This window comes from Solea solea, chromosome 2 (genome assembly GCF_958295425.1).
Source record: "Solea solea chromosome 2, fSolSol10.1, whole genome shotgun sequence".
In the NCBI taxonomy this organism is placed as follows: domain Eukaryota; kingdom Metazoa; phylum Chordata; class Actinopteri; order Pleuronectiformes; family Soleidae; genus Solea; species Solea solea.
In genome coordinates, this window is record NC_081135.1 from 22,291,374 (window position 1) to 22,344,839 (window position 53,466).

General features: G+C 40.3%; 4 protein-coding genes and 1 long non-coding RNA gene across 11 annotated transcripts; 3 read left to right on the plus strand and 2 right to left on the minus strand.

Moving 5' to 3' along the window:
* The first annotated feature begins 350 nt into the window (after positions 1–350).
* Positions 351–3,505, plus strand: si:ch211-214p13.7 (uncharacterized). Its single transcript, XM_058622554.1, has 4 exons — positions 351–442; positions 930–955; positions 1,058–1,098; positions 1,398–3,505. Exons 1-4 carry the CDS (start codon positions 423–425, stop codon positions 1,572–1,574), a joined length of 264 nt encoding a protein of 87 aa, XP_058478537.1. The 5' UTR covers positions 351–422; the 3' UTR covers positions 1,575–3,505.
* A 409-nt stretch (positions 3,506–3,914) lies between these two features.
* Positions 3,915–11,832, minus strand: si:ch211-214p13.9 (cell surface glycoprotein CD200 receptor 1-A). The gene is made up of 6 exons (XM_058654807.1): positions 11,705–11,832; positions 7,735–8,040; positions 6,287–6,556; positions 4,778–4,874; positions 4,640–4,682; positions 3,915–4,523 (listed from the first exon to the last, which is right to left on the minus strand). The coding sequence occupies exons 1-6, from the start codon at positions 11,772–11,774 to the stop codon at positions 4,455–4,457; spliced, it is 855 nt and encodes a 284-aa protein (XP_058510790.1). The 5' UTR covers positions 11,775–11,832; the 3' UTR covers positions 3,915–4,454.
* LOC131477085 (uncharacterized) lies at positions 9,111–11,930 on the plus strand. Its single transcript, XR_009243444.1, has 3 exons — positions 9,111–9,183; positions 9,507–11,369; positions 11,791–11,930. It is a non-coding gene; the product is annotated as an uncharacterized LOC131477085 (long non-coding RNA).
* A 3,975-nt stretch (positions 11,931–15,905) lies between these two features.
* nr1i2 (nuclear receptor subfamily 1, group I, member 2) lies at positions 15,906–22,769 on the plus strand. 4 transcript variants are annotated; one of them, XM_058613540.1, is made up of 9 exons: positions 15,906–16,492; positions 17,886–18,064; positions 18,667–18,797; positions 19,460–19,629; positions 19,721–20,016; positions 20,105–20,250; positions 21,372–21,488; positions 21,682–21,787; positions 21,871–22,769. In XM_058613540.1, the coding sequence occupies exons 2-9, from the start codon at positions 17,892–17,894 to the stop codon at positions 22,025–22,027; spliced, it is 1,296 nt and encodes a 431-aa protein (XP_058469523.1). In that variant the 5' UTR covers positions 15,906–16,492; positions 17,886–17,891; the 3' UTR covers positions 22,028–22,769. The 4 variants fall into 4 exon arrangements, with proteins under 4 accessions (XP_058469523.1, XP_058469514.1, XP_058469532.1 ...); XM_058613531.1 differs by having other exon boundaries at positions 15,907–16,488; XM_058613549.1 differs by having other exon boundaries at positions 15,907–16,488; positions 21,887–22,030.
* Positions 22,770–22,871: 102 nt separating this feature from the next.
* On the minus strand, positions 22,872–53,197 carry gsk3ba (glycogen synthase kinase 3 beta, genome duplicate a). 4 transcript variants are annotated; one of them, XM_058613572.1, is made up of 11 exons: positions 52,213–53,193; positions 44,801–44,994; positions 38,138–38,221; positions 31,753–31,863; positions 30,416–30,546; positions 29,791–29,897; positions 29,479–29,576; positions 28,930–29,037; positions 27,842–28,028; positions 27,240–27,338; positions 22,872–26,133 (listed from the first exon to the last, which is right to left on the minus strand). In XM_058613572.1, the coding sequence occupies exons 1-11, from the start codon at positions 52,298–52,300 to the stop codon at positions 26,063–26,065; spliced, it is 1,278 nt and encodes a 425-aa protein (XP_058469555.1). In that variant the 5' UTR covers positions 52,301–53,193; the 3' UTR covers positions 22,872–26,062. The 4 variants fall into 4 exon arrangements, with proteins under 4 accessions (XP_058469555.1, XP_058469564.1, XP_058469574.1 ...); XM_058613581.1 differs by having other exon boundaries at positions 28,942–29,037; positions 52,213–53,191; XM_058613591.1 differs by lacking the exon at positions 27,240–27,338 and having other exon boundaries at positions 52,213–53,197.
* Between the last annotated feature and the right edge of the window lie 269 nt (positions 53,198–53,466).

Here is a 53,466-nt window from a genome sequence, read left to right on the forward strand (position 1 = left end):
TGAACATTTTGTAGCTAAGCTGCATATTGCAGCTGAACATCCTTCATCTCACCCTTCCTTCCAAGTCTGTTGTGTGGTCTTCAGTTTGCATCAAAACTAAATAGGCTATTAGTTGTCCAAAATAGCAGCCTCAATAGAGATGACCCTTCTTCTAATCTTAATATAAAAGGTTCATTCTTTTGAAAACTGTTCAAAAGATTGTACACTTGTGAAACATTAGGCATTCATCTTCAAGTTCTGCCAAATAATGTTTAGGCTGTGTGTGGGTGTGTGAGTGTGTGGGTGTATACAGGAAATAAAAAAAAAGTCTCTCTCTCTCTCTTGCTCTCCATGGTGACCTGTGTGCCTTCAGTAATATCTGTGTCTAGTACCAGTCTAGTAGTTGCTCACCTGCTGATAAGTACAGCCTCTGTGGACACATTATGGGAAACTGCACTTCAAAGTAAGTAATTGTCTTTCATAAAGTAGTGCCGTGGCATGACAAAATATGTGTGTACATGTATATATATATGTATATATATATATATATATGTGTGTGTATATATATATATATATGTGTGTGTGTATATATATATATATATATATATAAAATATTAAATCAATATTACATTTAAAGATAATGGTGTGACATTCTTTACATGAAACAGTGGTGTACATGCAGCGTCTGTGTTCACCTTAGTAAGGAAATAGTGTTTGCTGGACAAAAATAGCCTTAGTGTATTTGTCACTATCACAACAAAGATGTGAGACCTTGATCTAGAAGCATGCTAGGTTCCATGTCATAGTCACTGATAGATGCAGTTTGTTTCAGTCTGATGTGGCTGATAATAATAAATGCAGTGTTTCCTGTTACAACACACACTGTTACCTCTCAACGAAACACTGCTGTGCTAACTACACAACTGAAACGTAGTTGTAATGTGTTTCAGTGCCAGAAGAAAGAAGAAAAGAAAAGGTAAAACCACATTTACAACAAAAGTTTTGGACTACATTATGCACTTTGTTTGTATTTATACATGATTTATATATGATTTATATATCACATGATTTCTTTCAGGTGACTCTGCATCAAGTGATAAAACCAGCAAAGATAATGAGGTACACCAGTGCTGAGTTTATTTTTGTTGAGCATTAATCGTCATCGTTATCAGTTACAGCTTTTCTTAGGACTGAGAGTGTTTCTGTGTGTGTATATTTGTCCAGACAGAGATGCTACACATCATCAGATTTGCATACTGGGTGATCATTAGCATTGCCCTTGGTTGTGAAAGAAAGAAGGAAATGAAGCTTTTTCAGTTATTCAAAGGAAGTCCACAAAAGTGATGCTTGCAGTAGCACTCTATAATATACAATCAACTATTTGTAGTTGATTTAAAAATTTTCTCTGCTTTTTACAGCCTGCTGAGGATGTCATGTACGCCTCCATTGACCACAGAACTGTCCAAGATTCAAAAACAACCAAAACTGTGTCTTATGATGATTCTGACTATGCCACAGTTAATGTTCCAGCAAAACTTCAACCTGAGCCTGAGTCTGAGTGCTCATCTAAAGATGAGTATGTACTTATGGGGTAAATACAGAGGTCATTTGGGCAAGATGTGGGGTTTCCAGTTTCCAGTTGATCTGCTCAAGTTTGATTCTCAAAAACAAAACTGACACAAAAAAAAAAAGAAAAAAAGCATTTAAAGCTGGCTGAGAAAGAAATGTTTTTCTCCACTTCTAAGGGACTTGAACATACACACGAGTGATGTTTCTCTCCCAGCCTACATCACGTTTCGGCCTCTTTACAGTCAACGCTCAGCCTCAGGAAACTGGGAATATCTGGGGTAAACCTGAAGATTGTCAACGAGTCAACAGTGGCATCTCCACATCTGATCTCCAGATCTGGACGTTGGTGTCCCACTATACTGGAAGTTACACTAACAGTATACAAATCTATCTATCTATCATGATTTTGCGGATACAGGCTTGATCTTTACCCTCTTTTTTTCTCCTCTTTGGTGCTTTACAACTGATGCCTGTTTCTAGATTTAATCATTTGTCTGAATCTGTGTCTGTTCCGCCCTCTAAGCTTCAGCTATGATATATTTTTGTTGAAATAGAATCAAGGCTTTGACCAGTATCAGTTTGGCCCAATTTAAGTTACATCACAAAATTATAGCTCTGACTGTTCAATCAAATTGTGTGTGCAGTGCAGTGGCCCCATTATCAAATCCATCATGAATAAAGGCAGCACATATTTACTCCTCATTTTGCAACATAACAATAATAATAATTAAGGCTTGAGGATTTATTGTTTATTTAGTTTTTTGGATGTGTGTTTAATTGGAGTAATGTTGCTCTATTTTACCAGGTGTACCATAGACTGCTTTTGAAGCTTCTTATCAATGCAATGACCCTTTGACTTGAGAGAGAACATGTTTGTGATCATCACATCTACACATGTAGTAAATTACAGTTGCTGCAGCATTTGCTTTAAAAGCATATTGTGCATTACACCTTTAATTACAAAAAACAAAATCCAATATCTATTATGCTACCATATGTCAAATGGTGTGACAGCAATCATCTGCTCCTAAACACCGCCAAGACCAGGGAGATGGTTGTGGATATCCGGAGATCCAGGTTGCCAGTTCTCATCAGGAACCAGTTCTCATTAAAGGGGACTGTGTGGAGGTGGTGCACACCTACAAATACCTGGGAGTACAGCTGGATGACAGGCTGGACTGGACCACCACACACATGCTCTGTGCAGGAAAGGACAGAGTCGTCTGTACTTCCTTAGAAGGCTGGCATCCTTCAATGTCTGCAGGAAGCTGCTACAGACCTTCTACAGGTCTGTGGTAGCCCTCATGTACTCAGTGGTGTGCTGGGGGTGGCAGCCTCACACACAGAAGGACACTTCACGCCTGGACAAACTAATAAGGAAGGCAGGCTCTGTTAAAGGCACAGAACTGGACAGCCTGACATCCATAGCTGAGCGACGCACACTCAACAGGCTCCTGTCCATCATAGACATTCCACACCATCCACTACACAGCACCAAACACAGACAGAGGAGCAGCTTCTGTCAATGTCCTGCTCCACAGACAGACTGAGGAGATCATCCCTCCCCCCATGCCATTAGACTCCTCAACCTGCATCATACATGACACACACACACACACACACATGTGCATGCACACACTCACCTTTGCACCGTAATGACGGAACTTTCTGATTTATAATTCATTTATTTTTCAACGTCTTTTTATATTTTTTATATTTCATATTATATTAAGACTGTGCTTTGCATGCCTCTTATGCTTCTATTTTGTAACATATTGCCATATATGAGATGAATAAAGTATCTATCTATCGACAGTGTACTCTCGGTGGACTGTGCTCTGTTTGTCACCAGCAGGTGGCAGAAGAGTTCCTGGATTCTTTTTTTAGAATCCAGGAACTCCCCCCAACTCCCCCCAACACACACTCTATTTTTAGAGACAGTTCACTGCTGACATGAGCTGACCTGAATATTTACTCTCTTTGAATGTGGAGTGGAAAAACAATGTATTAAAAAAAAAAAAAACTGTGACTTAGCCTATTAATATTCAGTAAAGGATAATAAAAGTAAAACAATCACACCTTGTACTTTACCTTGTTCTTATGTTGTGTTTCCACTTACATTGGGAGTGATGTCACCTCTAAATTCCAGAGAGAAGTCAGGAAAAAAATGGACTCAAACTTGTCACGGGCTAACCATTGTTAGCTATTGTCAGTAATACCAGTCAATAACAACGCTACACACACAGTAGTAACAAGTCCACAGACTGTGAAACAAATTGAGTGACAATTAACAAATGGAAATCTCACGTCTGACTTGGTATTCTCCTTAATCCTGTACAGAATAACTGAAATGAGATCAATGTGTTTAGACATAGTTTTAATATATGTAATTACATAATAATACATGACATCTTAACATAAAGTTGTCCACATTATCCTGAGGCAGTTGTATCACTGAATTACTACGACTACTAATATCTACTATATTATATATTCTACTTTATCCATGTCATACCTAAATATGGGCCATGAATTTCACCAGCAACAATAACAGTCCATAGTTCTGTAGTTGAGACATGTTGCATCTGGCATCTGACATACTCTTTCCAACTAAGTCGTTGTGTTTGTAGTTTATTTATGACTGATAATGTTTTCCATGAGACCCACACACAAAGTAGAGGGCCGCAAAGATTGCTAATGGGAGCAAGTATATGTGACACAGGGTTCCATCAGTCAAGTGCGACGCTTCTGTGTCTTTCATCTCAATCCTCTGTCACAAACCGTAACTTGGCCTTCACTTTCTCAAAAAGCGCCTTGTGCGTATGTGGGTGTAAGAGAGAGAGAGAGAGAGAGAGAGAGAAAAAAAGTTTGGAGGGGCTGAGAGAAAGATGCAAAAAAACTGCAACTCAGTTATAGATAGAGTTCTCTCGTTGAACGTAGCTGGCATAGGGCTCCACTTCCTCCACATCCTCTGTCTGTGAAAAACAAACAGAGCGGTGTTGAATGAACAAATGAACAAAACTTAATGATGCACAAAACAACACAAAAGAGATAAAAAAATGCCAGAGTAAACCACACAAAAACAACCCACCGGTGGAGATTTGGAGAATGATATTTCAGACTGCTCGCAACGCCTGGCAAAATGTGGATACACAAACCAGATCAACAACTCAACAACAAAAAAGCTTGACTCATTGAAATTTGGTTTTCATCAACTTAGACTTCTTACCTCAATATCATTATTTTCTTGTGTGCAAGAAATACTAATCCCACCAAAACGACAACAACTACAACACCAATAAGGATGAGCAGCCAGAGAAAATAACCTGCGGTGAGAGAAATAAGAAAAATGTTTATTAAATGTTAGATTTTTTTGTAATGTAACAAACATTAAAATGTTTAAACTGCAGTGTGTAACTTTTGAATATATAAAGAAGTCTGTTACATTTTAAATAATTGTCAACTATGCAAAATAAACAATTCTGGCCCTGCACAAAGGAAATTATATATAGATGGAAGCAAATGGAACATTGAACATTGTGACTGAAAACACAAAGAAGTGCCCATGAAGTCTCACAAGACAATTCTCCTGCTAAAAAAAATTATTTGATCTATTTTTATTGTGGTTTGTATCCACTTTCTTATGTCTTATCCACGTTTTGTATGTCTTTTCATTTATTTTAGTTGTTTTTAGTGTTGTAGTCAAGACCACCTAAACCGAGACCAAGTCGAGACCAAGACTGTTAGCGTCGCTTTGCAGAATTTACACGTTGCGCTGTGTTTTCTTTTGGAGGTATTTATGCACAAAAAGTCTTGGTGGTTCAGGTAACCAAATTTTATTATAGGTGAGTTGGCTGACATCTTCTCACGGCCTCCTCTTCTGTCGCTCACATGCACTTTTGTGGGGGGCGTGTGAAAGGGGGCGGGAGGGGTGACAGTCGTGAACGGTGACAAAAATCTCAAATGATAAATGAGTCAAGTTATTGATTGTACCCCAAGCAATACGATTTACGCACAATCATAGTAATGATATTAACAAGTTAATCCAAAAATGCACAGGCAATTTATTGATATTCCCACAGCTGTGGTCTTGACCGGTCTTGAAATAAAATCCTGAGTCCGCTTTGTCCGAGACCGAGACAAGACGGAGACCTTCAAAAGACTCGAGTACTACAACACTAGTTGTTTTAGATGCATCTTATCACCTTGTGTGAGCTTTAATGCCTTTTTATTTATTGTGCCTTTTATTTATTATTCTGTACAGCACTTTTGTCGATTGTGGTTGTTTTAAAGTGCTTTACAGATAAAGTTGGATGGGATTGGATAGTGGTGTGTACACACAAACTGAGTCAGGTCTGATAGTATTGCTTGACACACCACATTTTCAGATGAAGGACGCAGCATACAATTAAACGTTTCCAGTCACAAAGACCTATAAGCCTATAAGAGTGTCTAGTTTGGGGACCAATCAAGCAACAAAAAAGGTCAACTTAAAAGTCTGTTTTCATATGGAACGATTTATAGTTCACAATCTAAGCATATTTATGATGCAAAATGTTATATAAAAAAACATACAAAAACAACTCATTATAATTTGATATTAAGTAGCAGGCCACATGAAATTGATTGGGGGGCTGCATGTGGCCCGCGGGCTTACAAAAACTAAAGTTATTTACAAAACTAAAGTAAAGTTATGACATCTTAAGAATCATCACTTGTAAATCTGCCAAAGCCTGACCTTCTTTGAGCTCTGGCTCCAGAATCCTCTCTTGTTTCCAGTATGGGTGCCTGATCACACAGGTCAGGTTCTCTGCATCCACACCCTCTGTGAGCTCCAGATGACTCTCCACTGAAATAAATCCATCTGAATCATGGTGGGTTGTTACAAACGGTGCATTTCCCTGAAGACTCCAGCTGATATTGGCTGCCGGTCTTCCCCTTTCGGCTTTGCAGACAGCCACCATCTTGTTGACCCTATGCTCCAACCAGGCTGACGTCTCAGGGGGAACTAAAGACAGAAAAGGGACAATATGATTTACCAAACAAAAAGAGAAATGTATTGGCTGTCACACGTGATTATTGCTTAAAATGAATATAAAATACTTTGACATTAAAGTGTCAACATTCATGAATTATGTGACATTAACACTTAAGGCTTTACACTAAAGTCACAAAAAGAAGAGTTTAGTAACAACCCTATATTGTGTGTACGACAGAGTATTAGGGCCAAACAACAAAGGGATAACAAATCGAATCTTTCAAGAATAAAGTCGTACTATTACGAGAATAAAGTTGTAATATTTACGAGAATAAAGTCATAATCTTACTATATTATTATTCTTCGAAACAAATTCAGCTTCATGGAAAACAAACAAAGTCCTGAAGCTAATAATAATGTGCTGCTGATGTACCAAATGTGTTTCCTTATATGTGAAGGCCAAATCAAAATGTAACTTCACAAAATGCTCTGCGTTTCTCATCTTGTTGCAGGTTGCAGCTAATCGTCTTTGCTTGATTAATAATGACTTAATTATTAATTAAGTCATTAATTAATAATAATAAATTATTATTATTATTATTATATTACGACTTTATTTTGATAATATTACAACTTTATTCTTGGAATATTATGATTTATTCTCTGAAGATTTTTTTTTTGTTTTCTTTTCAGTTTGGCCTTAGTACTCAGTCAGTGATATTTTGTCTTAAGTGTCTTGCTCAAGGACACATACTATATCGACTAGCAGGGCCAAGAACTCGCCCTACCACTGAGCAACCATGGCTCAATCAACTCTTCACTTTTTTAATACTTTTACTTCTAAAACTTAAGTACATTTTATATCAGAAAATTACTTTGATACTTAAGTCCAGTAAATGTCATATACTTTAATACTTTTACTTCAGTAATATTATAAAAAGTAACTTCAACTTCTACTGAAGTCATTTTCTGGCCAGATAGAATGATCCCTTTTAGGTACTTTATACAAGACTGGATACATGTGATGGATAAAAAAAATATAATTGTTGCATGATTTCAGTGACCAGATCTTGTTATTAGAGGAAACAACGTCAAACGTTACAGAGCTAAACATCTCATTTTCTGATAAATACATAAATAGCACAGATGATAAATAATGCAGAGGAAACAGTATATTTTCATGTGAGGGGGAAAAAATAACCACGTACCTGTGATTGTCACGTTGAATGCATCATTTTTGTTTCCCCCGGAAAAAACTGACTCACATTTGTAAATCCCCACGTCTTCAGTTGAAAAGTTTGGGATGCTCAGATAAAACTGAGCCTTGGAGTTTTTTCCAAGGGACTTTCCATCACTGCAGTTGTTCATGTCTGGAACACCATACTTCCAGGCTATTTTACAGGTTCTGTGTTTCAGCTGGATGGTCCAAATAACATATATGGTCTCATTCCAGGATTTATCACTGCATGTCAGATTGGCATCACTCCCCAGGTTGAAAGTTACATTTTGGATACCTGAAAAAAATGGAAGGAATAATTCATAGCCACACCCTAAAAAATGCTGGGTTATTTTAACAACCCAACTGCTGGGTTACGAAACCCAACATACATCGGTTAACTCAGCACCTGGGTTGTTTTTGCTTCGAACGTCATCACGTGGACAGAAGGTTCACACTGTGTGAATCACACACCAAGCACCAAGCGCTCACGCGAATCAGAACCTGACTCAGCATCGTCGTCGTCGTGAAGCAGATAATAAAAGGTTTATACACACTACATGTCAAACACACATGTATATATATATATATATATATATATATATATATACATATATATATATATATATATATATATATATGTGTGTGTGTGTGTACTATAAGTAAGTTCGGTAGCTCTCGCCCGCTCTCCCTCAAAGTGCTGCAAGCATCGATGAGGATAAGTTGTGCTGTAGCAATGCTGCTTCACATTTGCACTGTTTTAGGTTGTCATTGTACAGTTTACGGTTAAAGTCTTAATATATGCTGTTCTCTGACATGTATACTAGCTAACCATACTATTTGTGTGTCATTTATACCTCTAATTTAAGTTGTATTGGCAGTTTTAATGTGGCGGTTTTGGCGCGAGTTAGCTTAATTGCCCCACTCGGTGCTACGTGACGAGATGTATTGTAGCTACCTGTACTTCTGCAGGTATGCATTTCTCTGTCATTGTACAGTTTACGGTCAAACCCTTAATGTGTGCTGTTCTCTGACATGTATACTAGCTAACCATGCTATTCATGCGTCATTTATACCGCTAATTTAAGTTTTTAGGCAGTATTAATGTGGCGTTTTTTGCGCTATATGTGTATGTGTGTGTATATATGTATGTGTGTATATATTTATGTATGTATGTGTGTATATATATATATATATATATATATATATACACACATACATAGGGAGAGAGGGAGGATTGGTTCACTGTTGCACCCACAAACAACCTTGTTGTCTTAGCATTGGATTACATTCTGCTGCTTGTCTGCATTGTTTTTGGCATGGTGATATCTGAATAGTTAATTGTGATTTTATTTTTGCATTTTTTTCAGATAAATGGACAGCTTTGTCATCAATACTTTGACATAGTGGCAACTGCCAGACCTTATAGAAAGATTTCAAGGTAAGACATTTTTTTCCCATCCACAGCATATCAGTGTCTGCATTGCTATTCATAGGGATAATTTGGATAGTCATTGAAATGACTGCATTCCTTTTTGTATAAATTCTTATGAAATATAATTTCCTCTTTTTTCAACAGCTTCCATGTAATGTGTCAGTGACTCAACTAAATGAATAGGGCACATGCCTTTTGTAGGCTTTCAGGGCTTCATTCTATTTTTTTTTAATAATAAATGATGGAATATGCATATAGCTTCCATGTAACATTTTTGTTTTCTGCTCCTCGACACAAAGATGTCGTTTTTTTCTATGTTTCTCTTTCAGAGGAGGGGATTGATGAGGAAAGTTTTCTTCTTTTAGATGAGGCCACCATCAAAGAGCTGATTACAAGCTGGCCCTAGGCTCAAGTTTCTCAAGATGTTTCTCAAGAAGTTTCTCAAGAAGGATCAATTCTTCAGTTTTCCGGGAGTCCAGACTGGTCAAGTTCCTCCAAGTACTTGCATGCAAGTAGCATGTTTAGGTGTTTACTGATACTGATTTTAACTGTTCCATGCAGTGACCTGAATTAGAAAACATTTATATTGTGGACAATAATACTTTTTTTCCAAGATTCCAATATTGTTTAAGTGTTTATTGCATAATATATGCTTTGCATGACCAAATCTAGTATGTATTTTGTTATAGGTTTGTAGTTTAACAATTTTATAGATATCGGTATTGCAGTTTATTTTCTTATAGACTGTACTGTAATGTGTTAGAATTAATCTGGTATATTTGATCCAGCATTTGGATATAATATATAACGAATATATGTAGTTGAAACTCATCTGGTGGGTTAAAATGGACCAACCCATCTTGCTGGGTCAAAATAACTGCTGATGGGCTGGTGCAATAGTGACCCGGCCCTTGGGTTAAAAAACAACCCAAATTGGGTTATTTTTAACCCATCATTTTATCATTTATGCATAAACGATGAAATGACAGTATGTATGTTCTTACAAAAACACATCACTAATTTTATCATCTTTATCTTTATCTTTGTGAGTCGCGGGGGAAGAAGGAGCTAATCGAGCAAGAATCAGAAGCAGACAAACACAAAATAGTAAAAATAAAGGAAAACAAATTATAATTTGCAGCACTAATATGACTTTAAAGCACAACTACGTGACTTTTTTCAATCCTCTGCTTTCATCATGGCGTGATTGCTACAGCAACAGCATGTCAAGCTAAATGACATAGTGTGGATTAGTACGGAGCCCCGGACATGACATGGTAAAAAAAACTATAACGTGCGCACGAAATACTACTTCGTGGCCACGAAATAAGTGTAATGTGCGCACGAAATACTAATTAATAATATTATCATTCCTGGACACCTGGGTAAGCAAATCGAGCGGTGTTGTGTTGTTATTGTCGTACCTGCGCCGGTAAAGAAACCTGCCTCTAAACAATATTCTGTTTAAATGCCTCTTGGTAATAATGCCTTGCAATGACAGGCTTTTCAGAATGTCTTTGTAGCTCATTCCCAGCCTAAAATAAAACTCTATCAAGCTGTCTATGTCCATCTTGTAGCTTGAGCCACTCTACTGCCTCTCTAGGAACAAGCACACATTACTTTCTTTTCTTAAAATTTTACTCATGCTGCAAAAATATACGTGGAGATAACAAAAACACGAAAATAATTTTTACCATCAGTGCTGGAGTTCACAGACATGCTCTGAATAGTTCCTGCGAGAAATGATCAATGTACAGTAGGAAAAAGAGTTAGTGAATTAGAGTGCTGTCAGTTAGAAAGAAGAAGGTGTTGAAGAGACATATTCAATCAGCAGGGCAATAATTGCTGTGATTCATTAGTATTCATTAGTTAGCCAGTTAGGATGTGAGACGAGAGGACAAATCTGCCGAAATGTATTTAATATTTATAGAAATAGAGTTTTGGTGTCTTAAGTATAGTGTAAAACTCTTGAACCTTTAATATTTATGGACTTGTGTGTACAGCAGGGTGTGATTACGGTGTGAGACAGTGTGACGGAAGCAGAGACAGTGAAACCGTCGCTCTCAAACAGAAGTCTGTCTCGCTCCTGTCCCAGACCCACAGTGGAGGAAAGATGCCCCTGTAACCTTTATCTGAAATCATGATTTCCACAAGTGCTACTTGTTCATTTAGAAACCACAGCGCCTGTTATGGTAAGTTTTTTTCTCTCTTGCTAGCTTCTGCATCATGCCACCTCCAGTGTGCATACATATTATTTCCACTGAGAGTTTGCATCATGAGTCATATAACCTTGATTTAACCAAAAAATCACAAAGCAGCTCACATTTACATTTAACGCCTTTTTACGACTTCTCGGGACCATGATACTGAAGTTGAATCACAGGTAAAGTATTTACTAACAGTGTAAAGTACCACAAATGACACATTCATAAAAAGCTGTGTAGAAACATGCTGTACAAGGCTGTTGTCTGAACTCGTAATATTTGTTTTTAAAAGATTTTTTCCTAAAGTATTAAAATGTTCAAACCTGAATCAAGGCTCCAAACTTTAGACACTAAGAGGATAACTGCAACACAAATCCACATCACGTCCCTCATCCCCGTTTGCCTTCAGGTTCTTCTGTGAAGGGACTTCTACAGTGTTCCACACTCCAGCAACAGAGACATCGGCGAGTCCAGTCTTTAAGTCCTCATTCCTTAAATCTGTCTGCATCGACATCAGACTTAGCAGTGAGGATCTTCCTGTGCTGCCATGTCACTGAAGCGTCCCTGAGCAACTTTACTTTCTCTCTAGTCTGCAACTTTCATTCTTTCATTTCGTTCTTCACCTCCCCCAGACAAAGTGAAAATCTGTGACATGCTTTATATCATACAAATGTAACGTACCCATGACTAACAAATCCCTCCCTTTTTCTCTTCCCCCTCTCCACACTGCTTTCCACTCAAACAGCTGCCTTTTCCCCCCACACACACAGGATGTCATCTGATAAGAAACAAGTTTCCTTTCTTGCCTGTCACATGATCACCCTCTGTCATATTTGTGTCAAACATTAGACAAACATTATTTAGCCGGTATAAACTATAAACTTATTCTCTGCCATTTCCTGTGTTGGGTATTCATCATGTTGGTTTTGGTATAATACGCTCTAGTTTTGAGGAGAGTAATATATACTCTCCTTAAAAACTTGTATAAATGCCTTACTCTTTGTCTTCATAGAATGAAAACTAATGCAGTATAAAATTCTACAAAATAATTACGTTTAGTTTAAAAGCTGAGTTACGATCAGTTTAAATGATAGAACATTATAACCATGACAAATTTGGGTGAAATGATTTCCATTTATAAGAAACTGAAGATAAAAGGGTTTTTAAAAAGGTTCAGTTCAGTACAGTACATATTTTTTTGCGTTCCCATTAGGATTTGTACCAAAATAACCGTGAGTAAAACAGTATGGTACGGTCAGGGTGGCTCCGCCCACAATGTTCAGCTGATTGGTCACTACCTAATGTTATATGTTTCTTTATGTATGTATGTATGTATGTGACCTTCTTTCATGTGTCATGTTAAAAATTAAATGATATATATACTGTATATGTCAAAGAAATGGTGTAACTATCCCATGGTTATTCTAGGATTCTATTCTCGTACAAAAGCTCGACGTCTCGCTGGGACAAACAGCCACAAAAAGAGCTGCTGGACGTCCTCTATTGTCGTTTGCTGCGTCTCTCGTTCGATGTCGTCACACCGGTATGATGTCCTGCTACATGTCTATCATCACAGCCCACACAAGCCCACACTTTACCTCTGTGCCAAACCAAAACCGTACCATGATGGAAACACAGCATTATTGTATGAATTGTTGTTTTTCATTACCACAGAAGGAACCTTTTATATTTGACCACCATGTTTTTTACACTAACCCGCCATGGACCAACTAAACATCTTTTGAGTTTTCATGCTTGGTTCTTCAACACCCTTGGTTAATAGTTAAGTTAAGTTAATAGTTAAGTTAACAGTTAAGTAAAAGTTAATAACAATAAATGTTATTAACTTTTACACACTGTACCTTTAAGGTAGACAGCCTTTCAGGGTTGAAATATTTTTGCAATAGTTGTGATCAGTAAACCTATAAACCGATGAGGTGTGTAGATTTCAAGAAATCATACATGCTGAGTAAGCTGTATGTGGAAACTGTTGGTTTCTGTTTTGGCGTAAGAACATGTCGCTCTGCGGAGAACGCACTACAGCGCTTCTTACGTGTGCCGATGAAACGTGTTCATGTAGGTGAAGGGGTTGTCGCTAGGGAAGAGGATTAGGGCCACAGAGTTTAAACTCAGAATTCTGAGTTTAAATTATGTGGCCCTAATCCTCTTCCGTTTGCAGATCAGTGATAATAAAACAACAGCCCATGTGTGTGGTTAGACTGTGGTTTCACTCACACAGAGACATCCTCCTATTAACGGTCACAAAAGAGACAAACAAAAAGACATGTTTCTTTCACATTTGTTATATTATTTGCATAATAACGAAAGCTCAGCAACTGGTATGAGGAGTTGACACTTATGGGAGGAAGGAAATATCTGCATGTAAGCTAAACCCAGACACAATGCTGTTCTCCTTTTTTTGAGACGTAATATGAGACACTGTTTGTGTATCACGTAGAGCATGAACAGCTGACTGTGAGCTGGCACATGTGATGTAAAGGAAATAGCTCTCCACAGAATTGCAAAACATTTTAGCTTTGAAATAGTGTTGGTATAGGTCAGCACTCTCTCCAAATATGGGAGTATAATGTGTTTGTGGGTGTGTGTGGGTGTACTTGTATTTGTTTCTCCTTCAGAACCTTTTTTGGCATAAACACTGACACAAAACCTGGTCCTAATGAGCCAACTGGTTAGGTTTAGATTGTGGGCAGGTTATGGTTAGGGTTAGGTCTTAACTGGTTAGGGATAATGTGTTGGTTACGCAGTCCAAATGAATGGAAGTCAGTGCAGTCAGCGAGAAGTCCTTCAAAGGACAAATCTGTGTGTGTGTTATGGAGTGAGGACTTTTTTAGTAAAGTGAGGACATTTTGGCTGATCCTCACTTCTTTTTAGGGTTAGGGTTTTAGGGGTAAATTATGGATAAATTAGGATTAGGGTTAGAGTAAAGGTTAGGTTTAGGGATTTAGTTATGATGGTTAAGGTAAGGGGTTAGGGAATGCATTATGTCTATGTGTGCGCGTGTGTGTGTGCGTACCTGGTATTCCTCATGTTGTGGGACTACACAATCATATTATGGGGACTTGTCTTCCTTACGGGGACAAAAATAAGTGCCCCATAACATGTGAAGACATGTTTTTAAAGTTATTCTGAGGTCAGGGTTGTGTTTAGGTTATAGGTCAGGGTAAGGATTACAATTAGACCATTAGTAATTAAGGCTAACGTTAGAGAAAGTCTTCAGGAAATAAATGTAAGTCATTGCAATTTCCTCTGAAGTCATGGAAACCAGTGTGTGTGTGCTTCCTCTTGATAAGAGTGACTTCTTGTTGATGTCAACATTCAACAGGGAAGATAAAGATGCATAAAAACAACAATGAAGTATAAAATTAAAGTGGATTATTTTTTTTATTTTTATTTTTACCTTAACGTTGACCCCAAAGTTGTCATTGTCAAAACGGTAGTATCTTGGCTTTTCAAATGTGGTGTGTAAACCTTAATGAAGGAATAATTACCATGACATAATATTCACCAACCTGCTTCTTTATTTCACCATTTACATAAAGTGACTCTACACATGGGCCACACGGTGGTGTAGTGGTTAGCACTCGCAGCACTCTCCTTGCAGCGAGAAGACACAGGTTCGAGCCCCGGTTGGAACAAGGGCCTTTCTGCATGGAGTTTGCATGTTCTCCCCGTGTGTGCGTGGGTTCTCTCCTGGTTCTCCGGCTTCCTCCCACAGTCCAAAAACATGCAATGTGGGGATAGGTAAATTGGACACTCTAAATTGACCGTGGGAGTGAATGGTTGTTTGTCTCTATCTGTGTGTGGCCCTGCGATGGACTGGCGAACTGTCCAGGGTGTACCCCGCCTATCACCCGATGTAGCTGAGATTGGCACAGCACCCCCCGCGACCCTCTGGCGGAGGATAAAGCGGTAGATGATGACTGACTGACTGACTCTACACATTGACATCAATATCTATGGCCTTTGCCTTTTACTCATTGCCTTGTGGTCAAAGCTTATGTCTGCTGCCCCCAAGTGGTCAAAACTATTAATTGACGGTGCTGACACGTTGGTTTGACCTGGGCCTAAACAAAATGTTGTAATGTAACTAATACTTTGTTACTGTACTTGTTAACTTAACTATTTTTTGCTACTTGTTACTACCAAATAAAATCAGAAGAAGAGGAGTTGGTAATGGTCTGTATTTATATAGAGCTTTTCTAGTCTTGATGAGCTGCTTTACACTACAGTTTTGTCATTCACCCATTCACATGCTGCAACAGGGGGTTAAGTGTCTTGCTCAAGGACACATACAGACTAGCAGAGGATTGAACCCACAACCTTCCAGTTGAAAGACAACTTGCCCTACCACTTAGCCACCATGGCTCAATCCTAACTCCTCAGAAAATTACTTTTTGATACTTAAGTACAGTAAATGTAATATACCTTAAGACTTTTACTTATTAAGTAATATTATTTTTTAAAAAAAAAAGTGACTTCTCACAGAAAAGTGAGAAGTCATTTTCTGGTAAGATACTTGTACTTTTACAAAGTTTACAAATTAAGTATCCCTTTTATTCCCTTTTATATTTTTATTCCACTTTATACAGGACTGAACAAAATAGAAATCCAGATCTTGGATAATAAAGCATTCTCGCTGGGACCTTCCCACATGTCGGCGTCTGCTATAATCTTCAGTTGAGTTAGAGGTGGAGTTGTTTCCTTATGCTTTATACGGTTTTTCTGTTCTGATTTTTCCTGTAGATGTTATCAATGATTATAACAATTTACGGCAGAGCTGGGGTCCCTTTTCCGTCATAGTAAAACTAAGAGAAGTCCACTTGTTGCCCATGAGGTCACTGTGTTGACAGATTGTAAATGGCGTGGGCGGGCCAGACGTCTATCCCCGCCTTTTTATGGGCTGCAGTCAGGAATGCATGTTGCAGCCAGCCCAGTGTCAAACAACACATCCAGCATAACAGGAAGTGACTGTGACTGTATCAACTTTTGATTGTTCAGGAAATCCAAGATATCCAAGGAACTGCAGTGAAGGGAAACCCTGTGGGACGAAGCTACGTCCAGCTGTTTGGACATCTGGAGTCACCAAGTCAGTATGTAAACGGTCTTGGTGTTGGTTGGATTAGAAGTTTACCTTTAACCAGGTAGAGAAGGGTGAGGTGACTGGACTGAAAACACAGAAAAGAGAAAAAGGGTGGGATGAACTTGAAAAAGTTCATTCAAACTAAACTCAATTTAGCAAGTTATATGAAGACAGTTTCAAATGACCTGTTGACTTTAGTTTAAGTGAACTTAGTTGATTGAAAGTCATTTGTTTATGTCGTTACCTTGTCAGGAACAGTAGTCCTCATGAATGGCAGTTAATATAGTGTCTTCAGAAGAACAGCTGCACAAACCTGTGTGTGTGTGTGTGTTTAGTTGTATGTTTCACTCACAGCAGATTCACATTCTATTGTTGTCATACTGTAAACGGTGTGTTGATGTGATATACAGTGATGCTGTGTAATCCCATGATGTTATATTATTTCATGTCGTGTCATGCTGTGAAGTTGCACTGGACAAAGCAGTGATGAGTGTGTTTTATGTTCCCAATCCTGTCAGCACAACCAGCAGAAATCAAAGTTCATCTTTCCACTGAGGACTGAGGGCATGTGTTTGTAGTACGGGAACAACACCCAGACCTTTGCAACAGCACCACCTGGTGTATAATGTAGGGCCCTGTACTGAACATGAATATAGATGGAAATTATAAAAAACCTATTCATGTGTTACATACAGCTGACGGGACTCCTGCAGCTCAGTAGATCATCCTCATAGACAAACTATTGTACTGTTTTCCGCAACATCGTTACACCCATACAGGTCATTTGTTTCTACTTTTGATAAAGACATGGGGGCCACACAGTTGGTACAAGGACCTTTATGCATGGAGTTTGCATGTTCTCCCCGTGTGTTGTTCTCCCCATATTTCTGCCCTAATTTGCATTGTAAATGTCAAGACATGTTTTAGATTTGAATTATATAAAATTTATAATTGCAAAAAAAGTGTATTCTTCAGATTTTCTCTGTAATACTTAACCAGATTTCAATGCTGGATTAAAGCCTTTAGAAATAATTTGAACCCCATGGTTGCTGCAGAATAAACGCCAGTGTTTCCAAACACTTGAGAGCAATTGTTGCTTTAAAATAGACTTTGGCAGAGTTTGACTAAACACTCTGCGGTGGAGAATGGATGAATCAAAAACTTTTAATAGACTTTAAGTGACTCAATTGAGTACCTCTGCACCTTTGCCCTATAAGAAGACATGAGCATCATAATAGTGACGTGAACAAAAAAAGTGATTTTCCTTTTCTTCAGGAAGTGGTATAAGCTCAACCTCATGGAGGTTGTTTGTGCTCACACTTGTCAGCCCTGAAACCTCACGCTTACCACAAACTCTGCCTATACAAAAACACTGACGTCAATGATGCTAATGATCACTTCAGGTGAGAATGAGCGAGGAGGCCAGTGGAGGGTGCCCCATCTATGAAGAGCTCACCCAGAAGGACGAGGAGGAAAACACGTCTGACGATGACGAGTCCAGAGTGTGTGGTGTGTGTGGAGACCAGGCCAGAGGTTACCACTTCAATGCCCTGACATGTGAAGGCTGTAAGGGATTTTTCAGGTGTTGGTTTCATTCATCTTCCCCTCTGTTTCCTCTCCTGTCACAGACATACTTTATGTTCTAACATAGCGTAACGTCGTCATATATATCTATGGTAGGGTAGAGATGATAAAATGCTCCTTGGTGTTTCTTAAATATAGTTAATTGTGTATGTGGGCTTGAATCAAAAACAAAAAAACCTAAGCATTATCATTATCATCAAGACTGATTTACAGATTACGCTGTACATTTTCTGACATGCCATATGGTAAAGTTGTTGAAGATAATGTGTGCTTAATGTATTCATGTTATGTTCCTCTATAAACTACATTGCAATTCCAGTGGATTGGTGTTTCTGAATACTATTACTTTTAAAATACTATGGACCATAACACTGGGGCATACTTGTAATATGCTGCTGTAATATAATCTACATATATATTAATGACTGTTGACAACAGATTTGATTTATTTAGTCAGATGCTACATATGACCCACTTCAGGTCAGATAACGTGACATTTCTGAAACAACATATGGTGCCAGTGTGGCCAGTATGGTGCCTGAATGTCACATAATGATAACATGTGTGTCTTTTGTTTTTCTTTTTTTTTTTTTTTTCCAGACGTGCCATACAGAGGTCAATGCAGCTCCACTGTCCATTCATGAATAATTGCGCTATAACCAAAAACAACCGCAGGTCATGTCAAGCCTGTCGCTTCAATAAATGCCAGTCCATAGGCATGCGCAGAGACAGTAAGTGACATCCAGATGCAACAAATAACCCGTTATAATTTCAAAAAGAATGTTTGTATGTGGTGAAAACAAGCATCAGAGTGAAATGAGAAGTCACAGCCGGGAAACTGGCCAGCAACATGCAGAAGAGTGGGCCTGACAGCCTCGTGACCTTTGCCTGACTGGGGCCCCCTAGAGTCTAGGATCACCTCTGATCATGATCACACGTATATAATTCTAGAATAGCCCCAGAATCCTTACTCTATATCATTGGTATTTCTCCAGCATTAGAGGTTCAGTGTAAAAGAATTAGTGACATGTGATGTTGAGACTGTAACAAATGGAGGACTCCTCCACTCACCCCTTCCTTTCCGACGTGCATCATGGAACTACGGCTGCTGCAGAAACATGGTGGCACAAGACAGCGGCCTCTGTAAGGCAAGGCCCCTGACTGAAGTACATATTAGACTTACTCTACGGCTATGAAAACGAAACAATTTTTTTTGCGAGGTGATTCTAAACTTATGTAAACATACTTATCGGGTGTATCCTGTGTTTTATTTCTGCCGATAAACCCTCCTAAATGTTACACACAGGGCCTTTAAATAGATTGATTTAAAGTGTGAATGTAGTAGTAATTCAAATACAATATTTGATCTACTTCATGGTTTGTGTCTCCTTAGTGGTCATGTCTGAGAGGGATGTACTCAAGAGGAGGATGCGAATCAAGAAGAAAAAGATGTTTGATGTCCCAAAACAGCTTTCTTCCCAGCAGGAGGAAACCATTCAGGAGCTTCTCTGTGGCCACCACAGCACATTTGACTCAGAATTTTCACGCTTCAGTGGCTTTAGGGTGAGTGAATGCCTATTAGCACATTTCACCTGTCCTCGGACATTATTTACTCTTATCATCTGAAGTATTCTGGGGTTTGTTTGTTTTTTAGCCTATGGACAGAATCATCCTCTCTGTGAGCGAGTACAACCAGCCTACAAGCAAGCCCTTTCAGCCACTGACCAACTGCTCCACAGGCACCTGCACTGAATCGAGTAAATCTGCCACAGACCCCAGAACATCCTCACATGCCAACTCCTCCTCCTCGTCCTCTGGTCTCTGTGGCTCCTCTGAAGGAGAAAAGGTTGGAAAAAGCAGCGTTTTTACTGCTCTTCCACACATGGCTGACCTGACCACCTACATGATCCAGGACATCATTTGTTTCTCCAAAAGTCTTCCGGACTTCCGGTAAATGTATGCTTCAGTACAGAGTGACAGGACAATTGTCTGTCTATCACAATGTGTTGTGTGTCAATGCTACACTGGTCTCTTACAGGTCTTTAACCATAGAGGATCAAATTGCTCTGCTCAAAGGAGCCGCATTCGAAATCATGCAGATCCGCTTCAACATGGTGTTCAATGCAAAAACAAACATCTGGGAGTGTGGTCAGATTCCATACTGCATAGATGACGGTGTACGAGGTGAGACTACTTACATTAACAAGCATGTTATTATTGGCAGTTTATACTGTTCTGAAAGCATCAATGATACATCCAGACCATAAAAAGACCTTAAAACTCACATAAATACAAAAAGGATCAAAATAATGATCTTTATCTCTGTAAAAGTCATATTTAAACACACATTCATTCAATTCAAGTCAATGTCTAACCGGATTTACAGCAACATTTGCAATCTGAAAATATAATATATTATGTGCGTGTCTTTAGACACCATATGCTTCTCTTCTGATCACATGGTATCATCTGCAAAACTCACTGCACTCCTAAGAATGCTGTCAAACTGGTGTTTACAGCTCCTTTTCTAAACATGAGACAAACTGTTGATCGCGTCTCTCCCACTGTGACATGTGCACACGTGTCTCTCAAAAGCTCTGTAGCTTCGTTGGTGACTCAGATAACAGAGGAATGTGTGCATCACAGTAAATACTTGTACAAAGTGTGAGGTATATGTTACTCCATGTTACACTCAGTCAGACTGAACTAACCACCGACGACAAGCAACTCGGTGTTAATACTGCCTCTTTTTTGCTTAGGTAAATAATTATGGTGTGAATTACAGTATATATTATTTAATATCAGAACCACAATTTTAGAAATGCCATACAGATCACATAAAGGATCGCTCGATAATCATCAGTGAGTTATTGTGTGGAATAAAAAAACAATAGAACTTAAACAATATTACGTTGAGACAGTGGTGTACAGTCACATTGGGAGACAGTCCGGATGAGACCATTATATTTCAAATAAAAATCATATGTTATAGTTTCACTTTGTGATCAGCTAGATGAGGTCTTACCAATGAATTTACCCTTTAACATTAATTTAAGCTTTTAAGACTTTTGAATATACAATATTGATATTAAGGTAAATGTATGGTAGACATTTACCTTAATATCAATATTGTATATTCAAAAGTCTTAACAAGTCTACATTTCATGTCATAGTTAAGGCTTCAGGTTGTTATATATGTAAAAAGAGTGACGTCTTGTAAAGGGTGCAATGTTAATTTAGTGCAATTTACAGTAACATTTCCTGACAACGCCTCATGCATTGCTGTCTCTCCTATAATTTTATAGCGGGTTTCCAGCCACTTCTACTAGAGCCTCTGTTCAGATTTCATCATACACTGCGCAGACTGGGGCTGCAGGAAGAAGAGTATGTTCTCATGCAAGCCATGTCCCTGTTTTCTGCAGGTAGCAGCAGGTTTTCATCAGTTTTCATCATCTCAGGGGTGTGGAATCAATCATTTATGAACAGTGTCAATATTTAAATCCTGAAAATTGTTTGCATTTGTATCAAAGCCTTAAAAATCTTTTCAGACCTCAACTTGCTTCGGATTAGTCGAGATTTGTCATGATGTAGAGATTATGTTGTTTGACCTATCAGATCGTCCAGGTGTGCAGCAGCACAGCGTGATCGATAAGCTTCATGAAAACGTGGCACTGACACTAAAAACCTGGATTGACTGCAAGAGAACAGGCCCAGAAAAACAGTGAGTGAAGTAGCAAATGTCAAGTCAGCTCAGTCTGAAACCTTTCACACACTGATCCGCCGTCATTTCCTCTGTGACTCTAGCTTGCTGTTTCCAAAGGTGGTGGCCTGTCTTACGGAGATGAGAACAATGACAGAGGAGTACTGCAAACAGGTTTTGCAGATCCAGGACATCCAGCCTGACGATATCTCTCCTCTCATACTGGAGGTGGTCAGTAAAGACTCCTGTAATGACTTCTGATACAGCTCAAGCACTCTTGGCTCCTCCTCGCCTATTCAACAAGGACGTCAAATTAAAAGATATACAGTATTCTATTGTACAGATGAGGCAGAAATACCAGAAATGTACTTGAGTGAAGTCCCGTTGAAATACAAAGCATCCTGTCCTCTGCAAACTGCTCACAAGCTGAGGAAACCGAGTTTTAGAGTTGATTTTTTTTTAGCTGTTGTGCAAGGCCGACTTTGTCATCGCTGCTGTTTGTTTAGCTCACACATATTACTGAATGTTGACTTAAAGTTTTGACATGTTTATTTCTGAATGTTGCACAGAACGGCCTGGGAGCTGGAAGTGTGTATTTTCTCACATAACGGAAGAAGTAGAAGCAGTTGCTAAGACAATGTTTTTTTTGTTAGTTTTTTACATTTGTTATGTCTGGTTGTTGTTTGGTTTTCAATCATGTGAAACAAAACTGCTTCAATAAAAACTGATACAACTGAGTGGCTCCTCAGACTGTGGTGAAGGGTCACTTTCGGCAGAGCAAACAGCAAACAGTACCTTGTGGTGGTTGTAAAACTGACTGATGCCACAGCAAACATGGTGTTTAACCCTTTAAAAAATTTGAAGTGCTGTTAAAAAAGAACTACTTTTTATAAAGGAGAAATCAATAAACATCATTCCAAGACAAGCTACAGTGAACAAATTCTGTTAGGATGCGAACATTTGAAGGTATTTTCTGTCAAAAACATGTAGCAACATGTTTTATTCTTAAATTTTAGACACTTTTGACACTGAGCAACCAAAATTATACTCTGAACAGCTTCACTCATTGAGCACATTAATTATAAGAAGTAAAAGACGCAGAGTATTATCATTTCCAGGCTATCCTACTCTTTATTTAATGCAAATTACAGTACCAGGGAACTATTCCTCAGAGCACGCAGGGGGAATATTTACAGAGGTGCACATTTAGCATACCTTCACAGAACAAAAAAAGGGGAGAAAAAAAAAAAGAAATAAAAATTTCAGTCACAAACAGAGGCATTCAAGTAATAGTACTGTTATACAGGATGTTTTTGTAGTATTTTCTATTATTTTTCTCTTCTTTAACCCCAGTTGAACCCACTTAGCATATTAAACTAGCATACATGCTAGTACAATAATATACTAACATATATACTTGTTTGTCTTCTTTTTTTTTGGTAGCATTTGTGGTTTTTCATTGAACTGGACTTAAGGGGTAGGGTGAAGTGGTCAGACTTTCTGGTGGAGGGAAGCAACACGTTCATGAATGCAAAATTACAGCAAGCAGGAGACAGGATAAAGGCTACATGACTCAACCCCTTTAGGTGCTACTGAATCCCCCCCTGAATATGCAGACAGGGAGGAGGAAAGACACGTAAAAGGACAGAGAAACAACAAAATATCCAGAGAGAAGAAGAGTCAGAATATATTATTGCCTCTGAGGATGGCTCATCACAACTACATCATAGTTTGGCTTTGGTAACAGAACCAACACTGTGAGTAATACAGAAACGGTACTGTATTGTACATATACAGTATATGAGGCCTTTCATTTAGAACAAACAAAAACAAAACAAAACAAAAAACCCTGCTGCCATCCACAACACCACCCCTGCACACCACATAATACATGCCCGGGGGTCTGTGCTAGGACTGTGGTGTATATGTGTGTGTGTGTGTGTGCGCATGTGAGTCCAAGATAAAATATCTATTTAAAATAAACACTTGTTGACTTAATCTTAATTCAGTTAAGGAGAAAAATATCCTTACAATTAACAATATCTGTATATGACGTTAAATGTGCAATGAAAAGAGGGAAGAGTGGGGGAAATCAACTGGAAGAGTGTGTGTGTGTGTGTGTGTGTATTGTAGGACATTCAACAGCACCAAAGGGAGAGTCACAATATTAGGGTGGGTGAGTGGACGGGGTGTCATGGACTGGGTTTGGGGGGGGGGGATAGGTAAACAAGGCGAAGGTGTATGAAAGCAAAGGCACTCCAAACTATAGTTACACTATACATGACTAGTTCTTGTTACAATAATACAGCTGTCATCTACTGTACTGTACAGGTAAGATTGAACATATGGCTGGATAAAGCTGATCATCATTATCATCATCTACAATATCCAAAAACAACATCACCTGATTCTGTTTTTTTTTCTTTTTTTTTTATATCATTCTCTACCCTTTGTCATCTTTGTTTTTGCTCATAAACAGTACATGGGTCTGCATATATATACATATATATACACACGTATATATATGTATATATATCTTGAACACAACATGGAAAAAATAATCAACATAACATTAAAAAAACCACATACAAGTCAGGATTTTGGTGAGGAGCATTTATACTGTATATACAAATTCAGCTTTTATATTTATCGGGGTTTTTTTCTTTCTTTTTTCTTTTTCTCGATGTGGTGAATATTCTCTGTAAATAAGATGCTTTGACAGACTGTACCGAGTGGCTCTATGTGCGGCAGGTGAAAGAGAACGAAGGCTAGGCTATAACACTTGAGTCAGTGGTCACAACACATGAGGAAGTCAGTGGTGAAGCCAAGGACCATCACTAAGATCTCTCAGAAGGAAAGACAAAGTGTTGAGGAACATCTTGTAATTCTTTACGGAGACAAAGAGGAAGATCTAGACAAGGTAAGATGTCTAGAGAACTGTCTGAACTGTCACAGAAACAGTCTGTGTACAGAATGGGGAATAGAGCAGTGCCCTAAATCCATATACAACCGTAATACAAACACAGGAGAAGAGAGACGTGACTGCTGGAATCTAACCACACTCCAGCAACAGACTGAAAAAAACAAAACCCCACCAAATCTAAATCTATCGTCTTCAGGCAGCGGCAAATATTGCCACTGCTCTGCCAGATATGAGCTCACCATAACTGATTTCTGAACCATTGTAGTTAATATACATATATCTATATATACTTTTTATACATAAGGAAAAGTAATATATAAACTGTGTATGTATGCATGTTTGTTTTGTATTGTATGTATATATTATACAAGCACACAGGACCAGATACATGTCACATCCATCGCACATGGCAATCCGATAAAACATCTGCCCTGAATTACGAAAACAAAAACAAAAGAACACAAGCGAGGTTCGAGTAAAACAGCTGACTAACCATTTAAAAACAAACCCCAGGCAAGGGGAAAAACAAACAAACAAACAAACAAACAAACAAAAAAAACAACCTGTCTAAGCTTAGCCCCAACAAATGGACTGCTTTCCCCACATACATAAGGATCGTCATGCATCGGTTTGTGTGTGTGTGTTTCATGAGTGTCTGCATGTGTGTGCGTTTCACGTGTGTGTATGTGTGCTTGTGTGTTTGTATACGCGTGCGTGAGCCTCATGCCTTGTTTACGGAGGTGGAGGTGAGAAGTGTGAGGGGGTACGGTGTCCCCGCCCCCAGGTGATCCTAACCATACTCAGGCCATGCACTACAGGAGGAACCAAAGGAGGAGGGGTGGGGGAGGGGGTCTGAGATCACAGGATGAGGATGCAGAAAAATAGACCAATGCAAGGGAGGACGAAAGGAGCCAGGGACAGGGGAAAAAGCTTAGGACTTCTTTTTCTACAGATTGTCCACTTACAAACATTAGCAGGCTAGCATTGTGTGTATACATGTACGGTGTACTTTTATCAATAGTACAGTCGACAACACCTTTGGCCCTGCACATTGTTTCCCCATTTGGAAGAGCACGGACAGATGTCAGTGAGGAAGGATGGAGTACAGTTCAAACAGCTGGATGAGAGGGGGCCAGTCGGGAGATAACAGAGGCAGATTAGGGGGATGTTCGGTTTGTGTTTGTGGTTTGTGGTTTGCGTTGTAAGGGCTGTTGTCTAGCTGTTGAACCATGACTGCATCAGCATCACTCCGCTGCTGTCAGGGGGGAGAGCAGGGCAGAGCAGAGCTGAGCAGAGCTCACCCCCAGGCTGGGGCAACGGCAAGGCTGTGGGCTGGGGCTAAGACCGGGGCAGGGCAAGTGGTGTGTGTGGACTCAGGAGGTGGAGTTGGAGGCTGAGGCAGAGGCGGTGGTGTTGCTGGGACCTCGCTCTGTGCTGCTGCCATCTATGGTCAAGAGCATAAGATGATTTTTAAAGGAAAAGTGACAAAATACACACACACTTCATTAGGCCGGGGTCATAGTTTCCCCACAGTAACATGTAAAAGCTGACCCTACACCTTCAAACATGAGCACACTTCCATTTTGAGTCCGTTAGCACAAAACGTTCCAGTTCAGTTGACAGCACACGCTTCTTCCGGTCAAAAGAGACAATGAAGAAAACAGTAACCATGGAAACTTGTTTAAGATTATGCGAGGACATCTGGTATTAGCACATGTACAACTAATCAGTCAAAGAATACAAGTAAATAAACTTAGCATAAAAAGCAAGGAAATTTGGTTTGGTCGATTATTTATTTGTTGGAACAATGCTTCTTTGCAATAAATCTTATATAATAATATAATATAATATAATAATACAATAAGCCTGTTTATTTCCCTCTTAATTGGTGCGACATTGCAAGAAAAACGCATTTGTGGGTTGAGTATGTGAGTTGCCCCCATGAAAAACTTCTCCAAGTCTTCTCTGCCAATGCCAAACAGATTATTCCGCTATTGACTCTTGTTTGTCGTCTATTGGATGAAGATGAAGAAACAAGACATATTGGCAATTTAAAAATTAGGAGATGCTGCAACCAGTGTCAATAGATTTATTGAGTGGAGGATAAAGCGGTAGAGGGATGGATTTATAAGATTTATTGCCAAGAAGCATTGTTACAACACAAGACCTTTTGTACCAAGTTTACCCATATGGGGTGAACTCATGGGTAAGTATGTTAAAATAAGAAGTGGCTCTTCCCAAACACAGGACATGGAAAGAATGGCCCGACCTTTTGGGAACAAAATGAACAGCAGGTGGACTGGTGCAGCATAAGGCAGGGAAAGTCAGTGAGTGAAGTTCCCTCGTAAAACATTCCTTTAAAAGCATTTGAAGCTCACAATGAACTTCAGGGTGATGTTAAAACACGACAACAGGAAGCATAAGACAAACAACTCGACTTAGAATTACTGTAAATATATTAACCATCACAGGTTTTTACACTGAGAAAATCTCCAGCTGGCCACAGAGAATGAGTGTCTGGTGGAGGAGGGGGGGGGGCGTTGCTCTAACCTGTGGTGGCAGAGGCATTGGTTGGGGTAGAGGCGGCGGCCTGGCTGCGGGCATGGGCAGGGATGAGTATGGAGGCCAGAGAGGGATTACTGGACAATTCTGAAGGAGAAAGAATGAGATATGCTGTTGTGTCATGTTTTTACAAACACTGGATAAGAGCAATCATTTTGAAAAATGGAGTGATAGTAAGGCACAGAAAAACTGAATGGTGCCTCTTTAATTCCCACTAAGAACCTCCGTCCTTGCACCATGGCGGTTTGATGAGCAGGCAGAAACACAGGGACAGCAGTGTAACTCAATGGTGAGTGACTCAAACTGCCAGAATCAGGTCCAGCACGTTCAACAGTAATACTGAACTGAGGTCAGTTAAAAAGACGTCGAGGTTACTGTGGTGCATTTGCTACACCCTGTAAAAGTTGGACAGTGCTGCTTTAAAAGGGCAGGTCTATAAAAAAGTGCTGCTCCAAGAGTTTTACTTTATTGTTCTAATAAATATGTAAATGTGACACTTGTGAGGATTTGTGAGTGAGGAAAATGTTTTATTCCAGCTGAGTGTAAGGCGAGTATTTTTTCCTCCTGAGTGACAGTTTTTGTTTGCATACCTTGGGTGGTGAAGTTGAAGAGGGAGGGCTTCTCTCTCCCGTTGGGCAGTTTGACGTTGGGTTCGCGCAGCTCGTCGAAGAAAGAGTGTGCGCAGGCTTCCAGAGGTGTGAGGCGAGCTGTGGGCGTGTACTCCAATAGACGAGAGCACAGAGCGATGGCCTCCGGAGGCGTACGCGGCCGGAATACCTGAACACCAAAAACACACAAAGTCAGACATCAACATACTGTACATCTAATAGGCTCCAATTCATAGATTTTGTCAAGACGTTTAGGTTAGTCAACACAGAAAATGTACATGCTTTTACTAAAAGGGTTAGAAGACAAACACTTGCTGATCTTTAGTGGATTTTATGGAGCTGTGCTCTGTCGCGTGACAGTTTGCATGATGTGGTATGAAGGAATCAATGAATGCATTTGCAGTAAAGGCATGTGGAGCGGGAGCAGGGGGATTTAGGCCAGATTTAAAATCAATATTAGCATCGTGTTATCTCTCGCTCCGTGTCTGAGCTACATGTCTGAAGCTTGTCTGAGGAAGAGGAGGATGAGGGACCACATACACCATCACAGGTCCAAGTGGAAGAGGTAATGACTAGTGTACAAACAAGGATAAACCATAATAACCTTAGTTTCTAATTTTAATTCATACTTTTCAAATATGCTCCATGATCATGAGAGCATAATAGACTTATATTATATGAGAGTTTGTCAGAGATGAGTTCATATGCTCATCAAACACAGTGAAGACCAACTCAGTGAGCAGTGCAAGCATTTGGTTGCATTTGGTTAAACCCACAAGGTTCAAGGCACTGTGCTTTAACTGAGACGACACAAGTTTCCCACCACAACCCAGAGTTATTACTGAACCTAAACCAACTTCACAATATAACATTCTGCAGTTTACGTTCTGTAAACTGCCTACCCCTGAAACTATACTTCATAGAATTCAGTCAGAAAGCATGCGAGTAAAATGGAAGGGATGAGGTTGGGTAAGTGTGGAACAGCAAGCAAGCAAGCAAGCAGGTTGGTTTGATAAGCATGGAAAGATGCAGCGACGGTGAATTATAGAGAAATAAAAGGGCTCCTGTACCTGTTGACTCACCTTAGTCCAAGGGTGTGCCTTAATCTGGGGGAATTTGAACTCAGTGTAGTTGGGGTTCATCTCACGGATCTGCTCTCGGGTTGGGGTGCCGAGAACCTGGACAGAAGAAGACAGACGGGACAAGAACACTGTGTTTTTAAATCACAATCACTTGGAAAAAGGAAACAGGAAACTTGAGTGTTATGTTAGCATACATGGAGGCTGAGGGGCTCTCAAGTTTGGAACTTATACCCATTTTGGGACTTTTACTCTGCAACAGGAAATGCTATTTTCTGATTGGCTGATAGGTTTGCTTGTTCCAAGACAGCTGTATGAGTGGACTACCCAGAGCAATCTGCCTTCGCATCATCCATTCATAGATGACTATACATACATAGTACATAGTAATACACTAAACAAACGTAGATTTTTATGTGCAGTGAGTTTCATCACCTCTCAGTGTGAGAAATGTCACGTGTGGATTGTGAGTGTGTGAAAATGCGGGAGACTTGAGAGCTCTGGAGGCTTATACACTCCATGGGTCAACCTAGTCATTACCTTGATAATTTCGACCAACTGATCCACTCCACTGTCTCCAGGAAAGATTGGCTGCCCTAGCAACAGCTCTGCCAATACGCAGCCAGCTGACCACACATCTGAAAGAAAAGACAAGTCATAAAAAAGGTAAAGGATACAGAGAGAAAGAGGTCATCATGAGACTTGACCATAAGCCACAAGCCTTGCGTGACTCAAACACAGTCTGGTTGAGCAGTAAATAATACACATGTGACCATATGTTATGTATGGTCCTATCTTTCACAACCAAATAAAACCATTTTTTTTGAACTTGTGACATGGTTTATGGGTTACCTATGCTGGAGGTGTAGTCAGTGGCACCAAAGATGAGCTCAGGGGCTCGATAGTAGCGAGAGCAGATGTAGGACACGTTTGGCTCTCCGCGGACCAGCTGCTTAGCACTGCACACAAAATCAAGGTACATAACGATAAACATCCTCATTATTATCATCATCATCATCATCAAAATCTGCTGCATTCTGGCTGAGATGTTATAAACCTTAAGGATTTACACTTACAATCAATTAATATGCATAGTGTGTGAAATTTGTCAACTTAAGCACCAAAAAAACATTTTAGACGATGCCTATGAGCAACATTTTAATGTCTGTATGGCACATTTTAATATACGAGGCCACATGTTGCAACCCGTTGCGTTAGCTGAGCATAAACCTGACAAGAGATGACTTGGCTCTGTCCAAAGGTAAAGAAATCTGCCTACCAGCACTAATTAAAACTGTAAAAATGACATGCAGCAGTTACACAAATAAAGGAGTGGTGCTAATCTACTTATCTCAGACTCAGCAGGAAAGTGAATAAGCTTATTTTTCAAAATGTCACATTGGTCCTTTTAAATGCCAGGGGGGGAAAAATAGCAGCTCACAGTTGACTAAACTTGACTCTGCGTCCCATTTCTCACCTGCCAAAGTCACAGAGTTTAAGCACAGCGGTCTCAGGATCCAGCAGCAGGTTCTGGGGTTTGATGTCCCGATGGCAGATGCCAAACGAATGGATGTAGGCCAGGCTCCTGAACAGCTGGTACATGTACAACTACACACAAAAACAAACACAGACACATACAAGTTGTATCAGCAAATGTTTTGATGACAGACGACTCACATACTGTGTCTTCATTCCCGAATCACATTAGAGTTGTAAACATTTCTTCTCCTGAATTATTCAAACAGTGAGATCATAGGAACTTGCACATCAACAGATATTATACTAAAAAGTCTGTTAAAATTTAATTGTAAAATATTTCTTTATAGTTCAAGGTTAACATTGGAATGCATATTAAAATAGTATTTGATAAACTTTGTAGTCATCAGCCGTGAACGCTGAAGTGACTTCTGTCAAACAACACAGTGTGACCCCATTTCCTGCGTCGGCCCTTCAAATTAAAATCATGCACGGTTCAGCCATATAGATTTTCATTTAATTTTCACAAATATTTTTTCCCCACAGCGAATAAACAACCAATGATTATTCTGCTCGACTATAGGGGGGCAGCCCTACTTAGATCTTAGACTGGCAACATTTAATGTGTTGTTTTAAATTCACAAATTATTCTCACAATTGTTTCACACATCAATCACAGCCAGGGAAACGCTGGTGTGTGTGTGTGTGTGTGTGTGTGTGTGTGTGTGTGTGTGTGTGTGTGTGTGCCACAAACACAAAACAAGAGTTGAACAGTGTGGAACAGGGAAATCATATCAAAGGCAGAGACGGTAAACCAGTTCACTTTATGAATTACTCTTGATTCAATTTCTACATTCTTACATCTGAAGCGAGCAGAAGTGTGTATTATCCTTATGATGTAATGTAATTGTAAAATTGTAGAATTTTGTAGTGGTTACAGATCTTGGTGCAGTCATTCTTGATTTTAAGGACAGTTGTTAATTCAGAAACACAATGAGGATGATGAGGTATGTTTATCAATATTGAAGGCCCCCGGTTTTGTCCAAAAACATTATACTGGTATCTGTCCAAATAAGAGATAAAGATACAATTCTTTATCTCTTATTTGGAGACCTGGACGTGAACAGCCATCCAAAGGTGAACCTGTATGTTATTACAATTACATAACTTTTAATGCATTTCTACTTTTTCATTATCACAACCATAGATTATTTGATTCTTAAATACTTGAAAAACTACATTGTTACAGAGATTGGTTAAATATCACGTCAGCTGGTCTTATTATTGAAAAGTGAAATGCACTAGCCTCTGGCCTCTCACACACAAACATGTGCCTACCTTGACAAAAACCATGGGAAGGGTCTGTTTGGCTCGGCTGTAGTGTCTTGCCACTCTGTAGACTGTCTCGGGGACATAGTCCAGGACCAAATTCAGGTACACTTCGTCTTTCTGTTGGAGAACAATATAAAAATAACACATTATACATGCAGGATTTTTTAATTTTATAGAAAAGCAAACAATACTGTTAACCTCCCGACAAGACACTGACTGAGACAAGAAAATGTCTGCAGATCCCAACAATAATAAACCCAACAAAGTAGCAATTCATCCCATTCATATGCACACAGAGCTGTACACATACCAGCTGCACAATTGCTACATTTACATGGACACAGGTAATGGGAAAATAAAAGCCTGATCGTAAAAAATAAAAATGAATATTTAATTCCGAACAAGATGAACAGTTCATATAAACAGTCGATCCGATCATGATTCCTGGTTTGGTGCCACGTAATATAACGTGATGCATTTACATTTTGTTACTGCGGTATATTTTTTTAAAGAATAATGACACAAAAGTCATAGGTATGGAAGAGGAGAAAAATTAGACGATACAGACGAACAGCGATGGGACGAGTTTGGCTTTCTTAAAGCACGTACTTATTTCTAGCTGTTGTTTGTACCCAAATGTTGAAATGTGCTTATTGTAAGTCGCTTTGGATAAAAGAGTCTGCTAAATGTAATGTAATGTAATGTAATGCAATGTAACAAGCAGACATGTGCAGCACTTTTTTTTACTATGAAAGCTGCAGTGTGAAGCTTGTTCTTCTACTGCTTCTACTTCTGGAGAATTAGACGACACTGCACATGTCAAAATAGTCCATTCCCACTGACCACTTGATGCATGTGTGGGTGCACCACAATCAGATCATTTAATTTAAATGATAGAATTGTAAATTCCTGTCGAAACCAATCTGACATTTTGCAGTAAACATAGCTACTGTTAAACACATAATATGTCATTTCTTTAATTTCTCTTACCAGATATATTTCCTTCCTCGCTTTGATTTGCCCTCATATACAGTGGTATACAAATGTGGTTGTGCATTTGCTATGAGCTTTACTGTAGACACAGGTAACTGGAAGTCATGCAGCTAGCACTATACTGTACATGATGTCGCCTATTCCGGTGCTCATTAAGATGACCATAAAGAAACAGTCCTTTACCTTGAATATAAATAGGGATTGCTGTCATTTTAAAGGGTTTTGGAAACATTATACATCAGTCATATATTGCATTTTAAATGCAGAAATGTTACATATTATAGCTTTAATTCACTTTGTGGATCACTTTTTCCCACCCATCCCTTTCTCTCCTCCCTCTATATCAGTAGTTCCTCTAGTTTCCCAGATGAAAGAAGCTGTCTTCGAGATGATGTAACTGATGTTCTCTTTCGCAGCACGTATTTCAAAGTGTCACTGAGGAATCCGCCCCCCATATTTCTTTCCACCGTCTAACTGGGATCCATTGTACTGGGTTCTTTCCCAGTGGCAGGAAACACACAGACATGCGTCAGAAAAAGCCTGCACTCCAACAGTGGCTGCAGACAATGATATCATTTCCTCATTTCTTGTTTGGACAGGGCCCATGTTGGATGACTGGGATGTGTATGTTCAACTCTGGAGCACACTGACCCCGAGGACGTTCTATCTGTGGCTTTGCTGCACAATTATTCTAGGACTTCCTTTTTCCTTTGATTCCGACCAGAGTTAGCCACATCTGAGTCACTGGGTGTTTCTCGTGCAACTATTGTTCAAGACCTTTAGGTCACGACTGCAAATTTGCACCCACTGCTGGTAATGAAATGGAAATACTTGGAAATATTTTTACAATGCACCGTATAGTTTGACAAAGGCTGTTACTCACACACATTCACAGCTAGTTTGTTAGGAGAGAACACAGCCGTGCATTCAGATGACACATTGCCTACTTTAGGGATGTTTGCCCAGATGAACAAATCAACCAACAACAAGCCTAATCCATGAATAGTGGAGGGTTTATAATACAGCTGAATTTTCCATGCATACAGTAGTTTCAACACAACTAATATTATGAGACTTTATTATGACTTTTCAGGAGATGTGACATGACAACATGGATCTACATTCACGTTCCTTTGCTCCTAATTCTGTGGAAAAACTGTACTTTTGTCACATGGCAACAAGCACGTCTGCTACCGTCAGCTCAAGTGGTGACTGTAGTCCACAAGAAATTCACCAACACTTACTGTACAGCCACACTTATAACCTTTGAGTCATTGTGGCTTGCAGGAAATATATCTGGAACATAACACATTTAATGGACATGAAATCCTTGAGATGATATCACCAGAGAGCTGGATTGCACCAGTGGGAAGTGAAGGCAAGTGCTGCATATAATCATGCGAGTCAACACTGCTGTTGATCAGAGTCCACTGTACAAATGCATACTCTTGAGCCATTTAGCCTTGGAATAATAAATCCAAACTTTCACATTAAAAGGAATTCTCAGCTGTGTCCCTCTCTTTTCCTTCCAGTTGATCAGGGACTTGGTGTCCGTTTCATTTGCCTCCTCTGCCCCTGTCCGTTAGCGGTGTTAAAATTCTGCCCAGCATGCAGCTTCAGCGGTGAACAGAGCTGGTTCCCCATAAGAGGCACGCTAAGTGAGCAGGGCCGGTGAAGAGCTCGCAGACAGACTGTATGGTACACTTCTGTCAGCTCTTAGCCCTGCTCCGTGGTGATTGCCCTGGCCTACTCCCACTCAGATGATAAGATAGATGTGAAACTGAGAACCAGGAAGACTCTCACACACGGAGTTGTAGATTAAAGGTGACAAAGAGCAGCTTTTAAGCCACATACACCGTAGGTCCGTCACTGACAGCACTCTAAATGTTCTCCCCTCTAGCCACATGTGTGTGAGAGCACAGCAAAACTCCCATTGATAACATTTGTGACGGCTACACAGCCACTCCACCTCCTGCTAGCACCACCAAAGCTATATTTAGCCTAGCAACAGCGATGACTCACTTCCTGCCTCACTACAAAGCCACTTCCTTGGCTCGTTCCCAGACGGTTAGTCAAGAGGGGATGTGATTGGCTTTTGCTCACTCCCGGCTAGATAATTCAGCCTCTAATTTGCAGAGAAGATCGCTTGCACAAGTGGCACAGCTATCGGACAACAATCATGTGTTGTAGGACTGACACTGGCCATGCAGTGTGTAATATACAGCTGTGCCGCCACAGAGCATGCACATGTTCACATATCTAGTACACGTGTCTGTGGTTCCTGGTCATGCATATCACGTTGTGTATTGTAATCAAACTTGACGATGACATATCGGATAAGTCCACACAATTAGAAATTCACACAAGAGTCGATGCTTATTAATGTGTGAAACCAAGGAAGATGACACAAAGAAACAAATGAAGGCATTTAAGAATAAGTCTATAAATACGGTGTTTTCTGAGGCCACAGATTACTGTCTCTTAGTATCTGCAATTCTGCATGCGTCTTTATATTTTAGATTATATTTCTTATGTGTAGAATTCAAAATTAACTTGCCTACTTGGTGCATATCATCTACCCAGTATTTAATGCCCCATACTCAGTTTGTAGTACTGTGAGTAACCATGTTTTGTTTAAAACAAGCACAACATCATCAACACTTATTAGGTTATGACAGCAAGCTCAGAAGAATTGTTACACAACATCTGTGTACACATATTATATTGCATATTCTTTAATAAAGTCATCTGATTAGCATAGCTGGCACGCAGATAACCTGGGATATTGTGTTACTCCAAAGGTTTCTGAGACTATGGAAAGTTAAAGCTCAACACTTTTTCTGCACAGCTCTTTCTTCTTTTCATATGCTGACTGGTGTGTTAATGTTAATAAAAATAAATGCTACAAATCTTGAGAATAAAAGAGTCAAAGCATGCAACGTCAACCTGCTGCCAAGAGCCTAGTGTGACATAATGGTTCTACATTAGAGAACTAATCAAGATTTGTGAAAACATTGTGTCATTTGGATGTCTTTCATGTGCTCTTAGTGCAAAACATATTGTGAGGGGGTAAAAGAAAAATCTATTCTTGTTGACCTGCCAACCCTTTTTGGACCAGTGACCTCCTCTTAGAACAGTGTTAGATCAGTGGTTGAAGGGTAAAAGCAAAAGCACACTGCATGTGTCAAGCACAGCACAGCACATGCAAGCAGTTACATAAGCTTGCCTGTGTGCACATGTTGTCAGACACAGCTGCAGTAGTTCTAACCTGTTTCCCACCTGCACTTAGTATGAACCTCACATCAGGACACAAGGAACACCCACACACACCTGATCTGACTGCGTCTTATTTCTCGGTCAGATTTTTTGCCAACTCTCTATCAACTTGGTTGCAACCATTAATTTTACCTACTTTACCAACTCTGGACTCTATAGGTGGTTAATGCCATACCAACAACATGGTGCCAGTCTCCATAACTAGCAGGTAGTCAATGAAAAGAAATTCATCCATGAAAAGGGATTCACACGGAATGATTTAAAGGGTGTAGGAGTGAAAGGTATGCATTACCAAAATAACAACTGTGCTTGCAAAAGGCAAGTTGGGACAGAGTAGGGTCATTCGTGTGACATGTCACTGCTGTCAGTGTGTCAGTATACCAAGAACAAGCTGCAATTCTCAGAGGCAAGTGGTATGATGTCAGGGGTGGGAGCAGGGTGGAGCTTAAAGCATGGAGGAGAAGGCACTGTGATTCTATACTTAGCCGACACCCTCTAGTCTGGCAAATAAATGCCCCCCCACCAGTCGCTCTGACCCCTCTCCTTAGACCCTCCCCACATCATCACCTCTACTCTATAATCCTCAAGCGCTTTCCATGGCCTCAGTAGGTGTGCAACAGGGTAGCATTCCTCACTGCAGCGTCATGGGTATAGTCTCGACAACATATGTGCCAAGCCCATCATATGTGTCTATATTTGACACATGGACCTCTGCCTAGTTGTCAGCAAGCTGGATGACACAGTGCAGCCTTGCCGTCTCCAGGGCTCCACTAGCTCCCGGTTGACAGAGACGGGCAAAGAGGGACTTCCCCTGTACAAATGTATATATTGGGGCAAAATGTACGAGGGGAGATGGTGCAGCCGACGAAGGAGCGTAACAAAACTAAGACAGCAGCGTGTTCACAAGACAAGACATTTGTGCTGATGCATTTGCTACGAACTATGAACAGCTATTTCAAAAACGTAATGCTCCAACTGGGTGGCAGACGTGTGTAGCACCAACTCATGCCCCTGTCACATGATGATGCTGGTGGACGTCTCTCTTTACAGCATGTTGTTTGTGTTTAGTGTGTTGCCATAGTCAGAGTTTTGGAATTTGGCAAGTACCGGACCAAAACAGAGTATTACATCAATATTGATGGTGAGTATGGTATTGACTCATTCCTATTTGCTACTTCAGCAAAAGGAGTTTATGTCCGTTTGTCCATCTGTTTGACTTTTCATATCAAGAGGAATCCAAAAGGTTTTATAGCGGCTTCGAATAAGCAGGTGGACACAGGGAATTTTAGCTGTTGGTAGAGCTCTTTGGGCACATCATGAGTGAAAGCTACTGTATTCTGCAACTCTTACTGTAGAAAAGAGCTTACTTATTAAATACACTCTAGGCACAGAGAGCCTTAAACTGCTCTTGAAAATTAAAATGTAGCAGTAAGAAAAACGCTTTTACCAGCCTGAGATCAAGGCAGTAACACAAGGCAAATTCACAAATTCGATAGTAGACATTTAAATACATTTATAGACTTAATCTTTACACTAATAATACCTTATGATTCTTTCATAATTTCCTTTCAAAAAGCTTTCAAAGCCAAGTAAAGTGAGGTCAGTTACTTCAAACGCTACATCCATTTGTAATAAACATGGCTCAACAAGAAGTTAGTTAAGGCTTATTTTTTTAGTCTCAAGAAGATATTTTCCCACGTTCCCACGAGCATGTACAGTAGGTAAGTAAATGTCATAATGTAGCATATATAAGTACAATACAATACTACAATATACAGTATGTTGTATCTGAATCGGCCGACAAAACTGAAGAGAATTGAAAACACTTTTCATAAAACATGTTTGTATGTTTTATGTGCGCATGTCCCAATATGTTTGTGTGAAGTAATATAGTCTGTATAATACACTAGGTGTAATGAAACTGTTTTACTAACCCTGACGAAGATGCTTCAAATAGTTTTATATGCACATTCAAATAGGTTTTTTTTTGGTTGAGTCTTAAGTACCTGAGACTAAAAGGTTCCATAAAACAGCCACATTCTGCACCAACATCTGATTTATAAAAAAAAAAAAAATCCAGCATGTGATTACAGTATACACAAAAGAAAATACATAGACTGACCTTGTCACCACTGGAGTAGAAGAAGTAACGCAGGCGGACTATGTTGCAGTGGTCCAACTTTCTCATGATCTGCAGCTCGCGATTCTGATAAAAAATCAAACAAAGAAAACATGAATGACATTTATGCGAGTTTCAGACAATTGTCAAACATGCGATTCTTAAGCGTGATAAAGAGAAAATTTAGGGGTCAATGAAAGCTTTTGCTTGGACACAAAACAGAAAAAACAATGGTTAAATGCAAGTGCAATCCACCTGACATGTTAGCGTATCAGGCTTCAGCAGTAATAATCTGCCTCGTCACTGTCACAAGCTCAGCAAAATGGTTTGTCACAGATGATGACAGAGAGATGTAGTAGCAGCCACAGTTTACTGTGTTAACAAGTAGAAACAATAATATTCATTCATTCATTGAAGATTGGATCCCACACAATGAGACATGACAACACAATTATGTACCAGGAGGCATGTTGCCTGCTCAAACAGGCAGTGACAACTATGAAAGAAAAAAGAAACCTCGAAAGCAAAGATTGTTGTGTAAATAAATGTGTAGTGAAAGCATGTCGTGTGATGATCCACATGATATCACAGGGCAACTTAAAGCACTAAAATACGATAGAACACTATAATGTATATTCATAACCAGCGTGTCCATGCAGGAAATTGTTGTGCATATGGACTTTCTCAACAATGGGCAGGAATTCAAGCATTACATAAACGGTATAACAGCTTCGTTATAGTCAGTTTCTGTAATGAAGAATATTTGAAGTAACGATCGTAACAAGATTTTATCAGCTCATAGCTGATTATAGAGAGTGCAAATTCAAGTGTATATTCCGAAAACAAACGCAGAAAAAAAACGTTGAGACACCAGCCCCCATATCTCAAGCAGAGCCCGGTAAATCTGCAAGCACACTCAACAAACCCTCGCTGTATCATTCAGAAGAAAAGTGCCATACAATATTAACACACAGCGCTCGGCGCTCCACCACGGTATTCTCATCAGCGGGTAAAAATGTAAATGAAAGAGCCACACTCCCAATCAAGTTGACGGACTTGTGTTTCTATAATATCAGAAATTAAGCTGTTTGCGTTGACAAATGGCTACTGGATGTAACATTATTACATGTGAGCAGTGACTGTGGTGGGGGGCCGGTGGCGTGCGCTTGTGGGGGTGGAGGGTTTGAATTAATTGAACAAATTATGAAAATTGATTTCCTTTAATATCGTGTCCATTGATATAATCTGTAAGCAACAATACATTTATAATTATAACTCTGACAATTAAAATGACATTTTTCAAGGATATGGGCAAATATCGCCCACCTCTAGCTCGAGCCAATCCTAGCGACACAAGATGAAAGGCAGGGTACACACTGGACATGGTGCCAAGCCAATCTATCACAGCAGTCAACATATACCGTAGAAAACAAACAATTCACACATACAGTCAGTTTAGAGTCTTCAATTAACCTAACCCCTAATTTGTCTTTGGCCTGTGAGAGGAAGGAGAACCAGGACAGGACCCACATGCAAATTTAAAAAGAAAAAGGCCCTCAGTTGAGCTGGGCTTCACCTTCCCAGATTTCCAGTTGATGCCAACCACTACTTCACCATGTGGATTTGGTATAATAAAAGACAAAACAATCACTGCCTGTGATGCCAGCTGACTACCTGACTGATGGATCAGGAGCATGCTGGCTGATGCAGAGAAAAGTGCAGCTGTTCTTCCACACGTGTCTCGCCTCTTTGAGGATTGAAATCCCACTCATTCATATTTTAACAGAGCAGAGTGAGCCTTCTGTCCACCACCCTTCCTGATGCATTGAAGAGGATGTGTGGTTCACCCATTTTTTTTTTACACATACAACCCCCCCAACCCCCAACACACACACACACACATCAGCAGATCATTGAGTGACATCATAGCATATGGGTCACAGACCAGCCATTGAACCATCGGGAGCTGCAGGCAACACCCTTGTCTTCTTGCAGTGGCTTTGTGGGAGTGTCCCTGTGTGTGTGTGTGTGTGTGTAGTTATGTGTGAGAAAGGTGGCACCATATGGAGGAAGAGCAGATGGGCAGGTCCATAATACTGCAGTCATTCCTGCTGACCTGTCATCCTTCAGTGTGTCAGCAGACCAGCCAGCGGAGAGACAGAGAGAAGCAGAAAAAGACGGAGATGGAAAAAGAGAAAGAGAGACAGAATGCCCCAATGCAAGCTGCTAGGAATGCTGCACCTGCGTGCTTCAATCTGCTGATGTATACTGCCAAATCCACATCCACTTCCCAAAAAGACCGATCTCACACTTCACATGCAATCATGTTTTACTGCTCTAAAACAGTACTACACTGTTAATGGTCAAATGATTTCCAATGTATCGAAAGGAAAAAACCTAAAGGATGCATTTCATATTGTGCAAAGGCTTGCTGGTCGATGTGAGCACATCACATTTAATGTTCAACATGATTCTTGTAAACCTACTCGGTCTCTTTATACTTTGACTTCCCTGCCTGTTCCCATGACAACATAAATCATTAAAAAAAAGGGGTCACAAAGTATTTCCATGAACCAGCTGACCACTGAGGTTTATGTGAAGTTTAAAAGAAATGAATACTGACACATATTCACATGTGGGTCTCCTGTCAGTATTATAGCAGCAGGGTTGTGTACTCAAAAAATACTTTATCATAATGAACATCCAGTGCAATGATGTGGCTCATTGGTGTGTTTTTAAATTACCTTTGGTCAACAATGAACGCCTGTAAAAAAGGCTACAGAGACAATTACTGTTAATAACTTTTTTGTTGCCGTTTTTGTGATTTGTTGGCAAGAAGGAAAGGTTGCATCAGAATGACTACCACCAAATATACCGTGTGTGTGTGTGTGTGTGTGTGTGTGTGTGAGAGAGAATGAGCATCCATTTTCCAATAGGCCGAAATGTGATACCTCAGATAGGAGAGAAGGACCCATCCCATAATGCACCAAGAGCAGACTGTAAACCCACCGAGACTCTCACACTTTCATCAGTGACACATCAACACAAATCCAATTCACAAGATCAACATTATTCCCATGTTTGAGCACGTGTGTGTTTATGTGTGTGTGTGCGAGACATGGATCCAATCAGACAGAATAAAATGGTAGTTCAGAAAAAAAAAAGGCCACATAGACCGGAAGCTCCAATTAACGCTGCGTTTGTGTGTGTATCTGCGTCATTACCTCGTTTATGAAACCCTAAAGTTTCAGAACAAACAGTTCAGCCACTGCTGAGAAAATAGGGTTTTATTGTTTTCCTGGGCTCTGCGAAGCGGATCGGCACTTCCTTAATTTGATGTCGTCATCAAAAATCCTCACCACTCCTCTCACCACCGTAGCGCCTCCTGGTGCGGGCACTAGTCCGGGCACATCCGGTTGCGTACATTCAACCGCAGAAGAAGAAGAACTACTCTCGTTGTAGCTGCTGAGGTGCAGAGCATCCACCGTGCCAGAGGGGGAGCTGGCCTATCTATTACGTCACTTCCAGGTACCTGGCCAATCACAGGACAGTGGGAAAGCTCTCGTTGGCTGGCCAATCGCAACACAGTCCACGTTCTGGGGGTGTGATTTTGGTCTGAAACAGCGTGGCTGACGAGAGCGTCAGTGAGGAGATATTTTGATCGGCTCGTTTGTAGCGACTAGGAGGTTTATAACCACGAAAACACGTTAATATATGTAAGTAGACCTCCATAACTAACATATATGTGTGATACAAGCATTTGATGTCACCTTTAAGACCATTCAAAAGAAAGTAGAACACAGGTACTTTGTTTACTGTTAGTGTTCAACAGGGTACACAACTATAGTGTGTGTTTGACATGTAGAAGCAATGTCGGGGGGAAAAAGGAGAAACAGACAAAAGAATACGACCATGTGTGGTTTCAGCCAACCATTGGGTCGTTTAAGATGCAACCTGCTCATGTGTTCTAACCACAGGCGAACAAGAAGTGTGGGATATGGCTTTACATTGGCCAGCATTGGGTCACAGAGAGCGGTAGAGTGAGAGTGAGTGTGTGAAACCATAACAATGATTGCGAATGCAGTGACAGATGGCTAACCCCCCACCGTGTAGAGGGACATCATTCATCTTGTCTACTTTCAGGATGCCAAAGAACAGCACCTACTGAAAAATGTGTTCAACCTCCATTAGGTTAAGCCCAGGGCGGTGAGTATTTAACAGGTTGGCTCATAGCAGCAGTGGCAGTCCAAGGGCGAAAAAAAAAGGTTGACTAATTTCAGATAATATAATAGTGAGGGAAGTCCTGTTGTCGCTCCTCTCATCACAGCTTGCTAATAAAACACACCGACACCACTGTGTAGACGTAAAACCAGCGAGCAAGAAACATATGTGAGTGATAGTGAATCAAATTACAATCCATTGATAGAACAATTACACATGCTATACACCTGTAATTATTCAATACAATAGGATACGTTTTTCATAAAGACAACTTTTTATGACATAGACCAGCAGTTCTAGCAGCTGCACTTTGTAATGTTTGGAGAGAGACATGCAAGGTGTTCGCAAACTTTTTTTTTTTAAATTTAGATCATTGGCCCAATTTATCAGTCTTTACATCACTGGTCTTGTGAATGTCGGTGTAAACAGGAAGCTCATTCTCTCCTCTGCACTTGTTTTCTTCTCGGTTTAGTTTGCTTTTCCAGAAAGGAGAGTACCTGGTGCTTTTTTAGTGCCTGCTGTGGAGAGGTTCCATGAGCACGACGTCTGACAAAGGAATCAAACCGAACAATGCCAAACAGTAGATCAGTTAAAAAGACTTAAAATATCATGAAAACATGCGTTCATCTCCAAAATTTAGCAAGGACATTTTCTAAAATCTCAATATTTACCAGAGGAGTCCTGTGTATTCAGTGACAGCATTGCCGAAAGCCAGCAATGTTGAGCAGAATCACTACCCCAAACCCTTGAGCTCTGCACTGGAGTTCACTCGCTCATCTTATCCAGAAATCTGCATATCTTTGGATTGTGGTTTTCAAACTAAAATGAGGCCATCATTTTCAAACTTCTTCATTTTAAGGGCACTAAAACACCAGGGTAGCATGGATGGCATGTGTATCAACAGCAGACTGTTTAATGAAAATGGAGTAGTGTGGATGTAGCCACACTCTCAAAGAAATAATAAAATACAATTTACCAAACTTTTACTTTGAGAGACCACTCTTAAAACTGTACAAAGAAAATAAAAACCGAGAAGACTGTCAAGGTTTTTCAACACGTGGGAAACATTAGTCACACGTTGTATTGCATCATCTTGACTGCACTTTGTGCTGTAAAAGCCAGAGCATGTGTGATATTAACCAAGGCTGTGTATCTGATTGCATACACAAAAATGTTTTGTTTTTTTCATAGTTCACTGTTCCTTGAAGCTTTCTCAAACAAAACTGGCTCAGTTCTGACTCCCCAGGATAGCTCGGTCCATTTCTCAGTTACTAATTTATCGAGGTATAGCACCTAAAATGAATAAAGCATGTAGTTTGTGGTGCTTTTGCTTTTTATCCACAGCTCAAAACACTATTTGTGGAACATGTAAACAACCAACACGCAACTTTCATTTCCTGTCGCTATCTTCGTTGGCTGCCTCTTCTTGTGTTAAGAAAATGTTTTGGTCTATTTGCTTTATACTGACTTTTATTTTCCTTCCTTCTGGCAGAAAGAAGTTTATGCACAACGTGCATGTTCCACGTCTTCTTCTCATTTTTGGTGTGTGTAGCAGCATTACAGTGTCACGTATAGGCCTGGCATGTGTACTACAGTGTTTAGATTCGTTTTAGAAGGTTTTGTATAGATGAGGACATTTGTTGAAACGATGCCCTGTTTACGGAAAACTGTAAGAATGAAAAAGATTGTATGGGGAAAGTTCTGTTCCGCGTATATAAGGTCCTACTTCAGTAAGATATATCTTACTGAAGCCCATTCATGTTGCTGCAGCCCTAACCCATACATGTATATAACACTTAATGAGAATCCACACAGCTGTCCTGCAGGCTTGGCAGACTCAGCTCTTCAATCTGGGAGTTGTGAAAAAGCAGTGGGGGACACTGAGGCCCCCTGACCTGAGGAGCAGAGACAATGTTGCCCCAGCAGAGGAACAACAAGCCATCAGTCAAATCTATTCACAGCACAGAGGGAGGATTCCAGCAGAGCTTTGCTTGGACGGAATTATGACATTTCCTCATTGGTTACTGAGGCAAACCTGACAGATAAGGGTTAATGGGTTCAAGATTGTTTGTGGGAGACGGGGCCCTCCTGCTATCACCACACACAAGCAAAGTTTCTGCAAGAAAATACATCAAAGCAGGAACGTGTCACAGTCTTGAGAAGCTTTTCTTTTGTTTTCTCTCATCGTGCAGATTCTCTGATCTCACTGTTCTTGTGAAAGAACATGCCATTCATGCCACTCACACTTACTAGATTCACTGATACAAGAAAATCCTAATTCGGGTTGTTAGAAAAATAGAGAATGAGGAAAGGAGATCATTGTCTGCATGTATGCCGTCACTGCACTGCTTTTCTTGCTCCTTTTCCAATATGGACGAGTGAGAAAGTTGAGTGAGCTTAAAGATTAAGTAATATATTTGTGTGAAGTACGAGTGAAAGTTTTACCTTAAACCTCTTGTCTTGCAAGACCTTCTTAATGGCCACCAACTCTCCGGAGTCGCACAGTTTCGCCTGGTACACAACGCCGAATGAGCCGTTGCCGATGACCTTAGTGTCCGTGTAGCTCACCTCCTGTGGCCGGTCAGGGCCTTGGCCTGGAGTGGCCACGACTGTTGTTACCTTACTTCCATCCTTATCTCCTAAAAATAGAGAGAGACAAAAAACAGGAGATGATCAGAATATGGTAGTTATTAAGCAAATTATCAGCATTAGTCATTATCAAAATGAATGATCTAATGGCAAATAAGAATGTCTGCTGTCAACTGCCTTGGCTGAGAGAACAGAACAATATAAGTACAATTACATTACATGTCATTTAGCAGACACTTTTATCCAAAGCGACGTACAAGGGAATTGAGTACAATCAGCCAGGGGTGGAGTTCAACTTGCAACTATAATGTCTTAACCACTGAGCCACTCCACCCATTTTCAGGTCTCTTTGTTCTTCAACGTCAGAAAAAGTAAATATGTTGGGTTTCTGAACAAAAAACATTTGAGGACATTTTTTTTTTTACATTTTATGGCCCATTCGGTTCATTGAAAAAAATAATTGATTGAAAGTAAATATATTATACATTATATTGTACAAACACTGCTAGTATAAAAGGTGAAACCATAATGAATGTTGCTGCTTTGAACTGTGTATAAGGGGTTAAAGGCTAAAGTTCAGTATTTCAAAGTATCAGCAAGCAGACAAAAAGACAACCAGACAAGACAAGATTGTGTGTTGTATAAACATGCTGCCTCTAGATTGTGGAAAGAAAGACAAATCCTACCAAGTGACTTACAGTAGGTCATACTAGCGCATGTCTCCTCCACACAAACCATTCACGAGCCCAAAGAACACTGCCCATCAAATCATCGTACATGAGGTTGCCGAGAGATTTGTCAACAGGTCACAGTGGGCACAAAATCGTGCCGATGAGTGGATTATAGCTGCTTAATAAGCTTGGCCTGGTGTTATTTAATAGAAATGTCATGTACTGTGTCGTGCTGTGGTAGCAGAACAACATCACACTGAGAACACTGGCAGGCATACGGGGAGGACATGAACACCTCGTGCTGACTTCTGGCAAAATACCCGCCTGATGTTAAGTCTGTGTGCAAGTTTTAAAACGACAAAATGCAAGGTTTAAACTATCAAAAAGAAAAGAAAACATTCACGACCATCCACAAGAAAGACTATATTTTGAAAAGGCCAGATATGATATGATGCATTTCCATACTTGTCAGTTGTACTTATTCGCAACCAGGAGATTTGATTTTGAAGCAAATAATGCCACACCCTCACACATGCACGGCCAAAAGAAGGTGCCCAACACAGACATAAAATAAAAATGTTTAACATTTATGTGTCCCTGTTAGATTGTGCTCTGTGTGACCAGTAAGTGGTGCAAATACGGAAAAGGTGATTATGATCAAAGAATGAGGAAAGGGGTGGGAACTAAAAGTGAGATGAGGGGGGATATGATGACCAGACCTCCATTCTCCAGGACCATGTCCAATTTTGTAAAAACAGAAATAGATTTTCTATATGAGAGAGACTGAGAGAGAGAGAGAAATATTCCAGCAGGGCTTTTCCTATGACGCCTCTGCAATTCCTCAAGCCGTGAGAAAATTCTGCGCGCACTCATGCACCTCAGAGACTGCATTTTTTTGTGTATATTGTCATGACTGCCTTTTGTGCAGCGTATGCCCTTTCACACAATAATCTGGTCAAGATGAGAAATCATTTTCATAATCTGTCAATCTTTTCACAGATTCCATTCCATCCATTTAATGAAATGGTCCACATTCCCAAACAAAGAGCATCACAGTGAAACAGTCAAATTGAAAGAAATGACCCTCAGATGTGACACATTACAAAACAGTATAATGAAACAAAAACCATGCAACATGCGCTTGCATGTGAACAGCATGTGGCTATGTTTTCAATCGGCCAGCCACGAACATATGCTGTAACTAGCAATACAAATCAGAGCGCATATCCATATGAATACATGATATTATTCAAGTACAGAGACAGCCGTTTGTCCAAAGGCATCAATAGTTAATTCAGGTCAAAGGGGGCTGCTCAGGCCTAAACATGGACACAGGGGTTGGGAACACTTCAAAGATACCATCTTATTATGTCCAATAATTGGATATCATATGGATAACAAAATATACGTTAACTTCCCAGTTTTTCATTGTCATTAAGGTGGATTATTAATGGATGAATGGTGCATTCAATTTATGATTGAATTTGAGACATTATAGGAAAAGTTTTTATTTGGACAAAAGGCACATGATGACATAAGGACTCTGGATACACACAATGTTAAATTGACCAAGCGCTTGGTCCAGAAAATGTGTCTACATATTAATCAATAATGAAAATAATCATTAGTTGCTGCCCTAAAAAGGACCAAGCATTTGTTGCCAACATATGTACACATTACTTTTCAAAAGTGTCTGCATTTTCCCGATTCAAATTAAATGCACTGATGATGGACACAGATCAGTGTGTCCCAAATGAAAGTTGACGATCTGTGCTTATCATAAATAAATTGAAATTCAATGTGAGAATGCTCAGTTTTCTTTTCTACTAATGTCTGTAATGTGAGAACATTTGTTTAGATACAAGTAATTTCCAGTTATTTGCTCAAATATATGCAGCATTCCCCCCACCACCAGTTTACACATGTCTGTGTACATTTGCAGGCTTTCAAACAATTACCAAACCTAATTTAACATGTTCAAAATCTTACTAGACCCATAAATAATTTAGTATTCCCACACAAACAGAGCAAGAGACAAAGGTAACTTTCAGACATGCTTGTGTCCATTGTTGAAGCCCTGCAGTGATATGCCCAAATTGTTACATTTATATTATATTAGTAACAATAATGAATAATGCAGACAAACATTAACGCCTTGAATCACAGTGAAGGGTGACGCCTTTCAACTGATAACGACAGAGTCAAGTCATGAGTTTGCCACCAGAAAGTTAAGAGTTTAGTCTAGTTTAGTGTTTCTTTTTTAACCGAAGTCTTTGAGTAATATCTGTGAAACACAAAAAGACAAAGTCTCAAGGCAAGATGTGGTTACATTCATGTTCATTCCTTCAAGATATTGAGCCAAACATGTCTTTATATAATCACATCTATATAAAGAAACACTTTCTCAACGTGCTGCAGTTCAGTTATAATATCATGCACACTGAGGGACGCAAACACTGAGGCTGAAAACTTCACCACGAGGCGCTCGAATCACTTTTTTATTGTGGACGTATAAATAGGTCTCATTATACTTGCGCAGAAACATTGTTGGCATTGTTTTGCCATTTTTGAGGAACGTGTGACATGAAAACAGACTCGACCAGTAGCAAATGCATGAATGTGTTACGTGAGCGTGTACATGTGCAAGTGCACAGTCATGGAAAACGCTCCAAAAAGGTGGATGAGATCATTTACGACATTGCTGGAACATCTCATCACATGAACGTCACTGCTGACACATACCAAGCTCTGCCAAGCATTGCTGACATCAAGAAATCAAGACAACAGTGTGTCTCTGACCAGATCTAATGCGTGTGTGGGTTTTTAAATATCAGAGTGACATGCAACCTGCAGAGCCATGGCTGCACAGATCTGCAACCACACCGACTACACCCAAGTGAGCCGAGCAGACTCTGATCTTCTTCTCACCTTTCTTCACCTCAAGATCTAGCTCTCGTTTAAGTCCAGAATGATTCAGCGTGTCCCCTTCCTGTTGTCTCATTTAAAAAAAAATCAAAGATTGCAATTAGTTTGTTTGTTCCCATCATCATTTGCGAAATGTGAGAAAGGGGAGAAAGGAAAGGAGGGGAGAGAGCTGCGGCTTTGAAATGCTAAACAAGCTGCTTATTGTTCTTGGCCAGCTGCCTTACCCCAAAAAAAAAACAAAACCTAAAAAGAGTGCGCTCGTGTGAGTGTGTGAATGTATGCATGTATATGCAAGTGTGTGTGTTTCCGTGTGCCTGTGTAGGAGGGGTAGGAGTGTTCTCTCCAGAACACACTGGCTCCAGCTGCTTGAGATGGCCAGCCAAGTTATTCACACAGATGACCATGTTTGTGAAGCAGTGCATGTGTATTAGGATGGTGGAGGTCAGATTAACACTCTGTGACAAAGAGCAGAAACATACAAGTAGCACTGAATAACAAATGCCATTTTTGTTCTGATTTGAGCGTATCCTCTTATTTATTTGAACTTTCTGCAGTCTCTTGTGGAACGGGGAAAAACCATTACTTTTGCCAGAACGTTTTTACTACGGAGTCATTGTTTTTGTCCAAAGGAAATTGTTGGTTACAGCTTTCCAATTGTGAAGATTTAGCTTCCTTTGTCTCAAATAACAGAGAGCTTAATAGCTGGTCACACAAGTTACACAAATGGAAGCCACCACTTTTTTGTCCAAGGGTTCATAATGGGACCTTTTTCACTATTTTTCAGTGAACATACAGTTTTCCTGTTGGTTTGACTATTAGTGCCTTTGTGCGTCGCTATTAAAAACAAATCTTTAGTATTACAAATATGAATACCGTAAAGTTAAAGGCAGTTCTAGTCGTTTCACTCACACGAATACATTTGTGTATTTCAACTAAATATTTAAAATACAGTAGATCAAAACGGTACAAGAGTGAAAGCCATTATCATATTTTATTATTCATGTAATATCAATTGGTTGCCTTACCCTGTTCTAAATAACTGGTTAAATAACAAGTGCAGTTGCTTTTATCATGTCCATGTGTCTCAGAGGATCTGTGGCAGCCAACTTAGCAGACATCAAATCAGTTCCTCAGTCATGTTCATCAGCTGTGCACCAGATAAGAGTCTGATTACTTCAACAAGTGCCTTTTGTCCTGGTCCTTACTTGTTTAACTAGGCTACTTAGGTATGTATGTAATAAAAGAACTGATAAACTTGATATTGATTTCCACTGGACCTACTGTCACAAATGAAGGAGAGAAAATGAAGATAAATGGTATAAAGAGCCAGAAACCCTCCATGTCAAATGTTTAATTAATCATCTACTATACTATCTTTTAAGGGTAGCAAGGGAAGCTAGAGCCAATCACAGCTGATGTGCGGGAGGATGAATTCCATGAAACGTTTTAATTGCCAAGGACAACTGAGCAATCAACTCTCCTTTTCTCTGTGGAGCTGAACACCACCCGCTTGCAGGTATCTGATCATTTAACACCCAGTTAATTGGGCAATTTGATCTCCATCCATTAATGGCTAATAATCATGCAGTGACTTACTGCATGCAGTGAGTCTCCAGGATAAAAATGTTCAGATTAAGAAACTGCAAACTGCAAAACTGTGGTTTTAAACCAATGCATTCTTAAGACCAAGGGGTCAGCATCACATGTATTGTAAATCCAGTAGATTGCATTTGCACAATAATTAGGCCAAAGACTCTCAGCCAAAGTGGACACCATTTTTACATTGGACAGTGACATCACTATGAATAATCCACACTGACAGGAACACACCAAATCCTCAACACCCATAACTGGAGCAAGACAAGTATTGGGTTAGGGCTTCTTTCTCTGTGTGTGTGTGTGTGTGTGTGTGTGTGTGTGTGTGTGTGTGTGTGTCTACTAAGTGGTTTTCAGTGCCACAGCCCAGAGGAGAGGCTGAGCCTCAGGCCTCTCCCCACTAACACTCATCGTGATCACATCATAGCCCTGAAGCACCAACAGCATTCTTTTACAGTCTCAATTTTTCCCTCACACACCCAGATGTGTGTGCATACAAGATAAGAAAATGGTAAAGCCAGGTAGACAGAATTTTCCAGTCAGAGCTGTCATTAGTCATCGATTACGTGGGTGTAACAGTTAATAAAAAAATATCTAACAGTATTCGAACAGCTTGAAGACAACTATAATTTGAAGATAAGAGAATTAGAGAAAAATCACGCTCTAATAGCAGCATGTGATTATTTGAACCTGCAGTACCAGCAGTCAATAGATGCCGTTTGCATTATGATTTGCACTTCAAAAAAACAAACAACTAAAAGGTAAACGCAATTAATTGCCCAATTACAGCAGATTGGGCGAATAAAGGATGACATTTAGAGATCTTGTGACTGAATTGTCACACCAGCATTTAAGAATTGGCAACATCTAATGTGCGACTGCAGATCTGTAAGAAATGGAGGACTCCATTTGCAACTGGTCTGTCCATTTGGGCTGCTGTAGAAATGAGATGGCACAAGACGATGGGCTCCATGAAACAGGCACCTTTAAAATTTGAGATACATGTAAATGGAAAACAGATTTAAGACAGCAAGTTGCTAATATGAGGATAATTTTGACCCATGACAAAATGTGGCTAGTTAGAAGTCAATGAAACATGTGCAGAGAGCCAGGCCACTGCATAAGCATGTCCTCAGGGACATTGGGCCCCCCAAGATCATTTGAAATGTCTCACAAGAAAGCAATTAGTAAAATATTATATTAGGTCAATGATGATCCGAGAGAGCGGGGTGCCATATTATATCAATATATTGAAAACTAATGCTGGGTATTGCCTTCATGCAACATGTGAATTAGCAAAGACTGACAATTGGTGATGGTGGATCAAAGAAGAGTGAAATCTATTAGACGTTAGGGCCCATTAAGGCCTGAACCAGCTCTGCAGAAGTGAACAGTGATTTGACCATAAAGCGACAGTTAGGTTCAGCATTTAGCAGGTAGGCCTCAGCAGTACCATGGCTCCATCTATAATCAGCCTGTGCCACGGTGCCACTTCATGAACGGGATATTATGTGTCACACCCCCTCCAGTCGTCGCGACGTGTAATTTCGACACGGCCCACGGAACATACAGGACCCGGTGAACCAGCCCTCTCCCTCTTTCTCCCTCCCTCTCTCGCTCCCCTCTCCATGATCACGTCAGTTTCGCCCGAGTCCACTATGGGCGCACCTTCCGCTTTGACAGTTGCGTAACAGACCGGCCCTAACGCTTTAACCTCATTACGCATGCGATTGATGATGTGTAGTAACATGGCTACGAGATCTGATAGACGTTCAAATGCACAGTAATGACACCGGATCTACGGTAGGCGGAGGAGGCTTTGGTTGAAGACCTGGGCTGGTGCCAGTGCTACCTTCCTCTGGCCCGGCACTGCCCGGCGCGGCCTGCTAACCCTGCTAACCAGGCTCACTGGGCTCACGCCGGGGCGCGCAGTGCGTGCATGCGTGTGCCACTCAGTCAGTCAGTCAACACCGGCCAACCTTAGTTAGTAATACAGACATATTTCAGGACTAAAGATGAGACATGTAGGGACAACGTGTAGTTCACAGTGGCTCTGCTGCATGCTGAATTACTTACTGCTGACTTTGACGCTGCCGAAAGCAGAGGGCTGCGGCACTGGCTTGCAGCTCTCTGCGAAAGATGTGGTCCTGGGCCGACCCGACATGATCCGATCCCTTTGATTATCTTCTTGGAGACAGTGAGTGACTTGCTAAACGGCAGGACTGATCGATTCGCCGAGTCTTCTCATCCAAAAGAGGATGCCAGTAAATGAATACCAGTGTAATTCACAGGGTGGACAGTCAAAATCCCCTCGATCCTTCAACACCACTTCGCTATCACCGAATCAACGACCCTTTTCTTTGCCAGCAGCGCTCAATCAGAACATCGTTTCCTCTCTATGGTCCAGGTTTTCTGTTCAGCGGGCCTTTTAAGACACGTCTCCGACTGAAATAGTCATGAATCTGGCCTCTCCCTGTGGCTCCCCGCTATTAAAAACCAACTGCAATTGTCCTTCTGGAATCAGCTTTACGAATATGAGTTTCAGATGTTCAGAGTAAAGATCCGGTACGGGTCACAGCAAGTGTGGCGCTTTTCCTTGACGATTCGGGGCACATGCAGTTCCTCTTCATATCCCGATGTGGAGGCTCAACGATCCGACTGCCATGGCGGCTCCCTCGCTATACGCTAGCCTACAGACGGTCCAACGGAAAATCTGCCAGTTGACACCGTTTTCTTCAGCGAATTCAGCGGCTTACCTGTCGCTTAAAACCCACCGTTAAAAGTCGGTGTCTCTACAGAGGCCCCGGGACAGCTAGCTCTCCGGTAAAACGTTGGTCTGTGAGAGCGGAGCGCGTCGAAACCGAATTTCTTTTTTTATTCCTTCCCCATAGGTTTCAAGCTCGCTGTCTTTGTCGCTACGTACCAAACCTACGCCATTTACGTAAAGGGTGACAGGGAACTCTCCGCTGCCGTGGGAGGACGTTCACGCTGCTGGCGTAAGAGTAAAACGAGAATAGAAAAAATGTGAACGCGCAAACGGCGAATCTGGGGAGGCCAGTTGAGCCAATCAGAGAGGCTATCCTTCAGAAATGGGCGTCGACCGCGGCCTCCCGGTCAAATAGGAAGGCCGCTCTCGAGCACCACATGGCACAATTTGCATTGCACCTCCCTCGTGACTTCAAAGGCTTTTCCCCACGCCGCGGCAGGAACAGCGGGCGGGTCTGCTTCCACGACGGATGATTGTGTCAGCCAATAGAAACTCCGAAAGCAGACTGTCTGTTCAAACGGAGCCAGCTGTCACGGTGCACCAGTGGTCATGCAGAACTGTTG

Excerpts from the sequence above, each read along its gene's own strand:
- si:ch211-214p13.7 (XM_058622554.1), top strand. The coding sequence starts at position 423 with ATGGGAAACTGCACTTCAAA. Across the intron at positions 956-1,057 it reads AAGAAAGAAGAAAAGAAAAG|GTGACTCTGCATCAAGTGAT; the intron begins GTAAAACCACAT and ends GATTTCTTTCAG. Across the intron at positions 1,099-1,397 it reads AAACCAGCAAAGATAATGAG|CCTGCTGAGGATGTCATGTA; the intron begins GTACACCAGTGC and ends TGCTTTTTACAG.
- nr1i2 (XM_058613540.1), top strand. The coding sequence starts at position 17,892 with ATGAGCGAGGAGGCCAGTGGAGGGTGCCCCATCTATGAAGAGCTCACC. Across the intron at positions 20,017-20,104 it reads AAAAGTCTTCCGGACTTCCG|GTCTTTAACCATAGAGGATC; the intron begins GTAAATGTATGC and ends GGTCTCTTACAG. Across the intron at positions 21,788-21,870 it reads AGAACAGGCCCAGAAAAACA|CTTGCTGTTTCCAAAGGTGG; the intron begins GTGAGTGAAGTA and ends CTGTGACTCTAG.
- gsk3ba (XM_058613572.1), bottom strand. The coding sequence starts at position 52,300 with ATGTCGGGTCGGCCCAGGACCACATCTTTCGCAGAGAGCTGCAAGCCA. Across the intron at positions 44,995-52,212 it reads CGGCAGCGTCAAAGTCAGCA|GAGATAAGGATGGAAGTAAG; the intron begins GTAAGTAATTCA and ends CTCTATTTTTAG. Across the intron at positions 31,864-38,137 it reads TCTACTCCAGTGGTGACAAG|AAAGACGAAGTGTACCTGAA; the intron begins GTCAGTCTATGT and ends GTTCTCCAACAG.
- si:ch211-214p13.9 (XM_058654807.1), bottom strand. The coding sequence starts at position 11,774 with ATGAGGGACGTGATGTGGATTTGTGTTGCAGTTATCCTCTTAGTGTCT. Across the intron at positions 6,557-7,734 it reads ATTCAACGTGACAATCACAG|TTCCCCCTGAGACGTCAGCC; the intron begins GTACGTGGTTAT and ends TTCTGTCTTTAG. Across the intron at positions 4,875-6,286 it reads GGAGCCAGAGCTCAAAGAAG|GTTATTTTCTCTGGCTGCTC; the intron begins GTCAGGCTTTGG and ends CTCTCACCGCAG.